At 40.8% G+C, this 72,089-nt stretch overlaps 1 protein-coding gene across 1 annotated transcript; it reads left to right on the top strand.

The window, feature by feature from the left end:
- Positions 1 to 43,890: 43,890 nt before the first annotated feature.
- LOC116896042 (40S ribosomal protein S28-like) lies at positions 43,891 to 57,363 on the top strand. Its single transcript, XM_032897043.1, has 2 exons — positions 43,891 to 44,090; positions 57,243 to 57,363. Exons 1-2 carry the CDS (start codon positions 43,891 to 43,893, stop codon positions 57,361 to 57,363), a joined length of 321 nt encoding a protein of 106 aa, XP_032752934.1.
- Positions 57,364 to 72,089: the final 14,726 nt, after the last annotated feature.

The following is a 72,089-nucleotide window of genomic DNA, read 5'->3' as shown; positions in this document are numbered from 1 at the left end:
AGGGTACCCACATTCATAAAAGAAACTTTACTAAATGTCAAAGTACAGGTATCACCTCACACAATAACAGTGGGAGATTCAACACTCCACTCTCATCAATGGACAGATCATGGAAACAGAAACTAAACATAGTCACAGTGAAACTAACAGAAGTTATGAACTAAGTAGATTTAACAGACATCTGTAGAACATTTCATCCTAAAACAAAAGAAATACTTTCTTCTGAGCACCTCATGGTACCTTCTCCAAAATAGGCCATGTAATCAGTCACAAAACAAGCTTCAATAGATACAAGAAGATAGAAATATCCCTTGCCTCCTATCAGATCACCATGGAGTAAGGCTGGGCTTCAATAATGACCGAAAATCCACATACACATAAAAGTTGAACAACACTCTACCCAATGATAATTTGGTCAAGGAAGAAATAAAGAAACAAATTAAAGACTTTTTAGAATTTAATGAAAATGAAGGCACAACATACCAAACTTTATTGGACACAATGAAAGCAGTGCTAAAAGGAAAACTCATAGCTCTGAGTGCCTCTAAAAAGAAACTGGAAAGAGCATACATTAACAGATTGACAACACACCTGAAAGATCTAGAGCAAAGAAAAGAAAATACACCCAAGAAGAATAGATGGCAGGAAATAATCTAACTCAGGGCTAAAATTAACCAAATAGAAACAAAAAGAACTATACAAAGAATCAACAAAACCGAAGCTGGTTCTTTGAGAAAATCAACAGGATAGACAAATCCTTAGTCAAACTAACCAGAGGGAACAGAGACAGTATCCACATTAACAAAATCAGAAATGAAAAGGCAGACATAACAACAGAAACTGAGGAAATTCAACATATTATTAGATCCTACTGCAAAAGGCTATACTCAACAAAACTGGAAAATCTAGAGGAAATGGACAACTTTCTGGATAGATACCAGGTATCAAAGTTAAATCAGAATCAGGTAAACTATCTAAATAGTCCCATAACCCCTAAAGAAATAGAGGCAGTTATTAAAGTCTCCCAAATGGGGGGAAAAAAAAGCCCAGGACCAGATGGATTAAGTGCAGAATTCTATCAGACCTTCAAAGAAGACATAATACCAATACTTTTCAAACTATTTCACAAAATAGAAACAAAGGGAACACGAACCAATTTGTTCTGTGAAGCCGAAATTATACTTGTACCTAAACCACACAAAGACCCAACAAAGAAAGAGAACTTCAGACCAATTTCCCTTATGAATATCAATGCAAAAATACTCAATAAAATTCTCTCAAAGGCACATCAAAATGATCATCCACCATGATCAAGTAGGCTTCATCCCAGGGATGAAGGGATGGTTCAATATACAGCAATCCATCAACATAATCCACTAAATAAACAAACTCAAAGAGAAAAAAAACCACATGATCATTTCATTAGATGCTGAGAAAGCATTTGACAAAATTCAACACCCCTTCATGATAAAAGTCTTGCAAAGACCAGGAATGCAAGGCCCATACCAAACATAGTAAACACAATATACAGCAAACCAGTAACTAAAAATAAATGGACAGAAGCTTGAAGCAATCCCACTAAAATCAGGGACTAAACAAGGCTGCTCTCTCCCTACCTACTCAATACAGTACTCAAAGTCCCAGTGAGAGCAATCAGACAACAAAAAGAGGTGAAAGGGAAACAAATTGGAAAGGAAGAAGTCAAAATATCACTATTTGAAGATAATGTGGTATTATACTTAAGTGACCCCAAAGATTCCACCAGAGAATTCCTACAGCTAATAAACAACTTCAGCAAAGTGGCTGGATATAAAATTAACTCAAACAATTCAGTAGCCTTCCTCTACTTAAAGGATAAATAGGCTGAGAAAGAAATTAGGGAAGTGACACCCTTCACAATAGTCATAAGCAACATAAAATACCTCGGTGTGACTCTAACCAAGAAAGTGAAAGATCTGTATGACAAGAACTGCAAGTCTCTGAAGAAAGAAGTTGAAGAAGATCTCAGAAGATGGAAAGATCTCCCATGCTCAATGGATTGGCAGGATTAATATAGTAAAAACAGTCATCTTGACAAAAGCAATCTACAGATTCAATGGAATCCCCATCAAAATTCTAAATCCTTCAAAGAATTAGAAACAGCAATTTAAAATTTTATTTGGAATAACAAAAAAACCCAGGATAGCAAAACTATTCTCAATAATAAAAGAAATTCCAAAGGAATCATCATCCCTGACCTCAAGCTATATTACAGAACAATAGTAATAACAACTGTATGGTATTGGTACAGAGACAGGCAGGTAGATCAATGGAATAGAATTGGAGACCTAGAAATGAACCGACACACCTATGGTCACTTGATCTTTGACAATGGAGCTAAAACCATCCAGTGGAAAAAAGATAGCATTTTCAAAAAATGGTGTTGGTTCAACTGATGGTCAGCATATAGAAGAATGCAAATTGATGCATTCTTATTGGCCTGTACAAAGCTCAAGTCCAAGTGAATCAAGGATATCCACATCAAACCAGATACACTCAAACTAATTGAAGAAAAATTGAGGAAGATTCTCGATCGCATGGGCACTGGGGAAAATTTCCTGAACAGAACACCAATGGCTTATGCCCTGCGATCAAGAATTGATAAATGGGACCTCATAAAACTGCAAAGCTTCTGTAAGGCAAAGGACACTGTCAGTAGGACAAAATGGCAACCAAGATATTGGGAAAAGATCTTTACCAATCCTACATCCAGTAGTAGACTATTATCCAATATTTACAAAGATTCTCCAGAGAATCAAATAACCCTATTAAAAAGTGGGTACAGAACTAAACAAAGAATTCTCAACTGAGGAATATTGAATGGCTAAGAAGCACCTAAAGAAATGTTCAACATCCTTAGTCATCAGGGAAATGCAAATCAAAACAACCCTGAGATCCCACCTCACACCAGTCAGACTAGCTAAGATCGAAAACTCAAGTGACAGCAGATGTTGGTGAGGATGTGGAGAAAGAGGAACACTCCTCCGTTGTTGGTGGGATTGCAAGCTGGTACAACCACTGTGGAAATCAGTTTGGTGGTTCCTCAAAGAATTGGACATTGTACTACCTGAGGACCCAGCTATACCTCTCCTGGGCATATACCCAAAAGATGCTCCAGCATATAACAAGGACACATGCTCGACTATGCTCATAGCAGCCTTATTTATAATAGCAAGAAGCTGGAAAAAACCCAGATGTCCTTCAACAGAGGAATGGATACAGAAAATGTGGTACATTTACACTATGGAGTACTACTTAGCTATTAAGAGCAATGTCTTCATGAAATGGATAGAACTAGAAAATATTATCCTGAGTGAGTAACCCAATCACAAATGAACACACATGATATATACTCACTGCTAAGTGGATATTAGCCCAAAAGCTTGAGGTACCCTAGATACAATTTACAGACCACAGGAAGTTCAAGAAGAAGAAAGACAAAGTGTGGATAGTTCTGTATTTTAGAAGGGGAAACAAAATACTCACAGGAGGAAGTATGGAGAAAAAGTGTGGGGCAGAGACTGAAGAAAAGGCCATCCAGATACATGGGGGATCCATCCCACATGCAGTCACCAAACCCAGTCACTATTGAAAATGCAAGAGGTGCGTGCTGACAGGAGATTGATATAGCTGTCTCCTGAGAGGCTCTGCCAGAGCCTTACAAATACAGAGGCAGATGCTCACAAACAACCATTGGACTGAGAACAAGGTCCCCTATGGAGGTTTTAGAAAAAGGACTGAGGTACCTGAGGGGGGTTGTAACCCCATAGGAAGAACAACATTATCAACCAACCAGACACCCCAGAGCTTGCAGGGACTAAACCACCATCCAAAAAGTACACATGGAGCAGTGACCCTCAGCTCCAGCTGCATATGTAACAGAGGATGGGCCTTGTCCGGCATCAATGGGAGGAGAGGCCCTTGGTCCTTTGAAGGCTGGCTGTCCCAGTGTAAGGGAATGCCAGGACGGGGAGGCGGGAGCGAGTGGCAGGGGTCAGGGAGAGCACCCTCTTGGAGGCAGGGGATGAGGGGATTGGAAAGGGGGTTCTGGAAGGGAAACTAGGAAAGGTTATATCATTTGAAATGTAAATAAAGAAAATATTCAATAAAAGAAAAAAAAAGCAAGCTACAAAGTGAAATGAGAATATCTTCATGCATACCACAAACTGGTTCTAAATCAATTAGATGAAGAGCTTCTACCACAGCTTTTGGAAAAGAGTAGATGGGCTGGAAAGATGGCTCAGCAGTTAAGAGCACGGACTGCCCTTCCAGAGGCCCTGAGTTCAATTCCCAGCAACCACATGGTAGCTCACAACCATCTGTAATGGGTTCGATGCCCTCTTCTGGTGTGTCTGACAACATATGCATAAAATGCACTGATATGCATAAAATAAATAATTCTGGGGGAAAAAAGAGTAGAAAACATAGTAGCATCTAAAATGAACAATACAAAAAAGAGAAAACCTGGTGGTCAAAAAATCCTACAAAAAGATATTGAGCCTCCATAGTCTTTGAAACAATGAACAATGGGACAAACTCTGTAACTAGAAAGTTTGCCAGGGCTAAGCTTTGGAAAGGAAGCACAGCTGTAGGCTTCTATGTGTGCTTATAAGAGTGTTCTCTAGAGTAGACTCAATGGTGCCCTTAGCAAGTCTTTAAAAATAGTTTTATTTTGTTTTGGGGGTGCTGGTGATTTTTCTTGTTTTGCTTTGTTTTTGTTTTGTTTTGGGGTTTCCTTGAGACAGGGTCTCACTATGTAGCTCAGAATGTCCTCGAATTCACTGCTTCGTGGACCAGGCTGGCCTCAATGTCACAGAGTTATGACTGCCTCTCTGATTCCATAGTTCTAGAATAAAAGCATGCGCCCTCATGCCTGGCTGTTTTTAAAAATATAAAGCAGACAGAACAGAATACTGATCATTCTGGAACCTAGATAGTAAACACAAAGTTTTGTTATATTACATCAACTTTTAAAGCATTCATTCTCTAGGCTTTTATTTTGAAGTTGTTTCCCTTGTACAGAAATTGCAAAACCAACAGAGACTTTCTGTGTACACTTTGTCTATATTCCATGAAATCATCATATAAGCACAATTCAAAGCCAAAATCAGGGAACTAGTGACATTCCACTCAATATCTAACTCTCGGGTCTTTTTCAAATATATCTGACTTTGCTAATTAAAATAATCTCACAGCTCTGCAGTTCATGTCATTCTTAGAGCAGGCTGCAAGTTAAACTGCTGTCAGCAGAAACAAAACTCACTCCAGTGCATGAGATAGCTATGAAGATAAATTACACAAGGGATAGAAAATATTTCTCCTTTTCCTACAGATATTCAGGGCAGACGAAGGGCAGATGATTGAATTTTTTTTAAATATTGCCCCTACAGATCTTCACAGTTACAAATACCAAACAGGAAAATTTTATCAAAGTCACTTTTAGAAAACATGTTTCATATTTTTATTATGAAAAGTCTAGGACATTAAAAAAAAAAAACCTGATTCATTTGCTCTTAGAATAACAATAACACTTCAGATCGTAATGGGAAAGATACGGCCTTTGTGGCCCCAGAAAAAGCCTGAGCATGTAAGTTTCCAACAAACCAAAGAGTGGCAACATTCCTTCAGTCTCTTTTCTGTCAACAAAGATTTAATGGTCTTTCCCTCCCTCTCCCTCACTCTCTCAGTTTCTCAGTTCCCTGTTGATACAAATATTGTCCAGGCACTTAATTAAGAGAACATAAGGAATTTGGAGAGTTACATCTTGGGTAAGGATTAAACACTTTCTGTCTCCAGTGGTTCAAGTATCTGTGGACTAGGTTAAGGATCTGTGGGTTGTTCCTTCCCTAGGTTGACTTTATTGAGTGCTTTGGCCAGATCTCCGGAAGACACAGCACAAGGGAGCTAGGCCAGTGCAGGAGTGGGAGCTGCAGAGGGAGAACTCAAGTCACTGCTTATTTGTTGCCCTGCAAGCCCAGGAGCCAAACTCAGCACTTCCCTGCCTAGACAGCAACTGTCTTCCAGGTTGTTCTCAAGGTTTCTCAATAACCCTTTCATTCCTCTCTCTCCTCCTCATACACTCATGCTCGAGCATGCACATGCACACACACGCGCTCACATATTCCACTTCACCAGCAAAAGCCCAATGTCAGAAGACCAACCTTGGAAGCAGGTCAGGACGCCAGCTGGAACAGGTTTGCTGGCGTCCGCCTTGAGCAGATGAGGGAACCTGAGCAGAAGGAACACAAGTCGAAGCCTGTGTTGTAACCTTGGCAGAATCCTGTCAGCAGCTGATAGGCCATGGTAAGAGATTCTTCTGTGTCTTTGTCTTCTGGGAATAGTGGACAGAAGGCAACGCTACCTTGCAGAACACTGGTATAGCTCAGTGAGGAGGGCCTGTGAAGGCCACAAACCCAACCTCCAGACCTCAAAATATCCACCTGACTAAAAGTCCCAGTGGAGTAGAGACCGAGGGCCGACATACTGCCTGTATTGAAGTCATACCTGCTCTGTATCCTGTCATTTCAGAACAATAGTGATGGGGAGGGATTTCTTGAGTAACAACTGAAGCCAATGACTAGCCTCTAGGGACAATGATTGATGCTGGAAAAATGCCATGAATTTGCAAAATGGCTCACATCAGAGACCTTCAAATCTCGGGGTGTGGTAATACAAAAAGATGAGGGCTTTGGTAGAAACACAGAAGGGTTGAGAGACTGTTATCAATCTGGAAATCTGGGACCCTGCCAGTCTCAGTAGCTGTCAAATCAAGTACGCACTCCAGTTAAGATACTTTATCTCATAATGACTTAGAAGGGCCTTCTCTGAGTTCAACCTATAAAAATTCATGGAGACAAGAAGCAGAAAAGGGCATTTTTGGGCTGCAGTTGGGAAAAGAAAATTTAACATGGCTAACTCTGTTTCATGCAGTACCTGTTTACAAGGGATTTCATAATGAGGGGCATTCATGAAGTATTGCTAAAACTAGAGAAAATGTAGCTAGAAATATCATAACTGCCACTGTGACACCCAGAAATTAGGCTAATGGGGTAATCACAGTATTTGCTGTCTCCTGCAGTCCTCGGAATGACCACATGAGCTAGCGACTGTCATACCCATTTTATATGCACGGAAGCTGATACTTGGATGTCAAAATACTCCCTCAAACAGATTCATTTTCAGGGTCCAATCAGCCCGGGTTTCATCAACTTTCACTGCATTACTGCTAAATGACTTAGGCTTCTGTCACCTTCCTAAAAAAGCCTTCGTCCTTTCTGTGTCATACTGTCACATTCTTTTGGTCAAACACTCCAACCCTGCTTACTGCAGCTCTTGTTTAATGGTGTGTTACACCATCCACTGCCTTCATTGTGTCCCAAGCCGCCTGGATGCCGAAATCGAATAGTATTAGCCCCTTCTCTTCTGTCTCAAACCCTCTGCAATTGGAGACAGACGATTGTTACGTTCGTGCTCAGTGGACTTCATAGCATGTATTTGTAGCTTAAAGGATGAAGAAGATACTCATGAGTGGATGGAGGTATAACTAGTTGGGAGACTGCTCACCCATTGTGCCTCAAGACCCAGCTTTGAGGCCCAACATTGAATAAACTAGATGGTAGTTTACATCTGGAATCCCAGTACTCAGTAGTTGGACACAGCAGGGAAAAAGTTATAGTCACTCTCAGCTAAGTCATGAGACTGAGGCCAGCATGAGCTACATGAGACCCTGTATCACAAGGAAAAGGGGACTATTAACGAAGGCATTTTACAACCCACTTAATTCATCTGGAGATTATAATCTAGTGGTCTTGGTGAGAAGGCTTTCAAACTTGTGTTTATGGTTCAAGAAAAAAATTTTCCAGTATTGAGTATTAAACCTAGACTCCCCCGTGTGTGCATATCAAGCACTCTACCACTGAGCTACATTCTCAACTCACACCATTAGAAGAAATGAATGAACCAGTACATAATGAGTGGCCTGCACATAATGGAATATGCATTTTATAAATCATTTCTTTGCCAACCTCGGCTTAATCAACCACAGCTCACCCACAGTTAATGGCCACATCTGCTTTCTCTAAAAGGAAGCAACGATTTGAGAAATGAAGATTGATTGAGCCGCAGTATCTCCAGAGGTACCTATTTATCATCATCAATGACCCTGGAACTATAAGCATTTCAAAATCATTTACAGGAATGAAATTCATTATTCACAAAACCAATGGCAGGTGTGTCGAGGATATGAGGTTTTGCTATTCAGCATTTCCCCCCTCCTGCCTGCCTGTTGCTCAATCTAGGCCATATCTCCAGGATCTTAGGTAAGCATTCCTCACAGTAAGTTAACAAAGAAAACTCTCCACACAGTCTTCAAGAAGACCCAAGACAACTCTTGACCAATGAGCTCTTTCAAATTTCCAATAAAAGATCAAAACTAAGGATATTTGTTTTACCTTGCTTGAAAGAATTTCTACAGAGACACTGTCCATGAGACAGGTGAATGTGCCCACAGGAGCAACTGAAGTTTGATTTAAAGAGATGCATCCAGGCATTTTTAAGGTGGCCACTTCTATGTCATGGGTGCTATAAAAACACTGTCACGGTGGGCAAGCTAAAGCAAGTTCATGTGACACATTTGGTCGCTAGTCTCAGCCCTCCCGTGGAGTCTACTTTGATTGAAATGTTTAAGTGATAACTTCATATGTACCTCAAACGTTGCTTTTTGTGTACTGTACCCAAATGCTGGATGTGGTGGCCGCATCTGTAACTCCAGAACCACAGGTGGTAGAAGGTGGGTCATGGAACAGGTGGTCCCAGGGTCTTGTTAGTTCAACGAGATACCCTGTCTCAAAAAAAATTGGAAATCAATTAAGGAAAACACACAACATCAATTTCAGGCCTCTATACTCCTGTGTATGTCCACCTACACATACAGGTATACAGTAGACACACACACACACACACACACACACACACACACACACACACGTGCACAAAAACTAGAAAGACAGAGTAGCTTTTCAATATCTTAAAGATGTAGCAGGTTTGTCCCACTAAAAAGTGGATGTGTATGACTCTCTCTTAAGAAGCATATAAAATAAAAATCTGATTTTATTCATCATTAAAATAGTCCACATGAAATATTATCTCCATGCTTCAGACAGAAACCATGCTTTTTTTAAAAAAAAAAGTTCAGTGTGGCATGAGGAATACTGTGTAAGAACAGTTAATCCTAGAGGAAAATTCTTCTGTCAGATCACCTCGGGGTCAATGCTTCCTTAATCCTTCACTGCCAACACTCAGTCTAATTGTGAATAGTAGATTAGTGTTGTGTGTTGAAGGTCTCTACATAGCTCTGTGGTTCAAGGCTGTCCTCGACTTGGCATGATCTGCACTTTAAGAGCAAAGAAAAGCAGTGGATATCTGTTTTAAAAAAAAAAAAAAAAAAAAAAAAAAAAGCTCTAATAAGTGATTCCTACACCCCATGTGTCCCAGAAAAGGGATACTGGCAAAACAGTATTAGGAGAGTTAGCTCAGTGGAGCTCTGTGCGTATAAGTTGCAACGAAAGAATTTTCCCAGCAACAGGAAGATATTCATCATGTTATATAAGTGGCATTATAAAACAGATAAAACACATAGTCCAAAAAGTAATAAGCAAGTCTTCTGGAACTAAGTTGATGCTGCAAAACTCCAGATTATAAATCTTGTTTACACAAGACTAAGCTTGAAAGAAGTTAAACTGTTCCAAGAAGGGAAACATATTAAACTGTGCATTCCATCAGAGATGAACGGGAATGGAGATCTTTGGATTATGGATTTGGCTACCCATGAATACATCAAGTGATTTGAAAATGGTACATGATCCTCCTCTGTGAAAACTCTTTTGTATACCACGTCCAGAGTTTAGTTCGATGAGTCAGAGTTACTGCTTGCGTTTCTGCCCCAGTGATAAGCTGCCCTTCACGCTATGCCCATGGATAGAAACTCTCAGCCAAGACTCCCAGGGGCCAAGTAGCTAGTACAATGGTCCTAGGACAAGCAGGAAGCAGTGATGAGGATCACAGTCTTGTCATAAGGAGCAGCTGCCAGTTGTGTTACCAAGAAGAAATTTGGGTCTGATTTTATGAGAGGAGCCAGAATACAGGATTTTTATGTAAAAAAAATTGCATATTTTTAACATACTGAACTAATTCAAACATATGAAAACACTACAAACAGAAAGAAATCAGAGCACATCTCCTAGGTAGAGCTAGAGTTTGTCCTATCAGTATGGGATTCCTTCTTTGACCTCTAAAGCATGATTGTGAAATAATGTTCCTCTTGTGATGAAGAAAGTAAGAGTATACATCCATCATCTTCCCTAAGGAGGCAACTCTGCTATTTTCAACTCTCCTAATCATGGATCATGTAATAAAGTGAATGGTGTCCCCTGCCCTGAAAAAATAGGTCTATATTCTATTCCGTAGAACCTGTAAATGGCACTTTGTTTTGAAAATCATCTGGATGTAATTAAATCAAACTTTTGTATGAGATCACCCTGGGTTTCCTAGTTAGGCCTTCCATTTAACAGTTTTATAGAGGGCGCACAGAGAATGAACTGAAGAATATGGCACCAGCTTGAGACTGGGCAGAGAATGGTTACAGGGTCTCAAGTCATAGTACACCCCCAAAGCACCAGAAGCTAGAAAAAACAAAAGGCAGAATTCCTCCAGGAGCCTTCAGCAGAAGCATAGCCCTGAGGATAATGTCACTTTGTCCTTCTGGTTCTCAAAACTGTGGCTCTATTGTTGTGAGACACCAAATTCGTGGTAATGTTTTTATGGTTACTCTAGGAGGCTAACATGGGTTGGTAGCATCATGCCTGATCATGGAGTTTCTGTAAGTAAACTGCCACCACCTGAGACACAAATGCACCTCCATGATAAAGAAATTATACCCCCAAACTACAAAACAGCTTCTCCACTTAAACTGGAGTCTTTATGTCACCAAAATTAAATAAGACATTCATGTAACCCAAGGAAACCAATAATCTACAGAGAATAATGTCATTCAACAAAGAGTTGCATTGAAAACCAACCATACCTTGGCTGCTAGGGTTCTGCACTAGGAAGACAGCTCAGAAAGGAATGGGACTGTCTCTGAAGTCAGACCATAGAATTGTTTTTTCTTCTTTCTTCTCCTCCAAATATCAAGACCATCATGAAGACTTTTCTAATGGAATCAGAGGCTGTTGAGTTAGTAGCCTGCGTATCATATGCTTATCAAATCATACAGGTTCAGAATTCACCTCTCCTTTAAGTCCTATGGGCCTCTCTAATTTCTTTTTCAAAATATGATAAATAAAATATGATAGATAATTTCATCCTTACACCCATCATATTTTGATGGCATCAATTCCTTAGCTTCTTTTAAGGCTTCTTTGTTCACCAACATATGTTATGTACTTCTGGTTTTCAGTCAGTGATCTAGACCTGTGTATAAAAAGGGATCCATTATCTCTCAAGGAGCTTGCTTTTAAATAGAAGAGGAAGGATGGAGCAAGAGTCATTGAGGCAGATGATGAATGTTAGACTAGAAACAAGCACACTGTGTTGTTTTTGTTGTCTTCATTGTTGTGTTGTTTATGGTGCTACAAATCAAACCCATGGCTCTCAGCATACTAGACAAGTACTTTAAGCCATATCCCCAACCCCACAGCTTATGAAAGAAAAGTATTGATTGTCCAGTAAATTTTGTTCTAGTGCTAACTACTCTGATTGTAGCCTTGTGGTACATCCCTATTCATCAGGGAAAAATTAGTCAAGAATCATCACTCTTCCGAACTGCCTTCTCTGACCTCCTATCTTGTTCTGCATTTCCACTGGGCTATTATTCTAATATATGTTAATGTTTTCTTACTCCTCCCATGAGCCTTGAACTCCTTAAAACAACAGTGTCCTCCAAACTGGAAAGTTCCAGCCCTGTGATCATCTTGGCTCTACACAGCAGCACCAAATACGAGCTTTTGGTCTTTGGGTCTTTGATTTCTCTAGTCTTAGATTTCTTCTTCTATTCTATGGATGTCCTGGGAAGACTTCACTGAGATGTTGTACATAATAATTAAGATTATAAATGTTGAGAATACATTTTTTAGAGTAAAGAAAGTGATGATAAGCTATAACTTTATTATAGACCTTGTAATTACCTCATGAAGCCCTCTTCGGAACATTTAATAGGTTTGTATGAGTCTTTACTTTGAATATAATTGAAACAAATTGAATAGGATCAAATAGATTGCTTTTACTTTGATATGTCACAGAGTCTACGTGAGGTCACCATGTAGGCAAAGTATGAGACAATTTGAAAGGGATGAATAAGCCATCTGAACCAGGCATGGGCAATAAAGGCAGTTCTACCAAGAGCCTAAGATGACATTTGGGTGATACTCAGTGTCGCTCACCAGTCCTAAATCTTAGTTGAGCTGACACACTAACCTGGATCCAAGCATATCTACAGTCTGAGGTAGCAAAAACAGACCAGCTATGCTCAAGAGCTATGTACTGTCAGCTTACAGACATGCTTTCCCCTGCCTCAAAGAAAGGGATGTTTCAAGCTCAGTTAGAACATGGATGTATCTAGAATTTCAAAACACTACCAGCAGGTTTCACGAAGATGGATGTTGATAGCATAATTCCTACAGATAAGTTAGTAAAAGGAAAGTTTCAGGGCAAGTTTGAATTCATTCAGTGGTTTTTCTACTGTGAACTATGATTAAAAAAAAAAACTATGATGACCCATTGCTGCTTGACAAAGTCAAGAAACTGTAATGGCCCCTTCCCTTGTTGCTCTAGTGTTGGCTAAATGGAAGAGGCCCTCAGCTCTCACACTGCAATACCACAGATTATTTCAATGCAGAGAACTGCCCCAATTTCTAAGGTGGTCCTGGAGAGCTAGGAAAGAACTTGGATATGGGCTGTCAGATTGCCCAACCAGCCAAATTGAGACGGCTGGTACTGAAGTTTCATGTTAGAGAGACTCAGAAAGCTAAGAGATGTTATATAGATTTGCCAGGAGAATATGGGTTAGATCTATATTGGAGAAGACTATAGACATTTGCCATGCTCCAGATGAAGGCCTTGTGAAACCCAATGAAGGAGACCCAAAGAAGTAATCAGCATGAGTATCATGAGCCAACGGTAAAATTCTTCATTTCAAATCCTGTGGTTAACTCTAAAATACCCCCTTAACTCTTGGAGGAGTCACTGGTCTCTTCATAAAAAGAACGGAACTTCTCACATTATATTTTGCAGACGTTCCATACATTGCAACAGGGCAATATTGACGCCTAGTTTGTTCTCTAAGGAACGATGAGACTGGGGTGGGAAGCCCTTACTCTCTAAATGCTAGTCACGTTACCTGACAGAAAAGGTGGCCTTATGTAATACATCAATGTGTCAGTCACAGCAGAGAAATTAAAAAAAAAAAAAAAAAAAAAAAAAAAAATTTGAATTGAATTTTAAGCTAGTGTAAAATCTTGGCAAGAAACCTTTTTAATAACTAATTACCTCAAGAGAATTTATAAAATGATTCCATACTTCAAAATATAAAATGTAATATGGCAGATTACATGAGTCTGAGATTGTATCTGAGGAAGAAGGGCATGACTTCAGAACTTTTGGGACCTGGGGTCATAAGGCTTACAGGGCCACATGAACCCTCAGGGGTGTGATTTATGGCTCAAAAGAAAGTGTTCAAAGTTCCTCTGTAAAGCCATGTGGTGTCCTTGGCACCTTGCACACCTGCTCACCTGTCGTGCAGTGATCATCTGGATGAGCAGAGGGAGTGTGCCTGTTCTTCAGATGCATGAGACGGAGAGCTCTTCTCATTGAGTTTTCTCTCGGTGATTCTCCAATTAATCAGGAAATTCCTGTGCATTGTATTCTTGAGCAAACGAAGTACATGTGTCTAAGTTTGGTGGTGTTGGTTGCTAGTGATTTGAGGGACTTGCCCGTGTGTCTGGGATTTTGGATGGATGACGTGTCTCGTTTCCCTTCCTTTTAAGTTCCTACTTAACACATGTCTGTTTTGTTCTCCTTGTTTCCCTGGGTCCTTCATTTTGATGCCAGGTATTAGAAGTACAGGCAAGGGGTCCCGAGGTAAGTCATTGTGGGTCAAGGGGGCCGGGGGTGGAGTGTTGGTGAGGGCAATCATCACTGGGCTTTGGGAGGTTGGGGTGTTTTATCTGCTTTATCTGCTGCTCACTTCTTTCCATTGTCAACGAAATACTTTGCCAGTGCATTCATAGCTTAGAAATAAAATGTATCTGTGTGTTACCATATTACATGACATTACCCTACATTACAGTATCGGGTCTGAATTACCATGTCTTGACACATCAACTGTATTGCTCCTCAACTCTCAATCATGTACTTTCCCCCACGGTCTAGTTGGTCCCTTTGTTTGGCAGACTTCTGCAAAATGCATGCTATCTACTTCTGGAATTGTTAAACTCCTGGCGCGTCAGTATTGATTTGTTTCTAGTGGTAGCTTGTCCTAAATTGTGAGTAGAAAGCAAGTATTTCAGTAACAGAATTGTCGTGTAGTCCATGCTGTATGTGGAATTCAGAGGAAAGACCTAATTCAGCAATAACAATACCCCCTGCTGCCAAAAGAAGCCAAATCGTCAGCAATTTTCAAATGACAGTGATATCACTTCTCCTTCATGGCCCTTTAAACTGTTGTTACCTCCAAATCTCATTTTATTAGGCATCCATTTACTCCCTGGCCTTTTCTGGCATGATTTTTTTTTCTACACTTGATAGACCAAGTAGTGATATTTTTTTTTCTAGTTTGAGCAATTCCAAAACAAAAGTCTATATGTAGCTCAAGAAGAAACACACACACACACACACACACACACACACACACACACACACACACACATCAAAATAGACTGATGCCTACTGAGAATGGTTCAAGAATGATGAGGACCTAAAGCAAGGTCTTGGGGCTGGAGCAGGACGGAGAACAGGTGAATGTGATAGAACTGGATGTACTGATTGTATATGAGAAACAGGGAACAGAGGGCATGAAAAATAGCTGGATTACTGGGTGGATAGTAATGGTCTATGACAAGGAATTTTCTGGGATTGGGAGAAATAAAAACTGCAACTTAGCCATTTTGAAGTTCAGGGGTTTGTGAGACAACTACAGGAGTTCACTGGGCTAACTACATAGATGTGGAGACAAACCTGTGCTCTGCAGGGACCTGTACTGGAGCTGAAGGAGAACCCACTTCAAAGCAAGAGCAAGAATACTGAGACCCTGGCCTCTGGCTCACTTCACAACTTCTGGTGTTGTCTCCAGTGGCAGTCAAGAGCCCCACAGAGCATGGATGCTGCCCAGCCACTACCGTGCAATCACAATCCATTTCCCACTGGATTCAGACATATTCTTCTGCTTCCCAGAACAGATCCTTCGACCTTCTAGAGTTGAATCTGTGCCTGAAACACTCAAAAGAAACATCTAAAACTCATGACCCAGATAATAGTTATGTAATAAGTACACGTAAAAATGTTTAAGAAATGGGCATTTGATATAGCATTTGGTAGTCTTATATCAAATTTCTTCTTGTGAGACATCATTTAAAATTCACTGTCTCTAATCAACTGATCAAAATTCCCCAAAATGGAAAAGACTGAGATATGCACCAAGAGTGGGATGAAACAGTCTTTGTTTTACTTATTTAAAAAAATCAGGTTATATAAACTATAACCTGGAAATAAAATCTGATAGCAGAGTTGGGAATCTATAAGCAGATTTAGTAATCTTTCATAACCTGAACCAACCTATCCCTGTACAGCAGTGATGCCATCTCCTCTGTGGTGATTCTTACCAGGGATAAAGAGATTTGAAAAGGACTATGACAACCTCAGTGTTTTCCCTTTCATTGTCTCTTTCCAGATTAACACTCTATTATTGCCTTATTACAAATGATATAGTCTCATCAGAAAACACAAAGAGCAGAATGCTAAATAAAATTTCTGACCATTCATCGTTTCTACATCCAAAGATAGGTTATGGAAACACTTTGCTGAATAGCTTTTGCATTCATTCTAGACAGAGATAAAGGTCACGGATACAGGTAATAGATTGTAGTTATCAATCCTGATATGTCTGATATGGTCTAAATGTGAAATGCTCCACCCTGACTCGTATTTGAGTACTTGGTGTATGGCTGGTGACCCTGTTTTAAGAACCTGTGGGATCTTTTGGAAATGAACCCCAACTAGAATGTACTAGGATGCAATAGAATACACTAGAATTCACTAGGCCAAATGTGGAGGATTTGAGGATTACAACTCCTCTTCTGACAAAGATCTCTTCTAGATCCAACGGAATATAAAGAGCCATGCCACAGACCCTACCACCTTGGAGGATGCTACCCTCTCCCATTCCTTCCTCCACTTAATGTTCATTAAAGTATCCCCTGAGAAGAGAGCTAATAAAGCTGTCATCCTTTGAATTGCTTCTATCAGATATTTAGTCATAAAACCAAAAGAAACAAATGTGTTTGTAGACATAAATACAGAGGCAGTTATGTTTATACGCAACTGTTGGCATAGCTACTGAACACAACTACAGAAACTGTTCAGAATGATGTTTCATTTTATTGAGTGGAAAGGCATATACTCATCCATGAGCTGCCTTTTGCAAATTAAGACCTACCTTGCTTCATAAGAAATCCTTCCCCTTTAGGGTTGAAATCCCCCTTGGGTGTTCCCCACTAGTCTGGTCTTCTCGCCTCACTGTGCCTCTCCAATTAGCCATTCCTCTGTGGGTAACCCAGTCCAGGAAGACCTCAGATTTTCCTACCACAAAGAACTGGCTGCTCCTTGTGTTTGGGCCAAAGGGAACAAGGTTTGCTAATGTCATGCCAGTACATTCAAGTAGCCACCACGATTTCCTTTTACCCTCTTGGACTCAGGCATGACCTGCAATATCATTGCCAGTGGCAAATATCCTTCCCAAAATGGAACCAGTTGGGGTCTTGGAAGAAATGACAAAAATATGACTGTGAACAGATGATACTTGAGCTTATTTATTCAGCTCAACACATGAGAACCAAGCCTTGAAGGAACTCTTTGAAGTGAATATTACGGTTCTCCTCATTTACCCATGAGGAACCCAAGGCTTAAAGAGTTATCTGAAGCTTGACTCAAGCCAAAGGTTGCCTGACTCCTTACTGAGAATCCTGCTACACTTTGTCTCTCTGTGGGAATTTCTCACATGGGGGGTAGAGAGATTAGGAAACTCCCATGGCATGAAATCTATGCCCTAAATACTTCCTTCCCAAGGTTTCAGTTCTTTCTGGTTAAGAAGAAACTATTAGCATCTCTGGAGAAGGATCTTTAGCAAGCAGATTAGAAGTTTGCCTACCACTTGCAAGCACGTGTCCATCCACAGAAGTTAGTGAGATGGGCTTCATAAGATCAAACTACATCCTTCTTCTCAAAATAGCTTAGAAGTTTGGCCTCATTGGATAACAGCTTGGGCTCTGTGTGTCTGATAGTGTGAGTGCTGAAGAGGGCTCCTCTTTAGGGTGCTGAAAATTTCATTTGTGAGGGCTGGCTTAGCTTTACCTATCTAGATGTTCCTTCCCTCTAGGGAAGACTTGGCAATTACACTGAAAGTCTCTGGGTCAGGCTCATGTGTAAATTTGATCTAACATTGCTGAAGTAGATTGGTTCACAGCAAAGGGCTTCCTATTCTTGAGGAAAATTCTTTTTTGTGGGCTATCTTTTGAGGTTCAGTTTTCATTAACATTTCTGTTTTCTTTCCTCCTCTCCTATCAGAGAATTATTGACAGACTGAGATTGGACTCCATTGTTCCATGTTTGGGTAAGTGTTTTCTTAAATCCTGGTTTGATAAGGACTAACAGGAAAATTTTAAAAATATTAAATAAAGAGTGAAAATCTTGGATGACTTTGCAATGCAGTATCTGAAGTGAAGACTTGAAGCATATAGCACACACAGGTCACAAATATTCTTATCCCTTGCCCAAAATGTATGTAAAAATGATTCCATGAAGAAGATTTATGTGATGAAATTATGAGGTAGATGTTAAGACATAGTTATCTAAGCAATGGCACTAGAGAGGAGGGTGCAAAAGAACAGGCAACAGGTGACATTTTCTCAAATTATATAACCCTGTGGGAGTGGCTTTGGCAAACAGAAAGATAAACACTGGTCAGAAGAGGGAATAGCTCTTTCATTGTAGCTGATAAGGAGGTGGGGTGGTAAGGACATACATATGTCATAAAATGGAGTCCTTATGCTTCAGATATATCACAGGAGGTGGTCCTCAATGTTCCTGTAAATCAGGAGACAGCAATAACTGTAAGGGCAGCTTAAGAGAGTAGAGAAAGTTCATCTAGACAGGGGATAAAAATAGGCATGGGCAGATTTTTAAGTGATCCATATTACCAAAAAGACAGGGTGGGATTGAAGGTTCCTGATTGCTTAGGGGCAATGGTGGATAGTTGAGCAACAGATTAAAAATAGAAAATAACCAGGCTGGTCCTAGGCTGGAAAGTGGGGAGACAGGTACAGCAGAAAGACTGTGGTGGAGGATTCATGCCCAGTTTGGTTAAGAACTAAAACCACAGCTAAGGATTATCAATCAGGAAAGAGTGCAGGATTGAGAACCTTGTATGCTAAAATGAGAAACTTGAGTTGTAAACACCGTACAAATATGGACAGAAGAGAGCAAAAAGGATAGGAAGGAGCTGATAAACAGTTGATAAATCATAGCTTAACGTGTTGAAGGAGATAAAGCGTTCATTATTAAAACCTGAAGTGAACCAACCAATGGAAGTGGCCAACCAATGGAAAAGAGCACAAGGAGATAAAGATCCCGAGATCTGGAAACGAGTTTATTAAAAGAGTGTATTATTGGCACTGAAAATACCTATAATAATGTTAATGGCTTTTTTCTGGTGATAACCTGTCCATAATTTAATGCTTTGGATCAGTTCCAATACTTGCAGAACAAGAAAGAAAACAAATATATAGATAGAAACCCGAACATCATCATTGAATGTAGAACATGCCCAGATCTCTGTGGCCAGGCTCTCTTCTTCATGTTATGGCCATGGGGACTTGACCTACCTTGCATCATAAGAAGTTCTTCCCCACTTAGGGTTGAAATTCTCTCAGCGATTTGATCCATTTCTGGAAGGGAAGTCTGTGGCTTACTTCATGGGTACCCTATCACAAATGCTCCCACTGTATCATAGGTCACAAACTGTGTTAAAGTTTCCCCACACCCTCAAGTGACATACTCTGTATAAATGCTTATATTGACACTCAGATGTCCATCTAATAATTATGTGTGTGCTGTTTCAATCCCCTTCAAAGCTAGGTCTTGATTGCCTTAGGGACAGGGTGTCAATGATATTGGAGACAGGAACAGGCCTCCTATAGGCTCTAAACCTCCTTCAGTGAGGCCCCAGAACACAACAGATGGCAGCAAATCTGGTAGAGAGCTGACTTCCTACCTTACAAATAGTCGGTTCTGACCACTAAACAGTGAGAGAGAACAAGGGCCAGCGTGACGTTAGACCTCAAACTTGTCTGCACACTTTCAGCCCTCCTATATGATATGACCCAGGGATCATATCAGACCCTTCACTTTAAGGTTAATTTGCTACACATCTTTGTTCCTGTGAGGGCAAGCACTTGAATTAATTCATACCTAATTTGCTTCCTAGTTGGGAGATACTCGCTGGATTGTAGGATAATTTCTTCTGAATGCTGGAGATTTCTAATCCAGAAATGAGAAGTGATGTGGTTTTGATAGCATTCCACTGACTGTTCCTACCCAATCTCAGAAATTGTAGAGTTGGGAACAATTCCACTCAGCGAAGGGACATCGTGACAAAAAGGCAAAATTCTTGTAAACACTGGAAAGGCAGGCCTAGGCTAGACCAGGCCAGGCCATCTTCCCCTTGGTAAGCTCTCTGTTTGGAACAGAGCAAGGAGTAACAGGGTAGAACCAGTTCTGGAGCATACATCAAGATTGAGGGTTTGACAATACATATTTTTGGTGACCATCTGGGGATTAAATTAACATATTTAAAGTTCAAAAGGGAATAGAAATTCATTACCAGAATGGGAGAGGTCATTTTTTTCCTGGATCACTCCCAACCAGAAAATTGAGAACAGGATTTGTTGCAGTAAAAAACCCAACGGGATTGTTTTTCCTTCAAAGAAGCCAACAGATGTTTTCATTCTTTGTAGAGCCAACTCTCGGTTAACCAGCACTTGGACACTTAGAGTCTTGGTTAGTTTGCTTTTTCTTTTTATTTCACAAGGCCTGAAAGAGTATGTCTCTAGTCCATGCTTGAGGAATTTTTCTCTGTGTTAGAATATCTGCCATCACATGATGAGAGCAAATGATATGTACTTCCTGTTTATGAATTTTTCCTGAGTTTCTTCTCACCTTCTTTTCCTCTTCCCATGATATGCTCGTTGTTTTTTGTGCCAGCACGTAAGTGAATCCTTAGAGCTTCACACACTCCTATCCACTCTCCAGATTATTTCCAAGCGAACCCACAAGCACCCCATTCCTGTGGCATAACACGGGACAGTGGAAAGCTATGTAGAGAAATTTTAAAGACTAGCTGATACAGTTCTGTATATAATGGAAGTCCTTAATCACTGAAATGCTTTATTTCCTAACTAAAAGAATATATATTTATATTTATATAAATATAGTAATTAACAAAACATATTTATACAACATTAATATATGTTTATAACCTATAAATATAATACATTAAAATATCATATATTAATTAACATTGCTATCATGTTATTCTATTCATTTATATTTTGTTTATCATTATATTATATAATTAATATATTGTTAACATAACAATTTATGGTAATACATTAATATATATTATACAGAAATATAGATTTATAGATATATATCCTTTTAGTTAATTAGTATATAGTATATATATTTTCTATATACACACTTTTAGTTAGAAAATTATATAGCTGTAAACATATATATTATATATTAACGTATTAACATATAAATTATTATGTTAACAATATATTATTTATATTATTAATTTAATATTATTAATTTATTAAAATAATAATAAATAAAATATAAATGAATAGAATAATATGATAACAATATTAATATATGATATATTTTCTATATTATATTTATAGGTTATAAATATATGTTAATGTTATATAAATATAATATTTTGTTAATTAATATATTGATATGACTATAAATATAGAACCTTTATATATAGATAGATATAGATATACTTTTCGTTAGAACAAACATCCCCAAAGACAGCTATAGGTACAGTACTAAAAAAAAACCTCAAGTCATGTGATCATGTAATTTATACCTCCCTATGAGAAGGAGGAAACAACACCTAATGTATCAGTCTTTTTCACATTTAATTTTCTTCATAACAGGAGAATGCTAGCCTCATTCTACAAACAATACATTACCATGTCAATGGATTGCTAGCTCTAGTCCAGGCAGTTGGTGTTCTGACCAACGATGCAAGTCAGAGCTGCCTAGCACCGAAGGTATTCCATGTTTACTTCCTCATTCAAGCATAGGAGTATGACAGCTCCAAATAGTGTTCCACCAACTGTATTTCCAAGTTGACTTTTATGCTACCTTTGAGTGACTGTGGATCTCAGGTATCATCTAGTTTAGAAGCTTTTGGAATGATGGCGACAGTGATTACCAAGTCAACAAGAAACTTGGAAAAACTAAAGAATAATGAAAGGTCCAGGCCATGTCTACATTTGACCATGAGCTAGATTTGACAGAGCATCCAGAAGTGCAGGAGTGTGGACCTTCTATGACCTGGAGCATGTGTAATTATGAGCACCGTATAGAACTGAACCCAAGATTACGGAGGGTAACAATGAAGAGTTGGAAAGGGAGGTCAAGTTCAGTGGGAGACTGCTGCTGAAGTTACAGATGTCACCCATGGCCCATCCCCCCACAACTTGACAGTTGGGTTGAATGAGGAAGCTGAAACAAGGGCAGTGAAATAAACTTGCTTAAAAGAAACCCAGCCACAGCCAGCCAGCAATAAGTCCTGTCACCAGCATTGTTTACTTAACTTCTCCAGGTATCCGTTTGCTTTTTGTGTTGTTGTTGTTGTTGTTGTTGTTGTTGTTGTGTGTTTTATTCTTTGTTTGGTTTTCCAAAACAGGGTGTCTCTGTATAGCTCTGGCTGTCCTGGAACCCATTCTGTAAACCAGGCTGGCCTCAAAGACAGAGATTTGTCTCTGGAGTGCCGAGATTAAAGACACATGCCGCCATGCCTGGCACTGTTTGATAATTTACCTGTCACTGATACCAACCGTCAGCTGTTAGCGATTTGTTCAGCTTATCGGGCACTGTGTTTTTCTTTAGTTACCTGATTTAGTCATCACAGCACTTCATAAGGACATCATTATAGTCATACTGCACAGGAGGAGATCGGTTCTTAAAAGGATCAGGCCATTTATCCAAGGTTAAACAAATGAGAGAGACAAAAGATCACTTGTGTGCAATGGCTCTCTATCCAGGGCTCTAAGCACTTGCCACGTTTCAGAAACAGGTACAAAGTGTGCTATCCTCAGATAAATTTCCCTGAGAAATGAAGGTCTTTCACCAGATCCTGTAAATACTTAGTGGAAAAACAGAAACTACCTTCTGAGCTTCACAACCCCACCACCACCATGACACCACTGCACATTCCATTTTCTTCCCCTACCTTCCCCCTAGAAATCGATACAATTCACTGTAAGATCAGAAAGTCCAATCCAGGCAAGGTAGCTTTGCACTGACAGCTTCTGCTCTCTTGAACACGTTGTTTTCATATTCGTTCACTTGCTATGACCCTCCAAGGGCCCAGCTTTATAACCTGGCAGTGAAACTAGATCTGAAGTGAGAGAAATCCGGAAACCAACCCCACAATACAGAACTCTTAACCTTGTTGTCTTAAACCAGGTTGGTTCTTCCCCGGGGGATTCTTTATCTATTCATGGAGTTTCTCACATGTTTCTAAAAAAAAAAAAAAAAACTCCTCTACTAGCACATGAGACTGGCCCCTTTTCCCTCCTTCCTACCTGGTGAAGCTAGACCCCAGGGTTGGCTGATCATGAGTAAGCCCCTCCCGCGAGCCTCCTGCACCAAGCCCCTAACCTTCTGGAACATTTACCCTACAGTCTTTTTGACCTTTCTCCATCCCCTGCCCTTCACCCTTTTCACAAGAGCAGGGTGAGGACTCAAAGATAGGATCCTGGACAGAGAATCCACCACCCTCTCAAGCTCACTGTACCTTACACCTCAGTTCTCTTGTCTCTAGGCACATCAAGTTTTTAAGAGAACTAACTTTATGTAACTACTTTTTTTTGTAATTATCAAAAGTAGATTAGACTTAAATGTTTAAAACTAAAGAAGAAGAAAAAACAGCAACTATATCTCACATCTTAGAAACTGGGAATGAAACAGAGGAGAAATCCAATCAGACGTCACGAATGACGAGGCCCATGCCTTGCTCGTAGTAGAATCCAGAAGAACCGGTACGGGGCTGTCAGAAAATTAATATGACATGGTCACAAGAAAAATGTTAGACACAACCACTTCAACAGCTTCTTGGAGTACTAAAGGCTCTGTGAATCAGGCAGCACTTAGAAGGACAGGTTCAGAGAGATCCAGTTAGCCGTGTGAACAGCAGACTTTTAAAAGCAATGCAGAAGGAATCTACACTAGAGGAGTGCCTGCGGCTCACCATTGGCCTTCTTTGCCGTCATCCATTGAAAGTCCCAAGACAGAAGGTAGTTGGTGCTTTCTCATTGGCTACTGGTTACGTCCTAAAGGTTTGTTTGCGTTCACGGGAACCCAAAACGTTAGTGAGCTCTCAGCCCAATGTCCACCCAGTTAATTAATTCAATAAAATAAGAAAGAACTACTTCAGAGGCTTAAGAAATGGGCTACATAATTAACTATAGAGCAAAAGTACAATAAAACCAAGAAATAAATCTGAGAGCAGGAAACTCAATGGGAGAGGGAAACCACTAGCTAATCTTGTAGAGACTGAACTAAAGTAAGAAGTCAATTCAGAGTGGGGAGGGAAAGGGAAACAATCAGAACCACGAAGGGAATGCAGACTATTGTAAAGTAAAACTGAAAAACAAACCATGGGTGAAATGTGGGGTCCTTCAAAACTGACCCCAGAAGAAAGGTAAAATCCAATAGATTTATTTCCCACACAGAAATGCAGATACCTGCTAAAGCATTATTTCCTAAAACATCTCCGTTTACGTTCCTGAGACTTATTTTTTTTCTGGTTACATGTAGATGAATCTCTTTCTGTTAATGAACTATTAAAACAAGCTTTCCACAATAATTTAGTATACAGTTCAGTCATGAAGCCTGAGATTGACCTCAGATTGGTTTTTACTTAGGAAGTCATGATTTAAATGATCTTAACTAAAGTCCCATAGAGGAAAGTGAGGGTAATTAAATAATGATGTTTGGGGAAGTTCAACCAATGCCTTATCAATGCTATATTAAAATATTTATAAGAGGGATCAAATATCTTTCCATAAAAGGCTTATAAAATATTAAAAAGATATAATGTTTATATAACATCAAAGCATGAAGTATTTCCTTACATATGAAATAAATCTAGAAATGATACTTAAAACTGAATTAATCAGGTAAAATAAGTAAACACAAGGCTAGCTTGCATAATACTAAGTTTTTGAAAATCTATTTTCTAAAATTAGACTATGCCTTTGAAACACATCAAAGACTGTTCCCTTTTGTAAAAACTGCGGTAAGCTCCTAAACACTTAGGAGATGCTCAATCTTACGTATTGCAGACATACAACTTCTACTATGGATATGCGTACTGCCTTGCTAACAGACATGTTATAAGTGTATGGAGACTTAACCACTCTGGCATGGGTTTCAGTAGTATATAAATTACTGTAACCTCTTGGGACAGCAATGTACTAATAATAGCAAAAAACGAAATGAACATTTCTTAACATAGCAACTCTTGTTGGCTTTTTGTTTTTGTCATGACAGGGGTTCATCCCTGGCTCTCCTGAAACTCACTTTGTAGACCAGGCTGGCCTCAAACTCACAGAGATCTTCCTGGCTCTCCATCCAAAGTGCACGGTTTAAACGCATGTGCCACCAGGCCTAGTTTTTAACATAGCAATTGTACATATGACTTATAGAAAGGTTAAAGTCAAAGATAAAAATGAATATTAATAGTTGATGGTATTGGGATATTACTGGAAATAATCTAGGTATTTACCATTAGGGAACTATTTAAATACAACGTGAAATCTTCATATATGGAACACCATGTAAGCACTGAAAGATAGCAAGGCAGCTTGTCATTAAGTTAAACCCAAAGAGGTAAAACTGACCTACTACAGAAACATTTTGTGGTGGTGAAATAACAGTGATTTTTATTAAAAACATTCATGAGGAAAGTGTCCTACCCCTGGAGAAAAATTTAGAAACTTTCTGATGACTCAATAAATACAATTTTGTATCACTTTAGATCACCAATGAAATCCCAATTTATGAATATTACATTTTAAACGAACAGTTCTATGTCATAGTTAATGGTGACAACTTAAAGAGTCGTTGCTGGCTCTCTGTGCCCAGGGAAGGCTTTTCCTGGGGAAATGTGAATATTTTTTTCTCCAAAGGCAAGGAACCAACAACAGATCAAATAGATTATTCCATCAGACTCCAGCTTGGTGCACTGGAGTTTGTTGGGTTAACTTACCGAAGTATGGGGAATGGGTATGTGATGGTTTGTCTGTTTGGTCCAGGGAGTGGCACTATTAGGAGGGGTGGCCTTGTTGGAGAAGGTATGTCACTGTGGGGTGAGCTTTGGGAGACCTTCCTCCTAGCTGCCTGGATGTCAGTCTTCTTCTAGCTGCTTACACACTGTAGAACTCTCCACTCCTCCCTCACTATGCCTGCCTTGACACTGCCATGCTCCTGCCTTGATGGTAATGAACTGAACCTCCGAACCTGTAAGTCAGCCCCAATTCAGTGTTTTCCTTATAAGAGTTGCCTTGGTCATGGTGTCTGTTCACACCAGTGTAAACCCTAACTAAGACAGGGTACTTTGGGGAACTTGAAGACTGGCTCAGAGGTAACTTCACGGATGAGAATTCCTACCTCGTCATAGGTGACAATACACAAAAGTTGTACCACTCTGGTCCTCTGCAGAGTATAATCCATGATTATGTCTCACAAAATTAGTAAGGAGGTTTTCGCGAAATTTCCAAATTTCACCGATAATATTCACTAAATTAAAATAATCACTACACCTGATTTTACGTAGGAATAAACAGATGAGCCAATAGAGCACAAGGAAAACGAACCTTAGATTTACGACCTGACTCTGTGAAAAAGGTGAACCTAGACTCAATAGGCAATAAGGTATTATTTAGAAAACGATGTCTAAGTAACATTCATTTATTTATTCATAAATCAAATTTAAACTAAAATTTTAAATGAAAGAAATAAAGACACAATAGAGTTAAACTGTTCTTGTTACTGGCAAGTCGGCGATGAACATATTTTAAGTTACATTAAAAATCACTGATACCAAGGGGGACTCTCTACGAAAAGAGAATTATCCAGTGAAACGTGAACGCTAAATTCATTTTCCGAGGCAAAGGAAGTGTTTTGTTGGGTTTTTTTGTTGTTGTTGTTGTTTTGTTTTTGCTTTTTGCTTTATCATTTTGTTTTTCCTTTTTTTCTATCAGGTAATTGCTTCTGTGGTCCTGTCCCTAAAAATGATCCTTCTTCCTCATGCAGAGAACTGAAATTTGAAACCTGTCATGTGCTTTAGTTTTGGCTGTGGCTAATAGAACATTGTTTCCAATGGTATTCCAGACAGGTGTGTTGAAAAACTTTACATTGTAAACCTTGACACAGCAACTGCCAGCAAAATTCTGTTGTGATGGCTGTACATGGTCTAACTGACTTCTTCTTTTCAGGCCTGGCATTAAATTTTTCTAATTCCAACTTTAGAGTATTTTTAGCCAGAAAGTTTAGAAAAGACGAAATGATGACTGTTCTACTTTAACAAGAGAAATCTAGCTGAAACTGAGCTGGAAGCCTCTACCCTATGGGATAAGCCTCCCTGTTCCAGAAGGTACTAGGCAATGGGATCACCGTCAGAGTTGCTCTTTAGTTGTGAACCCGGGTACAACAATATCCACCAAGCAGGGAAGATGAGTCCACTGGTGTAATAGGAACCAGTCTGTTAATGAAAGTAACCAACTGCTTTCTGACTGACTTGAGACCCCATTCTAAGGTAGGGAATCCACCTCTGGAATTGTAAACCCAATTAAAAGCCTGTGAAGGTCCTAGGGAAGCTACCACTGTTATTTTGATAAATAGAAATGATATGCTCGTCTTCTTCTAAATAACTGTGTTTGTACCCATAGATTTGTGCTGCTGCCAACTTTGCTGCATTTTGAAGTGTTCAGACTTAAACACAGAGACCCATAACTGGTCAAAGAATGAGAGTGAAAGATGGTTAAATGCCCAATCATATCTCTCTCTCTCTCTCTGTCTCTCTCTCTCTCTCTCTCTCTCTCTCTCTCACACACACACACACACACACACACACACACACACACACACACACACCACACACAGAAGGCTCAGGGAATATTACAGAGGAAGGAGCAGAAAGAATAAAGCCAAAGGAAAATGAGGTTGATGGAACATGGATTTCTGGATGAGGCTACTGGCCTTTACCTGTTGACCTGTTCCTCTAACCACACATTTGAACTTGGATTAATGTATTGCCTGTCATGCATTCAGAAATCTTTCATTGTTCCTCTATCTGTGGCCCCTTACCTTTACTTAAGTGACCCACTGTTGAGTTACAACCCAGTTTTTAAAACTGGTATTATGCAACATTTTGATAAAGAGTATGGATCTTAAGAGATTGATGGCATTGATTTCAAGTACTAACCTCAATTTATTATTTCTGAGACTCAGAAAGAGTGCAACCATTCCCTCGGGCTTCCTTGCAGAGCTGTGATGTGGCCCAGTGAGATGCCCTAGCTCCAGCAAGAAGGGAAGCTTAGTTAGCTCCATGGCTTCTGGTATCTTCAACACCTCCATTCTCATTAGCCGCCTTCTGCTCTGCTATCGTCTTCCTTCTGCTTTTAATGTGATTCCCAGGATAGCTGCACCCCTTGCCGTTCACTTTTACCTTGGACAATGGTACATCACTGTGTTTTTAAAACATAAAACGGTAACTCACTAGGTCATTGAGTTTTCTATTTGAAGCACCTTGTACATCTGAGCCAACAAAGAACGGCAAGACAAGATGATAATGAAAGCCCATCCCGCTGCCCCACTGATCCTCCTGTGGCCCAAGTTCTTGGAAAATACCTAGGTGGAGTACCCTCCCATCTCACAGCCAAAATCTGCAACATAAACCTTTGTTTCCGGTTGGATTCATTGTACGGATGCTTTTAAAGGTTTGCTGTTGAACAGTCAATCCACTCCTGAATTTAAAAAAAAAAAAATGAAACAAAACAGAAAACCTTTTGGCAATACTCAAAGTGTCAACTAATTAGTTCCAAATTACGGCTGAACGTTTTGAAGTGTGAGCACCACCCACGTGGATAACTGAGAGATTATTAGAAATGGAATTTCCACGGCTGTGTAAGGACATGAATGGCACAGGAACAAACGAAGCTGCACACCTTTGTAAAATACTTGCGAGATCTCCCCTCCCGAGGGACAAGGTAAAATGACACACAAGATGGCTTTCCTTTCAGAAAAGGCCCTCTGGGTAGGAGGTAGAAGCCACTAGCGTGATGCCTTCTGCACCTATCTCGGCTACCAACTTTGTGATATATTCACGGTCGCTTTGCCTGTTTTGTGTAAATTAGGCCCTGTAGGACTCATCCTTCCTAAGGAATACTTTTTAAACTGAGTTCGGAGACATGTGAGATGGCTCAGTGGGTAAAGTACCTTCCACCAAACCTGATGACTTGAATTTGATATTTAGAATCCACAGAGAAGAAGGGGACAAACAATTCCTACAGGTTGTCCTCTAACTTCCACATCTACATCGTGGTACACACACACACACACACACACACACACACACACACACACGCACACACACCATACACCACACAAGCTCATACACCATACACACAATGACACACAAAAAAACCAAATAAATTAAATGGAAATTTTTTATTAAAAAAAAAATGAGCTGAGTGTGAACCGCTAGAGATGAAGTCACATGTAAGCAGTCACTGTAGTCGCAGGTCCCCATGGGCTCCTCGGGCAACTTGACACATTTATGCTACTTAAGCTGCTCCGATGTTGGTGAGTACACAGCGAATTTCCTTCTACTTTGGTATGAGATAATGAATAAGAAGACAGATTAACTCACTATTCTGTGTGATCCCTAGGCTTAGTCTGAAAAAGTGTGTCTTAGTTGGGGGTTTCCATTGCCATGAAGAGATACCATGACCAAGGCAACTCTTATAAAGGACAACATTTAAATGGGGCTCACTTACAAGTTCTGACGTCCAGTCCATCATCAAGGCAGAAGCACAGCAGCATCCGGGCAGATATGTGCCAGTGGAGCTGAGAGTTCTAAGTCTCCATCAAAAGGAAGCCAAGAGCCAACTGTCTCTTCTACACTGGGTGGAGACCCAAAGCCCATCCTCACAGGCCCACACTTCTCCAACAAGGCCATTCTCCTAACAGTATCGAGCCTATGGGCCAAGCGTGTTCAAACCACCATAGAGTGGTATTTAAATGTGGTGAGCTGACCTGTCTCATTTTTGACAGGCAGATTTTGTCTGTCTCCTATCATTTCAGAGTTGCTTCTCCTTTACATTTCTTTGGTATATTGTGTTGACGGACCTAGGGCTTTACCTTGCATGCAGAGGGTCTTGGCAGCATCTCTTGTCTCTACTCATTGAATTTCAAAAGCCCTTTCCCATACTTTTAAGACCATTGCAACAACCAATAATGTCTACAGATAATCGCCTGCATTTCCTAGAAGGCAGTGTGGGCAATATCCTCCTCTATTTGAGGACCACGCATTATACAAATAAATGTATTTCAAAGAAGTGAGGGCAAGAGAGATGGTTCAACAGTTAAGAGCACATTCTACTCCTGCAGAGGACCTGAGTTCAGTTCTCCGAGCTCACGTCAGGTGGTTCAAGACTGCCCAGCTGTAGGGAATGTGACAGGCTCCTCTGGATTCCTTGGGCAGCCACACTCACATGTGTACATTCAGTCAAAGACAGGCACATCCATACACATAATTTAAATAAATATTTCTACAAAATAGCGAGGACACCGACATTGCCTTTTATCTTTAACAGCAAAGACCTAAAACATCTATATTCGTCTCACAGCTACTTCTGTCTTTCTATCCATATGTACTGTTTGGTTAACATATATGAAAAAATATACAGCAACAAAGAGCAGGAAACTGGAGCAGAGTACTGGCCTTTTAAAACAGTTGTGGACACTTTTATAAATACTATTCCCAAACTCACCCAGCGGTAGCTATTTAAACATTGCTTTGTCGATGGCAAATCATTTTGTCTACTTTGTTGCTGTTTTGTTTTGTTTTCCCTTTACTCTTTAGTTCCTTCCCTTCAAGGCTTTGGTCATCGGAAAACATTGGCTTATCAAACTTTGCTGTTCCTTCAAAGGTGACACATTTTACCAATTGTACAATTGGTACAATTACGACTTATAAACACATTTGTTAGCCTCATCACCAATCTCATGAGCAAAGCCTCTACCAATAGGATGTGGTCGAGCTTGTGGCAGTGGATCTGTGTCTTCTATAACTCTAAATATCCAGTTAAATAGATTGTTAGCAAAAGTGACAGACTTGCCTCTTTCATTTTTTTTAATTTTATTTTTCTTGGCTATTTTATGTGTTTGCATTTCAAATGTTATCCCCTTTCCCCTATCTCCCTGCTTCTATGAGGATGCTCCCACTTCCACCTACCCACTTCCACCTCAATGCCCTGGCATTCCCTACACTGGGGAAATGAGCCTTCACAGAACTAAGGGATTCTCCTCCTATTGATGCTAGACAATGCCATCCTCTGCTACATATGTGGCTGGAGTCATGGTCCCTTCATGTGTTCTCTTTGGTTGGTGGTTTAGTCCCTGGGAGCTCTGGTGGGGTCTGGTTGGTTGATATTGTTGTTTTTCCTATGGGGTTGCAAACCCCATCACCTGCTTCAGTCCTTTCTCTAACTCCTCCACTGGAGTCTCCATGCTCAGTCCAATGGTTAGCTGAAAGCAACCTCATCTGTATCAGTAAGGCTTTGGCAAAGCCTCTTACTCCATATCTGGCTCCTATCAGCAAGGACTTCTTGGCATCAGCAATAGTGATGGGTTTGGTGCCTTAATATGGGTTGGATCCACAGGTGGGGCAGTCTCTGGATGACCTTTTCTTCAGTCCCTGTTCCAATCTTTGCCCCTGTATTTCCTACTGTGAGCATTTTGTTCTCCTTCTAAGAAGGACTGAAGCATCCATATTTTGGTCTTCCTCCTTTTTGAGCTTCATATGATCAGTTGTGAATTTTTTCTTAGGTATTCCAAGCTTTGGGCTAATATCCACTTGTCAGTGAGTGCATACCATGTGTATTCTTTTGTGATTGGGTTACCTCACTCAGGATGATATTTTCTAGTTCCATCCATTTGCCTATGAATTTCATATTCATTTTTCAATAGCAGAGTAGTACTCCATTGTGTAGATGTACCACATTTTCTGTATCCACTCTGTTGAAGGTCATCTGGGTTCTTTCCAGCTTCTGGCTATTATCAATAAGACTGCTATGAACATAGTGGAGCACGTGTCTTTGTTATATGTTGGGGCATCTTTTGGGTATATACACAAGAGAGGTATAGCTGAGTCCTCAGGTAGTTCAATGTCCAATTTTCTGAGGAACCACCAGACTGATTTCCACAGTGGTTGTACCAGTCTGCAATCCCACCAACAATGGATTCTCCATCCTCACCAGTATCTGCTGTTGCTGGAGTTTTGATCTTAGCCATTCTGACTGCTGTGAGGTGGAATCTCAGGGTCTTTTGATTAACATTTCTCAGATGATTAAGGATGTTGAACATTTTTAGGTGCTTCTCGGCTATTCGATATTCCTCAGTTGAGAATTCTTTGTTTAGCACTGTACACCATTTATGATAGGATTATTTGATTCTCTAGAGACTAACTTTTTGAGTTCTTTGTATATATTAGATATTAGCCCTCTATCTGATGTAGGCTTGGTAAAGATCTTTTCCCAATATGTTGGTTGCCATTTTGTCCTATTGACAGTGTCCTTTGCCTTATAGTAGCTTTGCAATTTTATGAGTCCCCATTTGTTGATTCTTCATCTTAGAGTATAAGACATTGGTGTTCTGTTCAGGAAATTTCTCCCTGTGCCCATGTGTTGGAGTCTCTTCCCCACTTTCTCTTCTATTAGTTTCAGTGCATCTGGTTTTATGTGGAGGTCTTTGGTCCACTTGGACTTCAGCTTCGTACGAAGAGATAAAAATGGGTCAATTTGCATTGTTCTTTATGCTGACATCGAGTTAAATCAGCACCATTTGTTGAAAATGCTGTCTGTTTTCCATTGGATGGTTTTAGTTCCTTTGTCAAAGATCAAGTGACCATAGGTGTGTGGGTTTATTTCTGGGTCTTCAATTCTATTCCTGTCTCTGTATCAATACCATACAGTTTTTTTTATCATGATTGCTCTGTAATACAGTTTAAGGTCAGGGATGGTGATTCCCCAGTTCTTTTATTTTTGAGAATAGTTTTTGCTCTCCTGGGGTTTTTTGTTTGTTTGTTTGAGTTTTCTGTTGTTGTGGTGGTTGTGGGGTTTGTTTTTGCTTTGTGTTTTTTGGGGGTTTTTTGGTTTGTTTTTTGTTTGTTTGGTTGGTTGGTTGGTTTTGTTGTTGTTGTTGATGTTGTTGTTATTCCAAATGAATTTGCAAACTGCTCTTCCTAACACTGTGAAAAATTGACTTGGGAGATTGCATTGAATCTGTAGATTGCTTTTGGCAAGATGGCCATTTTTACTATATTAATTCTTTCAGTCCATGAGCATGGGAGATCTTTCCATCCTCTGACATTTTCTTCAATTTCTTTCTTCAGAGACTAGAAGTTCTTGTCATATAAATCTTTCACTTCCTTGGTTAGAGTCACACTGAGATATTTTATATTATGTGACTAGTGTGAAGTGTGTCATTTCCATAATTTCTTTCTCAACCTGTTTATTCTTTAAGTAGAGAAAGGTTACTGGTTTGTTTGAGTTAATTTTATATTCAGCCACTTTCCTGAAGTGTTTATCATGTTAGGAGTTCTCTGGTGGAATTTTTGGGGTCACTTAAATATACTATCATATCATCTGCAAACAGTGATATTTTGACTGCTTCCTTTCCAATTTGTATCCCTTTGACCTCTTTTTTGCTGTCTAGTTGCTCTGGTTAGGACGGCAAGTACTATATTGGATAAGTAGGGAGGAAGTGGGCAGCGTTGTCTAGTCCCTGATTTTAGTGAGATTGCTTCAAGTTTCTGTCCATTTAGTAAGATGTTGGTACTGGTTTACTGTTTATTGCCTTTACTGTGTTTAGGTAAGGGCCTTGCATTCCTGATCTCTGCAAGACTTTTATCATGAAGGGGTGTTGAATTTTGTCCAATGCTTACTCAGCATCTAATGAGATGATCATGTGGGTTTTTTGACTTTTTTTACATAGTGGATTACATTGATGGATTTCTGTATGTTGAACCATCCCTGCATCCCTGGGATGAAGCCTACTTGATCATGTTGGATGATCATTTTGATGTTTCCTTGGATTCGGTTTTATTGAATATTTTTGCATTGATATTCATAAGGGAAATTGGTCTGAAGTTCTCTTTCCTTGTTGGGTCTTTGTTTGGTTTAGGTACAAGCATAATTTTGACTTCATAGAACAAATTGGTTAGTGTTCCCTTTGTTTCTATTTTGTGGAATAGTTTGAAGAGTATTGGTATTGTGTCTTCTTTGAAGGTCTGATAGAATTCGGCACTTAACCCATATAGTCCTGGGCTTTTATTTTTGTTTGGGAGACTTTTAATGATTGCTTCTATTTCTTTAGGGGTTATGGGACTGTTTAGATGGTTTATCTGATCCTGATTTAACTTTGATACCTGGTATCTGTCCAGGAAGTTGTCCATTTCTTCCAAATTTTTCAGTTCTGTTGAGTATAGGCTTTTGTAGTGGGATCTGATAATTTGTTGGATTTCCTCAGTTTCTGTTGTTATGTCTGCTTTTTCATTTCTGATTTTGTTAATGTGGATACTGTCCCTGTTCCCTCTAATTAGTCTGGCTAAGGGTTTATCTATCCTGTTGATTTTCTCAAAGAACCAGCTTCTGGTTTTGTTGATTCTTTGTATAGTTCTTTTTGTTTCTACTTGGCTAATTTCAGCCCTGAGTTCGATTATTTCCTGCCATCTACTTTTCTTGGGTATATTTTCTTTTTTTTGTTTTTTTGTTTGTTTGTTTGTTTGTTCTAGAGCTTTCAAGCTGTCAATGTATGCTCTTTCCAGTTTCTGTTTAGAGGCACTCAGAGCTATGAATTTTCCTCTTTCATGTGTCTAATAAATTTTGTATGTTGTACCTTCATTTCCTTTAAATTCTAAAAAGTCTTTGTTTCTTTATTTCTTCATTGACAAAGTTATCATTGGGTAGAGTATTGGTCAACTTCCATGTGCATGTGGGCTTTCTCTCATTTTTGTTGTTATTGAAGGTCAGCCTTAGTCCATGATGATCTCATAGGAGCCATGGGATTATGTCTATCTTCTTGTATCTGTTGAGGCCTGTTTTCTTACTGATTATATGGTCAATTTTGGAGAAGGTACCATGAGGTGCTGAGGTATATTCTGTTGTTTTAGGATGAAATGTTCTATAGATATCTGTTAAATCCATTTGGTTCATAACTTCTGTCAGTTTCACTGTGTCTCTGTTTAGTTTGTGCTTTCATAATTTGTCCATTGATCAGAGTGATGTATTCAAGTCTCCCACTTGTGTGAGGTGCAATGTGGGCTTTGAGCTTTAGTAAAGTTTCTTTTGGTAATGTGGTTTCCCTTGCATTCAGAGTATATGTGTTCATACTTGAGAGTTCATCTTGGTAGATTTTTCCTTTGATGGATATAAAGGGTCCTTTCTTTTTTCTTTCTTTCTTTCTTTTTTTTTTTTTATAACTTTTGGTTGAAAGTCGATTTTATTCCATATTAGAATGACTGCTCCAGCTTGTTTCTTCAGACCATTGACTTTGAAATGGTTTTTACCAGCCTTTTACTCTGAGGTAGTGTCTGTCTTTGTCTCTGAGATGTGTTTCCTGTATGCAGCAAAATGCTGGGTCCTCTTTCTGTGTCCAGTCTTTTAGTTTATTTCTTTTTATTGGGGAATTGTGTTCATTCATGTTAAGAGATATTAAAGAATAGTGATTGTTGCTTCCTGTTCTTTTTGTTGTTAGAGTGAAATTATGTTTGTGTGGCTATCTTCTTTTGGCTTTGTTGAAAGAAGATTACTTTCTTACTTTTTCTAGGGTGTAGTTTCCCTCCTTGTGCTGAAGTTTTCCATCTATTATCCTTTGTAGGACTTGATTTGTGGAAATAAATTGTGTAAATTTGGTTTTATCATGGAATATCTTGGTTTCTTCATCTATAGTTATTGAGAATTTTGCTGGATATAGTAGCCTGAGCTAGCATTTTTGTTCTCTTGGGGTCTGTATGTCATCTGTCCATGAACTTCTAGCTTTCATAGTCTCTGGTGAGAAGTCTGGTGTAATTCCCATAGGTCTGCCTTTATATGTTACTTGACCTTTTCCCCTACTGCTATTAATATTTTTTGTGTGTGCATTTGGTGTTTTGATTATTACGAGATGAACGGAGTTTCTTTTCTGGGCCAGTCTATTTGGAGTTCTGTAGGCTTGTTGTAGGTTCATAGGCATCTCTTTCTTAGGTTAGGGAAGTTTTCTTCTATAATTTTGTTGAAAATATTTACTGGCCCTTTAAGTTGGGAATCTTCACTCTCTTCTATACCTATTATCCTTAGGTTTGATCTTCTCATTGTGTCCTGGATTTTCTGGATGGTTTGGTTCAATTCCTTCACCTATTTGTTCATGTTTTCCTATAACTCTTTAAGGGATTTTTGTGTTTCCTCTTTAATGGCTTCAAGTTGTACCTGTATTGTACCTGTGTTGTACCTGTATTTCTTTAAGGGAGTTATTTATGTCCTTCTTAAATTCCTCTACCATCATCATGAAATGTGATCTTAATTCCACATCTTGCTTTTCTGGTATGTTTGGATATCCAGTATTTCCTGTGGTGGGAGAACTAGGTTCTGATGATGCCAAATAGTCCTGGTTTCTGTTGCTTAGGGTCTTGTACTTGCCTCTCACCATCTGGTTATCTCTGATATTAGTTGGTCTTGCCTTCTGTGACAGGAGCTTGCCCTCTTTCATTTTTTAAGAAAATGTCTAGTAAGCAGTTAAGGATGAATAGCCATAATTTGTCTGTCAGCCATTCTAGTAAAAAAAAAAATGTATCATGAAATGATTTATTTGCCTTGTACCTTCTACAATTAAAGACACACTTTGTTCCAGTCAACAACCATCCTTCTGAGTAGTATTTTGCCACACAGAATGGTGGGTGCCTTGTGCACTTAAAATAGACTTGAATCTTAGGACATACTTACTAAGGACATTGTCACATGAAGCTTGCGTTTTTCTCAGTGCAATATACTATACACTTGCAGTGTAGGCTGCCATCTTGGTTTGTCTAAGCCACTAACTCCCTTGGTACAATTGTCAGCATGATAGAAAGAGACAGAGTAATGGCTTGGCTTTATCACAAAATATAATTTCAGCCTCAGGGACCCTCAATGACATACTGTGAGTCTATGAAGATCTACACACTGCACACTTCTGAAATGATATAAAATTCACCTTCTAGTAAATTTGCATATTGCAGGCCTAGTTCATCAAGCTAGACTTTAGGACACCCCAAAAAATGCCCATACCTTTCCAGGAACAACTCCCTGCTACTACCAAGACCGTTAAAAGTGGTTATTCCTTCCACAAGAGCCTCAGAAGTAAATAACCCCCCCCCCAATGTCTTTGCTTCCATTAGGAAGCTGGCTTTATGAACTTTCCCTTTATCTTTTTTTTACAACCAATTCCATAGTTTTATCCTGGAGGTTCCTGGAGTAATATGTTTCAAAATCTGCCTATCAACACAACTATCTGAGATGTATCAGATGGGCCCCCCACCATCTCAAAATGTGGGTTCCAATTCCAAGGGATTTAGTAGGAGAAAAAAAAAAAGGTGTGCACACAACTGCCAGTGTGGACCTTTGTGCACATTAGGCACTCAATAAATACCCATTGACTATTAACTTGAACTGATTTAATCCCTTTTATAATCTTGATAGATCTTATAATATAGCTTTCTCTTCGTACATCTACACTGACGATGGCTACTTTTTAGATCCTAGGTATTAGGAGGTTAAAAAAAAAAGACTTTTTGGAGCAGGCAGAAAAGTTTAAGATGTTGCTCCATTCTAAATAATCGGTTTCATCATGCAGGGTTGTCCCAGGAGGCTGGCACCCCTGACTGTCCATCCATAAGTCTGAAGAGCCTCTCCAAGACAGATGATGCACTGATAGGCAGTATAAAGGTTGGCACCTCTATAATTCCCTGGGAAAATAGCCAGATGTCATATCCAGAAAGGCCTACTATTTGACAATACTCAGCTGAGACACACAGAAGGAAATGGAAGATGGTATTCAACAGTGAAAAGCAGACAAGAAGAGTCATGAAACTTCCCAGGACAAGATTGGAGACTTCAGCAAACCATTCTGGAACTGGAAGATATCTATATCAAGAGGAAAACAGAATATAGAGATTTCTAGGTGGACTTTGATAGTATTGAATGGCATTCTAGAAAACCAAATTTATTTGGGGACAACGAACAGTTGAGTGTAAAAAAAAGACGGTTAGCTTGGTACAGTATGATCCTTGTATCAATATTAAAGCCATTAACTTTTAGTTTTCATTGATGTGATTTGAGATAAAACACATGGATTTTAAGCTTATAATTTGATATGTTTTATAATGAAAAATAACTAATCTCCTCTTATTAGTTAATCAGGAAATAAAAGCCCTGTGTTTCAGGGCTTAGCAAAAAGCAATGTTTACATGACCCTGTGTCTGGCATCACTATACTTTGAGGTCACCAAGAGCTGGGGATTTTCATGTTAGGAGGTTAGGAGTTAGGGAACCTGCAAATATGGCAGCATTTAGAACTGATGATCATAAGAGCTAAGTCTTCATCTAGTAGAGAAAGTAACTTTAAGTTAAGAAGCTAAAGTATAGTTATGTACTTCAGAAAATAGGAGTTAGAGTCAGAAGAACCTAACGTGTTCAAAGTGGTTCCTTCAAGCAGAAGTTAGAATGGGCACATTATAAGACAGTGACTCTGGATTTCCATTGTAGAGTTCATGGAAATATACACTTGGTGTTTCATGCATATTTTCACAACAAATTATATCAATAAAAATAAGAGTTAATGACTTTTGATTTCACCCAAGGACCACACCCTGTCCTAAATCCTATCTCTTTAAAAGCCCTGTCAAAGATATCTCAGTTTCCATGGAGAAGAATATGACTGCAAAACAATACTTTCAACCTAACTGTTGCTGGTAAACCACACTATTTGAAATTTCTCTGCAGACTTGGGAAGCAGCTACATCCCTGGCTTTCTGAGGCTTTGCTCTGATTAGAATATACCTGCCTTGTATCATTTCTCCTGAAAAGTCTGCCCTTGTGTGCTTGCTGTATTAACTTGCACACAAATTTTCTTCTGTGTCTCTTGCCAGGTTGGTCTATTCCCCATGACTTGATTATAAGATGTGGCCAAAGTTAAATTATCTTCCTCCCTTGATCACTAACCTTTAGCTATCAAATTTCTACGAAGGGCTCAAATTCCATTTCTGTGTGGAAACTATTGTTGACCCTTTGGGTGGAAGTGTTAGTCCTATTAATACCATATGTTTTAATAGTCTTTTAACTTCTTGAGAAATATATCGTGGGCACCATGTTACTTCCATTTTATCATTGCTGTGTAAAATAATAGAAACCTGATTGTGGTGGTTTGAATGGGTTTGGCTCCCCCATAGACTCATGTGTTTGAATGCTTGGTCCATAGGGAGTAGCATCCTTAAGATGTGTGGCCTTGATGGATTCAGTGCAGCCTTGTCAGAGGAAGTGTGTCACTGTGGAGGTGGAGCTTTGAGGTCTTCAATGTTCAAGGTCCACCCAGTGTAAAACACATACAATCTCCTCCTGACTGGTTGTGGATCGAGATGTAGAACTCTTAGCTCCTCCAGCACCATGCCTGTCTGCACACTGCCATGCTTCCCTCCATGATGATAATGGACTAGACCTCTGAAACTGTAAGCCAGCCCCAGTTAAACGTTTGCCTTTATAAGAGTTGTCTGGGTCACGGAGTCTTTTCACAACAATAAAACCCTAACCAAGAGACTGACAGAAACAATCCAAGGGAAAAAAAGTTTATTTGGGCTCATAGTTTCAAAGGGAACAGTTTTTGTGGTGGGACAGTCATCATAAAGTTCACTACAGTAGGAGTATGTGAAGAGGCTTCTCAAATCTTGGTGAACCAATACAGAGACCTTGTCTAGAAGTAAGGTCTACCCATACCTCTCAAGCTATGGTCCCGTGACTTGCTTATACCCACAACCTAGGCCTTACACCCCAAAGGTTCTAAGGCTTCCCAAAACTGTACCGCTGTACTAGGGACCAAGTGTTCGAACACATGATCCTGTTGGGGGACATTTCATATTTCAATTGTAACAGATACAAAATGTAGCATCATTTGTAGGTAGATCATAAAATAAAACAAGCATCCAAAAGTCCACCACCTCCTTCCACCAAAAGCAGGGCAGCATCGCTTTCCAAAACTGCATCCTTTCATTCCCACTTCTCAGGAGATTACTATCTATGATTTGGTTTTCTTTCTTTTATGACTTTTAAAATCATCTCTAGACGGGTCACTAAACTATATCCTAATGTGTCCTGCCTTGAATTTTATATGAATGTATCCCACCGTGTCTCTTTGATTTTTCCTTCTGTCACTGTTCTTGAGAACTGGCTATGTCAATGCACATGACTGTCAGTAATTCTTTGTCATATACAGTGCCCAACTGTATAAACATACTATGAGTTATTTACAGTTTTCTACCTGTGCCATAAGAGGTGTTGTTAATATTTTATGATGGTTTATAGTATACATCTCAGGGTGTGTGTGTGTGTGTGTGTGTGTGTGTGTGTGTGTGTGTGTGTGTGTGATATGTTTCTTGAACTGGTAATATGAACATCTAATAAGATAGTTCTCCACCCTGACTTCAGACCGACTGACTCAGGACCTCTCAGAGTGAGGCCCAGCAGTTTCTGTTTCAACCATCTTTCCCCCATGATTCTAGTGCATGCTTGGATTGGAGAATTCCCAATCTGGTGCGTAGAAGACCTTGTCAGCTGTGCCATGATGTTCTCTTCATATTTACTTCATATATTCTGAACCTATATCATTGCATCGTTTAAACTAGAGTTTTGACATCTTTCTGGTGAGTTTAAGTTCTTCGCAGAGGTATAGTGGCTTAATTATTTCTAGTAATGTTGTGATAAAGCAGCCCAGGGTCAGTTTCCTGTGCGATTCACTATCATCTAATTTTCTGTACTGGCTTTCAATCTTGCTCTACCCCTAAGGCTTTGCCAAATGAGGTTCATGTAAAACAGCATATTGCTTACGGCATATTGCCTTCATTTTAAATTCAGTTTTACAGTCTTGTCCTTGATGGGTTAATCCTCCTACATTCTTTACTGATCTATTCAAAATCACCTTTGCATTTCGTAGTCTATTGAATTAGATTTTCTTTTTAATCTTTATCTTTTCTTATTTCTTTGTTAGAGATTTGGGTTTTATTTTGTTTTGTTTGTTTTCCTCTCTCCATTTTTCCTTTGCTTGTTTTGTAGTGTTTGCTTAGCCTAGAAACTTTAACATGTGTTTTTTATCTTTTGAAGTCTAAATTTAAATGTCATTTGTAGGCTGAAAAATGAGAAAGGCTATGTTTAGATGGTAAATGGTACCACGGACAAGCTCTTTTAATCAATAATCTTCATGTTTAGTTGTTTTCATCTGTTTTGACAGGGATATTTATTTTTTTTACCCATTGTTCATGTTTAGATATCAGACACTTTTCATTCCTTGTTAGGATATTTCTTTGACAATCAGATTTTCTGAGGTCCATTTCCTTCTTCAGAAAATTTGTCACATGGGAGTTTCTTTAGCAAAGACTTGGAGGTGGGAAATTGTCTAGTTCTCCTTATTTTAAAAAATGACATTTTTCTGCATCAACAAGTCTATGATGAGAAGTTGAGGTTTTTTATTTTGTTTTGTTTTGTTTTCTTCTGTTTTTCATCTCTGTAATTTTTAAAATAGTATTCCTATTCCTGCTCACTGAGGGTATAGCTCGGTAGCTGAGTGCTTGCCTAACATGCACAAGCCATGAGTCCAGGCTCCACTACTACAGAAAAAGAAAAAAAGTAGGGTTCTACTACTGTCTCACTTTCATGCTGCTGGTGAAAGCTCAGTTGTCAAATTGTTCCCCCTTCTCAGTGTCTCTTCGCAGTGCTCCTTTGCTGTGCCCCTTCCCTGTGCTTCTTTCCTTCTGTGTACCTAATCTGTTTGGTTTATTGCTCTCTAAGTTTTAGGTTTCAATTTTTGTTTAACAAGACCAAAAATTTGTTGGGATACCTGAATCTAAGGATCTGTCTTTTAATAAAGATAAAAATTCAATTTGACAAATGTCATATAATTTTGAGTAGTTTTAAAACACAATCATTTTCTTTTCAATTGCTCTTTCTCCTTTATTCTTTCGATTATCTTTTCTAGCAATCTGGTGACACCAGGTTATCTTAGTTTATCTCAATATCTCATTTCTTTTTACATTTTCATTCCTTTTTTTTTTTTTTTTTTTTTTTTTTTTTTTTGAGTTGGGGACTGAACCCAGGGCCTTGTGCTTCCTAGGCAAGCGCTCTACCACTGAGCTAAATCCCCAACCCCTTCATTCCTTTTCAAGTCTTTATATTTTTTAAAGACTATTTGTCTCTAGTCATATTTTGATAATTCTTGAATCCCTTTATCTATAGTTTTCATTTTTTTGCTTTTAATTATTATTCTTCGGTGGTGTGTCTATTCCATATTATAGAGTGAATGCATTTACATTTTGTATGTATGGTAAGGAATGGAAGAAGGAAGAGAGGAAGAGAGAGAGAGAATATATATATATATATATATATTCTCATGGTTCCAGATGTTCCATGAAACTTTACACATATAAATTTATATGCAGCCAGGACTTAAAGAGGGTTTCTGCTTGCTTCTGTTGGGCATCTGAAGGCAATACCAATTTAGGACCCCTTAGAACAGAGCTTCTCAACCTGGTTACAATCCCCTTGGGATCACATATGAAATATCCTGCATATCAGATATTTATATTACAGTTTATAATGGTAGCAAAATTACAGTTGTAAAGTAGCAACACAAAAATAATTTTATCATGGTGGGGGGGGTCACCTCAATATGAGAAACTGTATTAAAGGATCACAGTATTGGTAGGGTTGAGAACCACCACTTTGAAATATTATACAGGTAATGGTGATAATGGCCCCCCAAACTGTGTAGGTAGAAGTTCTCATGGGAAATACCTTCAACTCCATCCCACTGTTATTGTTCATCTGTGTTTTACCACATCAGTTCTTAGTGTGTCTTCACAAAAGCAATCTCTGTCTTCTGTCATCACTGTGAATGGTAACTACTCACGGATATAAATAAACTGAAGAAAATCTAAAGACCGGTTGATTATGACATTGGATTATTAGTGATACTTGGCTAGCACCAGAGGGAACACAGTCCAAGGTATTTGTTTTCAAGGGAGCTTTGACAACAAGAGCTGAATGAATTGATTTCAGAATGCCTAGGCTCCAAGTATGAGCAAGGAAAGCACAAAAGTTCCAACTCCACATTAAGTACTTACACGGCAGGTAAAATTCAAAGATGGAGAGCTCAGAACCCTGTGTGTAGTCCTTGCCCATGTGTGCGGACAAAATGGAATGATGCGATTCATTGCAAAAGAGATGATAAAGCTTCAAAATACACTGAGCAAAAAAATACCCAGTGCCTTCCACTTGAAAATAGGAGGGACAGGGCTGGAGAGATTGCTCAATGGTTAAGAGCACTGATTGCACTTCCAGAGGTCCTGAGTTCAATTCCCAGCACCCACATGGTGGCTCACAACCATCTGCAATGGGATCTGATGCCCTCTTCTGGCGTGTCTGAAGACAGCGACAGTGTACTCATATACACAAAGTAAATAAATATTTTTAAAAAAAAATAAAAGAAACTAGGAGGGGCAGACTTGGTGCTCACCCAGATACGCAAAAGAAATACAGCAGAAGGGAGCTCAGGAAGCTGCAAGCATTAATCACCAATGGAAACAGGAACTGAATAGTGGACAGCAGATATGGGTATTTTTTCCTTGTGTATCTTTTTTGAATCTCTTGAGTTTTTAAACCATGAAAACGTAGCATCGATTCACATGAATGGAACATAGCAGATAGCTCGCTGTCGGAGAGCCGCCATCATGGACAGGAGTCATGTGCAACCCATCAAGCTTGCTAGGGCAACCAAAGTACTGGGCAGGACCAGTTCACCAGGACAGTGCACATGGGTGTGTGTGAAATTTATGGATGGTACCAGCCACTCTATCACCCAAAGCATCAAAGGCCCCATTCTAGAGGGTGATGTACTTACCCTGTTGGAGTCACAAAGAGGAGCTCGGAGGTTGTGCTGGCCTTGCTGCTGGGTCCTGGATAGGTACCACTTAGCCCATGGAGTGACCTGCAACTGTATCAATAACAACAACAACAACAACATAAATAAATAAATAAATAAATAAATAAATAAATAAATAAATAAATATAAAGGTGGAAGAAACATTAGAGTAAGCGAGTGGGTAAAAGCCCACAACTGGCTGCTGCACAGCCCCCTGTGCCTCAATTTCCTTGTCTGTAAAATGGGGAGAACAATATTTCTTTTGGGAATAGAGATCATAATTGCAATGAAGTTGACCACTTAGTAAAAATATTGTTTTTATCAGAAGCTTTCTGATGTTGGAAGATTGTTCGCCTTTATTTGTAACTGGATTTTTGTCAGGATTCTCCTGCTTACCTCCTGGGGTAGGTTGAGGGTGGAGGCATATTCTGCAGAATTTTAAGCCTCTTGGGCTGAATTTGTGAAATGTATGTTTCTGAAGTTATGAACTAGGAAGCTTCACCTTCCTAGTCCATAAATGTATGCTACAATATTTAAGAATAAAAGTGTATTAGACTTGCTTCAAAATAATGAAGGGAGAAATGTGTAAGGGAGTGCATGAAACGGGAACGACCTTGAGTTGACAATTGTCATAACTGAGCAATGGGTACAAGGGGCTCACGGTGTGATTCTCTCGTCTCTGTGTATGCTTGTACTTTTTTTTTTTTTCCTAACAGAATTTTGGATTTCTTTTTCCAAGAGACTATGGACTAAAGCATCGTCCCTTGGCATTATGCAGCGACTACACAATCCCTGACTGAAGGTCCCAGCTGGAGAGCCAGTGCTGTCGTCCTGGCTGGAGTCCCATTATTTTCATTGGCCTTAGATGAATGACCAGGAACGAACGCTAGTAAGCAAGGAAGTAGATTTAACTAATGCATAGAAGGAAAATGATTGTTTTTCCTTTAAAGAGTTTTCCTAATTAAAATCTCAAGTTTTTGATGTCTGGAAAGACACTAGCCCCCACAGGTTAGAGAATCTGCAAAGTCCTGGCACCTGACATTCATGGCTTTCAGCCAGAAGCCGTGAATGATTGCAGGAGCGTCTTTCTGCTGTTTAATGTCAGCAGCCATTTTGCCTTTATTCTTCGCTTCAGCTTTGAACACCAATTAAATGGTGTTGAGTATGGCAGGTGCTTTCTTCCATCTTTGCAAATGTCTTTTTTTTTTTTTAGACCAATTACCCCTTCAGCATTTAACCTGGAAGAACGAACCGAGAGTCTCCACTATTGGTGTGTGGTCAGTACTGTCAAAGGAGCAGAGACTTAGAAGTGCTGCCTAAAAGTTTCCTTCTTCTTTTTTTTTTCCCCTTCCCACCTCTGTCTCCATGGAGATGAGGTCAGAGGCCACGGGGAGCTCGCAGAGAGCCAGCAGCTGAGAATGAGAAGGCTCACTTAGAGAGCTCAGCTGAAAGCTATAAACTCCTTTACAAAGACCAGCTGAGTCTGTTGGCTTCAGCATCTGAGGTGCTTTTTTTTTTTTCACTGATAAATAGGGGGCTTTTTGTTTTTGTCTCTTGGGGTGTAACAGGGGGAGAAGAGGTGCAACTGAGTAAAAATCAGGTTTGTCTTTACAATTAGGCTTAGTCTGTCAATCAGTGGAGAAATAATGTGCAAACGTAGAAAAATCCCCTAAAAGGTGGACTTCCATTTAGTTAATACCTTTAAATAATACTGTGCGTGAAAAACTAAACCATGTTTGACCTTTGTTCTGTCAAGCTGGCCATTCTCATCTTCATTGCATACTGTCGATTGTAAATGGTTTTGTCTGATGGAACGCCACATTAATGCAATTCAAAATGACCGGTAAAAAACAAATCTGAAGGTACAGGCGGTTGGTCTCGTCCCATAAACACTTGCATGAGTTAAGGAACAGTTTACTGTCACCCTTGTCTTTCTCCAACTGTGGTCACCGTATGTCTGAGCTCTGTCCCTACCGTTACAGGAGAGGATGAGGGAGGCAGAAGAGAGAGAGAGGAAGGGAAGGCAATAACTAATTTACTTTCTATGGCTTGAGATGAGTCACCACTTAAATATGTCAAAAGACTTTATCCCTTTTATTTATTGTATCGTTTTACACATTAACGGCTAGACATTTATTGAAACAATGTAAAATGTAAATTTAGGTTTGAGAAAACCCAACTGAGTCCTTATTAAAAGAAGATCTAAAAAAAAAAAAAAAGGTTTCTCTTTTGAATATACTTTCCATTTTTGGCACATATCTTTAAAGCTCACAGCTTATAAAGTCAGCGTTATTTTCAAGTACGTTTGCAAAACTCTCGTTTCTCTTACATTAAAGGAGTCCGTTGTTAGCTTTAGGCTCCAGTCACACAAGCACTCCAAAGTTTCTAGAAAGTAGTTTCAGCAAACATCAGGACTACAGTCTCTCTGGGTGCTGTGAGTTCTCTCTTTCCCCTTGTCTTCTGTTGGGGCTCCACACCTCCCCACCTCCCAGCCCCCGCCCCACCCGCCAGGCTCGCCACTTGTCACACAGCCTTTTCTCCTGTCTGTGCTGAGCCTTCTCTGTCTTCAGGGAAGCCCTCACTGTCTTGAGCTGAGCCCTCGCTGTCCCAGGCTGAGCTTTTATCCCACTTCCCTCTGCTCTCAGAAGTGAAACAGAACATCGTGTTCCCAAGCTACCCAGCACACAGGCCTCAGGATGCTGCCAAGTTCACAGCTGACCAATTGGCCTACTTTGGAGGACTTGCATTTATAAAATTTACAACCTTTCTTTCCACTACCCATCCTCACCCTCGTCCCCGTGAGCGCAATAAAGACTGTGTCAAATGCACTGATAAATCAAGAGCCCTTTGGTTTTGTTGCAACAAAACGGGCAGGCAGTTCTTTTCCTCTTCCGTGGCTTCCAGCCCTGCCAGTCACTCCAGAGTAAACGGAAAACATTGGCTGATGTGGTACGCAGAGACATTTGGAAGCAGCTGCCTCTGAATTCGTTAATTCATTTCTAAAGAAATATGCTGATGAGATGATATGCCCTTCAATCAGGGCAGGGGGCTGTCCATCTTTTAATTTCTTTCCAAAAACAGTTTCAGGCAAACTGGCCCTCTTCCCATTTAGAAGACAGGCTTGTGTCTGCCTTTTCCACTGAGGTCGGGATAGGCAGCTTTGGGAGACCTAAGTGCTTTGAGCATCCTTGTTTGGCTTTTCAGTAGATTCAAGACCAAGTAGGAGTGAGAATTTAATAGCGTTGCTTTGCTTTGGTTTGGTTTGGGTTTTTGCCGTTTTTAAGAAGATAAAGGAATTGTTTCCTCTTGGAGCCAGTGGTTTCTTATTAATTATTCATCCGGTCCTCCTCATTAAAATCTATTTTTCTCTTAAGGGCAGACCCAGGTTTTCATGAAGCTGGTAAAACATGGCACCTTTGTTATGAGCAAGGATGTAGATGTCTATTTCAAAATGAATAGGAAAGTCACAACTTCTTACAAATAGTAAGAGGCACCCAGAAGATGGCACAAACAATATCTTTGCATTGAGTAACAGGTGTTGCTTTTATTACAGTTTAACTGCTTGACTCACTTTTAATTTTTTTTTTTTTTTTTTTTTGTAATTCATACTCTTCTGTTCCTTCATGGCAAGAACTGTATAGTATCTGCCTTTCGTCTGGCAAGCTAGATGAATTTATTTATTTATTTATTTTTATTTATTAATTATTTGGTTATTGGTGGATTAGAAAAGGTCCTTTGCCTTCAGAACTCACTAGTCACAGCACAGCTGAGAGAGTCTCCTACTCCAGGGTGCTTCACTAGAAAGGTCCCTTTGATCTCTCTGGGCAGAGCTCCAGACACCCTTTGGCCATAACTTCAGTGACTGGCCTGGTCCTGTTGGGTGACCTCGGTGGGAGAACAGGGCACAAAACATTTGTGGCAGAACCTGGGTCTGGAGGGCCTTGGCAGAGGGATACCCATCTCACTCCAAGCCTTCTTTGTTGGTGCCAAAGTTGGATTCCAGACTCTTGGGCAGGCAGAACATGGTACAGGGAAGCAAACTGCACGGAGTTCTGGGAGAGCACGTCTGCCCTGCTCATGCTGTCCCTAAGTGGGAATAGGCTCTTAATATCCATTCTCCTCTCCCAGTCACTGACACGGGCACACAGAACCCAGGATGGAGGTAGAGTGAGAGGCTTAGAGCCATTAAATACCACAAAATTCTCCCCCTTCAGTGCTGGCCATAGAGTAGATGTTTCTGAAACTGAACATGGAGTGGAATTCTCTAGATGAAATGCCTCCTATTTAACCGGAAAAGTTTAAGTTTCATAGAAGAAGACAATGATTTTTATCTTCCTGTTTTGCTATTAAATTCTCACCATTTGAACAAGTCACAAGTCTTCCTCTGAGTGTGTCTCTGTGTGAGGAGGGGACCAAAATTAGTTAACAATGTGTTTGTTTTCCAGGGTTAAAACAGGGGGCAGGGGGAACTAACAGGAAGCCACTAACTGTTGTTCACTTCGTGTCTTCATCCATTCTAGAGATGCTTGCTTTTTACATCATCCAAGCCCCTCTCCATTCGGGTAGGACAACAAAGCAGAGTTTAAGCATTCGATCACTTGGCATCCATACTCCATTACTGCACAGATAGTCAAATGTCAAGGCCTTTAGCCTGGGATTCTTCTAGTTGGGCTGTAGCGGCTGAACTTTTTCAGAGTCAAAAAGGTTTTGACCCCCTTTTAAAGCCAAAGTTGATGGTTATTAAGAGAAGAATCTTGAAAATACAAACACATTTTCTTGCTTCCAGAGGAGGCTGAGATGATCCTTTTTTGACCCATGAGGAAAAAAAGTAACAGCATGGTCAGTATGGGGGTTGTTAACTGTCTGCATGACGTGGTATGGCCGTCTACATTCAGATCTCATGAAATTCATAGATAATACCATGTACTAATGAGTACATGAGCGTGTACACGTTTGTGGACACACACACACGAACACACACACACACACACACACACACACACACACACACACACTCAAATAAAATGTACCAAAATGAAGTTCTCCCTCAAAATAAGTATCTTAGTCTATTTTGACTGATATATTTTAAACTATCTTAGATGGGGTGACATATTAATAACAGAATATGTGTCTCACAGTTCTGGAAGCCTTAGGTGGACAGTCTGAGACAAAGATAATGACAGATTTAGGTTCCGGTTAAAACCTTTTTCCTGGTCCACAGAGGGAATATCACCGTGCCCTCACAGGGCAAAGAAGACAGAGGCTCATTTTTGAGTCTTTCTTGAGAGCTCCACGATCATGAGGTAACCTCCAGAAGATTCTGCCTCCTACTATTCCCTCAGGCGGGCAAAGTTTTTTAACCTATGCATTTCAGGGGGAGGTAAACATGCAAACCATGGCAATACGTTTTGGGATTTTTTTCCCCATCTGCTGCTCCATCATCTCCTATGTCTAGCAGTGCGATACTTGAGAGTTCTGTCTTTATAACATCTAGAACCGCTGTGTGTGGTGCGAAGGCAAAGTTGGAGAGTCCGACAGTCAAAACCATCTTCTAGGAGGAACTTGATACTGGTCTTGTGCTGAGCACCAAGTGGGAGCTTGAAGAATACTTAAACTGAAGCAGCTCAAAGGCTTTGGCTCTCTTAATCTCTGACGGCCTACACAGGACTGCTAAAGGCAGCTCATCCACTCCCTTGTTCTCTTATTCAGTTATCACACATGAGAGAGACCACTGTTCCACATAAAGCCCCTTTCTCAGAGGTGCTTGTTGATAAATGAAACACGGCCCACAAAAAAACACAAAACAAAAAAAGAGAAGGGGGAGGAGGAGACGAGAAAAGAAAGAAAGCAAACAAAAGACAATTGGAGGAGCTGATGAAGTTCAGTAGAGAAGGCCAGTGAACACAGAAGACACAGAAGGACCCAGCATTAATTTTTTATCTCAGGGTTCTACAGGTCAGAAATATCACACGAGTGGCTGGTCTGCTTAGGATCTCACGGTGCTAAAGCCAAGGTGTCAGGCAAGCTGTGCACTCATCTGGAACTGGCATCACATCCCGAGCTCATGTGGTTGGGATAGATAGATTCAGCTCCTTGAGATTGTAGGTGTATGTTCCTTGCTCACTGCTAAGTATTCTAAGAACCAATAAGCTGCCTGCTTGTCCTACGGACCTCCCAACGCCCAATCAAGTAGAGGGTCTCTCCCTTGTATCCAATCCCTCTCCCCCTTCAAACTCCTTTTGAAATCTCCTTTCAAAAACATTGACCTTTACAGGCCTGTCTCACCAAGAGTAATTCCACAGCCATGCCCTTTGATTTGGGCATCTGAGTTACACTGTGCAAAATTCCTTTGCCACATGACAATCTCTGGAGCAATGGTTCACCATGTCACTGGCAGAACTCACACTCGGCAGATGAGAATTGTACAAGAGCATCACTGAAGTCAACTTGAAGTTCTGCTCGCTGCACATAGCATGAGCGTTATCCACCGAAGGAGATGATATATTAAGAGCTATGAGAACTCAGAAGGACAGAAGCAACTATGTCTAGTGGGATAGAGTTTGTATGAAACAGTGTTTCTCAACCTTCCTAATGCTGTGACCCTTTAATATAGTTCCTCATGTTGTGGGGATCCCCAACCACAAGTTATTTCATTGGTACTTCATAACTGTAATTTTGTTAATGTCATGAATTATAACGTAAACATCTGATGTGCAGGCTATCTGTGACCCCTGTGGAACGGTCATTAGACCTCCCAAGAGGGTAGAAACCCACAGAGTGAGAACCTGTGGTTTAAATGAGAGGCAAAATTTGAGTGAATCATAGGAATGAGAGGTTTGGGTACTTTACCACAAAGGTATAGTTTATCAGTGTATCCAAAGTCTGAATACACAAAGCATTCTACCTCTGGGGAATCCTACCTTAATCATTAATGAGTCAAGTGTGGTAAAAGATCTGTAGGTAATTATTAAGAAATAACTGGATCCTATAACAGTGACTCACTCCGGTAATGCCCACAGTCAGCTTAGGCAGGAGGATTATCCTGAGTCTGAGGCCAGAGAGAGGGACCTTCTCTCGAAACAAAAGAAAGCCAGGTGTACAGGTCTATTGGTGCCTGGCTTTAATCTAAGTACTCCAAAGGCAGAGGCAGGTGAATCTCTTTGAGTCCGAGGGCAGCCTGATCTACAGAGTGAGTTCCCAGACAACAAGAACGATGAAATGAGCCCTGTTTTGAAAAATGAAAAACACAAAACAAAAAAAGAGAAGGGGAAGGAGAAGATGAGAAAAGAAAGAAAGCAAACAAAAGACAAACAGAGAGACTGGCTATGGCGGTACATCCCTGTAACCTCAGTGCTGGGAACAGAAGGATTGTGAGTGTGAAGCCCATACCCTGGACTCCAAGGTAAGGCTCTACCCCAAAACAACAACAAAAATTGTGCTGATTCAATGTTTATCAGATTCAAGATAGTCATATAATATTATACCTCTTGATTATTATATTCATATTCTACACTGATGAGTGATCTTTTTAAAATACTAAAACCTGAATTTTGTAAAACAGTTTATATATATGCATACAAGCCCTGGAAGAAGCTATATACACCCAATTGTTGGTTAATAGACTGACTTCTGATATCCTTACCTGTTGTTTTCTGTGGCTCATTCTACTCAACTTAGCTCATTTTACCCCACTTCTGTCATTCTTCTTCATATGTATCAGCATTTGGAAAAATAGATATACATAGGTAGATGATAGATAGAGGATTGGTAGATGAACGATATATAGATAGATGAAATTAGATAGGCAGAGGGATGATAGGTAGATCTATAGATAGATAGATAGATAGATAGATAGATAGATAGATAGATAGATAATACTTATTTCAGGGAATTGATTAATGCAGTTGTGGGGGCTAACAAACCCAAAGTCTAAGGCAGCCTAGAAGCTCAAATCAACTAATAGCTTCTGTGATTCACATTTACAGAGTACTTGCATAGCACCAACTAGATTAATATTTGACTAAAAACCTCAGCAATGTAGTATCCTCATTGAAATATGAAATTAAGACAGCCTCGGACACTCAGAACTAACGAAGCCCTTAGGAGTTTTCCTTCAGCTAACATCACACAACACAAGATGATCCAGCTACACCTAACCACCCTCGAATCATGTGAGTTAATAAAATGGTTGCTGTTTTAAGCCTTTGAAGTAGGCATAATTTGTTGGGGATAATACAAGCATCAACAGATTGAAAGGAATTGGACTCCTGAACCTTGAGGAGATGAGGTTGAGCTTCCAAGGAAACAGAAGCAAGATTTAAGTGCAGACCTCTGTGAGGAATCCACCCACATGACTTAGCTCCGATGACTTCCCAGCCTGTTCAATTTCCTTCAGGCAGCCACCAGAAATTTATTTAATCAACCTTCCTCCTCTCAAAGACAGCTACATTCTATCTGGGGATCCAAGAAATAGATCTCCTACACATCCTGAAAGTACATGACTTTGCCTAAAAGACCAGCACCTCCCCAGACAGAGTAAATGATTCAAGAGAGGACATGTGCTCTCTGGAGGTTAAGGGTGACGAAGAAGTTCTTTCTGCCTCGCTGAGAAAGTGCTTGTCTCCTTCCAGGATCCAGTGGCAGCCAGTGGGTGACCTTGATAGGATTCAAGCATTAATCCAGTAGACTGGGACCTAGAACAGAGATGGATGGACCACTTTCTGTGCTACCTCGCTGATGGCTGCCTCAGAGTCATTCTCCAGTGGAACTAACATTCTGTTGACTTTTAGTTCTGTGAACTGGTAAATTTCCTTGAAAATCTATTCAGGTTGGGCTTTCAAGGCGTTGCATCTGAGCGCCTCTATATATCCATACCAAAAGGAGAGATCATTGCTAAGAAGTGTCTACATTCGGGAAAAATGAGGCCTTCAGCCCTACCAATGACTGCTTCAGAGTGGAGAAAAGAGGAGGACATGATATGTGCCAGTCACGTGACATCTGTCCTCACAACACACCTCTGAATTCCACATGGCCTGTTAGGAATGGAGGGTGACGGAAAACAGCCCCGTGACTGAGGCAGGCTGACCAGCCACTTTATATAAAAGGCTGACCATCCTTGATGCCTTACATATATTGTTCAGTGAGTCCCTACTTGTGAGTGTGGAAGCTGAAGCTGAGAGAGAAGACCACTCAGTTAGCCAAAGCTCCATTCCCAGTTCCCTCTGACCTCAGCAGCCCTTCCCAAACCTTTGCATCTCAAAAGCAGGCTCCTTTATCAGTGCCATTATCACCACACCAGAGACTAACAAAGGTGCAGATAAGGAAATGGCAGTCTGAGAGCAAATCAGGCTGAAGCCAGGAAGACCCAGGAAGGCTGGAGGGACAAAAGCCAAACTTAGCATTACTCTACTAGCTGCATGCAGAGCAAACATTGTGGTCATATGCTCTACTTAAAAAATCTCTGGAGTGCTAGGGCAGGCTCTCTTCTGACGGCCCAAAGAGGTTAGATGACCATTTCTAAAGCCACAGTGCTGGGTGCAAAGTGTGCACTGGAACCGGAGACTGTCTTGGCTCCGTCTCGTTCGTTTGGTCCACAGCGATTCAGTGTTGAGATCTTGGAAAAATGAAGAGGAGGCTCCCTGTTGGTCCGCTACTCGTCATTAAAGTGCTATTTTTTTTTTTTTTTTTTTTTTACCTGTTAAATCTGAGGCAACAATAGCACCTGCCGTATATAGACATCAAGTAAATCGGCAGTGGGAGCTTGGTGAGCGACGATTTTAAAGTACTGCTGAGCTATTCACACCTTGTGCTCTGTAATAATGGCTCCCTACCTGTCGAGCCCTATCTTGAGTGCCCACCGGAAGTCTTTTCCACTATGGCGGACTCCGCTGAATCTCAATTTCAGTTTGTCCGTAATCTGCTCTAGAAGAGACTCTCAATTCGTTGCCCTTGAAGGAACAGGGGAGAGAAGAAAAAAAAAAAAAAAAAAAAAAAAAAACCAAGTTCCCAATTTCCAAGTAGATTTGTGTAACTGTGGTTCTTCTTTAGGCTTTCCTCTTCTGGTAGAAAAGGGGGATGGGAGGAGGTTTCCGTGTCTTTCTCCACCCTCCCCTCCCACTGTTGTAATTTGCTACCAGAAAGAATCCAGAGGCGCTCAGTCAGTGGTGACTTAGGAATAGGGCTTAACCGATGGCATCTGCCTTTCAGAGAACTTGTTATTACACCAACGTCACAGCTCTCTGATGTTAGGATCTGCTGTCAGTCTAGAGTGGGATGTGTCTGTGTTTGCCTTGGTTCTGCTGCTGTGGGATCAAGAGGAGGGAAGGGAGGAAGCCTGGATTGTCTTCCATGTCCAGGTTCTGCTCTCCAGGATGGAGGTAAACTTACCAGGTGGTAAAGAGGGAAAAGAGGGTGCTAAATTCTTCTTAGGACTTTCTGAGACAGCCTGGCTGGGGTAGAAACTGCTTTCATTTGAACCCAGAGGTAGGGGTGGAAGACACATCCCCTTAGAACCAAACTCTTTAATAAGGGCAAAAAAACATGGTGGGTGGGTGGGGTCAAAAAAAACAACACACACACCACACACACACACACACACACACACACACACACACACACACAGTGTCCTGTGGACAACCTCAGGACGGAGGCAGAGCCCAGAATACACACACCTGATTTTGTGCTTAGCTGCTACCCTGCTGTGCCATGGATGGGGACAGATTCAGAGCGTCTAGATGGCCAACATACTCACTGTTACTGCTGACTCTTGCTACTCTCAGGACTGGCTTGGTACACCTTCCCAAAAAGTTGAACAATAGGGCTGGTGGAGGTGACGGCCAATTTCACCCAGAGTTCCTTGAACTTTAGAACAACAAGATGAAGGAAGGAGAAAGGGATCCTTAGTAACTGGATGTCTGGGTAGAGTGTTCCCAGTGCCAGGAGTCCTAGATTAGCAACAAGGGGTTGAGCATAGGGGCGGGGCGTGCTAGGGGCAATGGGACAACAGGGCAACAGTAGGCACCTTCTTAGGGTCTCAGGCATCACTGCAAAGTTTCTTATAGAGAAAGGACTCCACACAGTCTTCACAGACACCTAGCTTCACACAGGCTAGCCTCTGGCTTTTCCAATGTGTATGGAAGCACTGGTGTGAATTTGTGATATATATGTTATATTATGAATAATTAATATATATGTATATCATATCTACACACACACACACACACACACACACACACACACACATGTATATAGATTTCAATCTGGCTTTGACAACCCATCTGCAAAAAGGACCATGCTCTCTCTGAGCTTTCAAAGGTGACATGCTGTTGACTGTAACTTGAAGACCAGAAGTAGAGATGGAGAGATTGATAAACATAAATGGTATTAAATAAATCACTCTGAGAAAAGTAAGTAACTGGGGGAAGTAAGACTGTCATGAAAGTGACGTGTATCCCTACTAGAAAGGCCACAGTGTGAGGATAGAATGATGCCCTACGGAAACCTAACCAACTTGCCTCACCCAGGAGGTCATGGTCAGCATCTAGAGTCATAAATCATGTTCGACTGTCAACAGACTCATAGTGAAAAGCTGTCACTGTACCTATGTGGTCCTCCTCCCCCAAATCCATTACAACTGCTCTCATAGTGAAAGAGAAAAAAATCAGACAAATCCCAGAAGGGGCATCCTCTTACCACTAGCAAAGTCAGTTACCAGGACTCCTTAAAACGGTCAAGGTCACGGAAACTGGAAAGCCTTCTGAATGGCTGAGAACAGACAACAAACATAGCATGAGAGTCTACAGGGAATCACAGGTGGAGGGAACACGGTGGCTCACAACCGCATTCCCACCATTTAGGAGACAGATTCAGGAGGATCTCCAAGAGTTCGAAGCCAACCTGGGCAACGAAGTAAGTTCCAGGCTAGCCTAATCGACAGAATGACACCCTATCTCAAACCAACCAACCAGCTCACCCACCACCAAGTAAAAACAAACACAGAAACAACAAAACCCTAAGGAAATCTGAATAAACTATTGTCTAACTTCAGTTTATCTATGGACATTTTTAAATCATAACGTATGTGACTAATGTACGTACCTTAAGGACCATGTTAGGAATAAGGGACCAAGAAGACAGTTTGGAATAGCTCTTTGTACTATTTTCTTTATGTTTCTTTAAATATCAATGTGTTCTTAAAAAGAAAATCTTTTCCTAAACGTTGTAAGATCATGTGGCCTATTAGCAGTGAAGAGACAGGCTCACAAGCCCAGGCTGAGAAATATTTACTGGAAAAAGAGTTTTGGTTTTTTTTCACATGCATAATTTTCCAGAACTGTAATATTCTCTGTAATAAAAAGAGTGGACAGTGCCTTGTATCTGAATCATACATTTCTTCTTTGTTCCCATGGATAGGTCACCTACCAGGGCCACAGCCATCTAGTAGCTTCAATGTAGACTCTGTATGGCATAAACTAAGAACTTTCTCGTACAAAGTGACTGTTATTTTTAGACTCCTACTGAGACCGGGTTTCTTTCTGTAACATAAGCTGTGTAAAAAGGTCGGACGATTATCCTCTCTGAAACGCTATTTTCTCTTTTATTTAAAAAAGAAACGAAAAGAAAAAAGAAAAAGAAACAAAGAAAAAGGAAATAAAGGCAACGACCGAATTTTGAAGGGTTGTGTCTACCGAGGAAACGAATCTAAATTCAGTGCCTGGCACCTAAAAGTTCTCGGCAAACGAAGTCTGTTAATAAACACAGTTATCTTTCCCAATCAGGAGAAGATAATCCCCTTTGGTCCACTGGAAATATGGCTCACAGCTCTTTCCTCGGCATGCTTCCTAATTTAACTACACGAAGCATCTAGAAGGCACTCTGCCAGCAGCAGCCTCTGGTTTGTATCTAAGCAAGTCTTGGTCATTAAGCGAAGTCAGGGCATCACCGGCCAAGCAGAGAAAGGCCACGCCACAGGGTACATCTGTGCCCACCAATGCTCTCTGTTCTTGAAACAAAACAAACACACACACAAAAAGCAATAATTAATTAGTTAATAATGATACAATAACAACAATAACCCAGGACAGTTAGACAGTTAGTGTCAGATCTGGGGGCCCCAGACTGGGGGCACGGGTGGGAGGGCTCCTTTCTCTTCTTGTTCCTCAGCACCTGTCACGGAGACGGGATGCAGGCTCAGCGGCCGCTTCCTCCTGCCCCCGCCGCCCAGCGGACCCTCGGCTCCCGGCAACGCGCCCGCGGCCCACGCCGACTAGAAAGCGCCCATTGAGCGCCTGCAGCTGCCGGTGCCGCTTGCCCAAAAAACTAAATAAAGCCCCGACTGCAGTTCCAGCGAAGAAGACACTACTGTGTTCTTCCCAGCCCAGTCACGGTTATAAAGCATTAAATGCAAACTGCTGATTGTTAACGCTGCATTTGTTTACACCCCGAATCTTGAATCACAATGGGGTGGCTCTCAGGCTGCCAGGGCCGGCTAGGGCCGGCTTTATCCTCAATGCTGCAGCCTGTTCCCTGACTGGCCACGCAGAAGGGTAAATAGCACTGCCTTTGGCTTGCCTTTTTTTTTTTTGGCTAGATGTCTGCTCATGGAGACCTCAGTGGGATTTTGTTCCTGGTGGGACTGAAGGAAATGTATTGGAGAAGCCTTACTCTATTCCTGGATGTGTAAAACGTTCGGGGATTTGTAAGGTCTCCCAAAGGAGAAATTCCACACTGTATAAAATAAAGTAGACGCGAATGAATGAAAGGATGCTGGGATCCTCTTAAAGGGCTGCGGGCAAGCGAGAAGGTGGGAAGTGTGGCCCACTGGCTAAGCTTCCTGATGGACAGCTGCAACATTTATCCATCCCTACCACCAATCATGGCCATATGCCTTTAAAATCCAGCAGCCACTCTCTCTACCCGTGAATTTAAATGATTTTTCACTTGGAAATTTTACAATGAAAAAAGGGGGCCTTAACACTCTTCCTTTCCAGGCGACAATCTGTGACATAACTTTTCTTTTTATTGTTAAAGGTTTTTAGGTTTGTCATCGTGTTCTGCTATTGCTATTCTTTTCTGGTCAAAAAAAAAAACAAAAAACAAAAAACAAAAAAAAAACCCAAAAAAACAAAAAACATGTTAGTGTAGTAAAAGGGGAAATGTAAACAGAAGCACGATGAAGTTCATGCCATCAAATTAGGATGTGCTCATATCATTATGAGACTATTTTCAATCTTTATACATACACAGAAAATGTTAAAATGTTAACTTTCCTAAACAAAACTCCTTTGACTCAGGCTCTTCTGTTTTCTGGTGACCCATTCTTTTTTTTTTTTTTTTTTTTTTGAAAAAAAAAATACAAGAGCACAAATCTACTTTTATTTATTTACTCTCCATTAGTTTAAATCCGGGATTGGTACAGCATCACACGGATTCTGTGTCCAATGGCCTTTGCAGGAAGGTTGCTTTGGAATTTGGCAGGAACCATGCCACTGTTTCCATGGGCCCCAGTTACTTTTCCCCAGATCACTCTGGTTTTGTTTGGTTTGCCTCCAGGAGTCACTGTATTGTTTTTTGCTTACTACACACAAGCACACCTCTTGCCTAAGTAGAACTCAGTTTCATCTCGGGCATAAACGCCTTCAATTTTTAAGAAGAGCCGTGTGCTTTCTTTGGTTCCGAAGGCCTCACTTGTAGCCAGCAAAAATGTCCTTGCACCACAGCCTTCCAGACATACTTGTTTTTTTGTTTTTTTTTTTAGAAGCCCTGTTCCCAGCAGGCCTCCCAAGGCGCCAAGATGGCAGAAAGAGCCTCTATGCCATTCTTAAAACAGTGATTCATAACGAATAGATTCATAACGAGTAGAGTTATGCGTCACATTAGAAAAAAAAACAAAACCTTCCGAACAGAGTTTGCTTGCACCAGATTGGACTTAAAACCTAGAATGAGCTACTCATCGCTAGCAACTTCAGGAAATCTATCTGCACTGGAAACACACCACTGTCTTCAGAATAACTGCAGAATCATAAGCTGGTTTCAGCACAGCATTCGGAAAGCACAGACGCCTCGGCGAAATGGCACCTTCTCACCTGCGGATGTAATCCCTAGGGAAACGAAACGGAGCACAGAGCACTGTGCGGATGTGCGACAAAAGCTGGGAACCAGAGAGCTGGAGATGACTCAGTTCACACAGGCACATGCTGACTGCTGGCACCTTGCATCGGCCGACATCGTCTTCATTCCGTGGTGAAGAGCTTTCGAGTCAAAATGCAGAAGGATGCAGTGAAAATCACAACGGGGCAGATCTGGGAAGGGACATTGACAAAGAGTCGGCAGGAGGACCACGAGGCAAGCGCCTTTGGTGGTGATTGAGCATCTGGTCCACCTAGAGCCGGTACCAGCTGTGACGGAAGAGAAAAGAGAATCTGCAGTTTTGGGGGAGCCCCTGGAGGGGGGGGAGCTCACTGTGTGATGGGAAGATGGGATGTACACAAGTCATATGAGCGCCGTGCTGGGTCTGCATGAATGAGGGCATTGAAAGGCTAATGAATGGGAGACCAGTAGACAAGACACACAATTCACAGGAAGAAGATCGGAAGGTCTCCCACCAGAGAGAACGCTGGAGCAAAGGGAGAAGACAGGCTTTGCCAACAGGGAGAGTTTCCACAGCTGGCTTAAAAACACAACTGTAGCTTAAAGGGTCCTTTCTTCATAGCCAAAGTTGGGACCCAGCACTAACACTATTAGATGCGGACATTGCCTTCCTTTTCTGTCATAGGGAAATTTCCAAAAGGTCTGCCAAGGACGAACTCAGACATTTCCAACGTGTTCCAAATAAGAGTGGATCCACCATGTAAAAGAACCATTACATGAATTTGTTATTTAAATGACATCTCTCTCTTTCTCAAGTGGATCTTACATCCACCTGAACTTCAGGCAATCATGAAATAAGTGTTCCCCTATTACTCCCAGGAATTGGTTTCAAAGTTTGTGCACACACACACCCCCATACACACACACATGTCCCTAGACATTCGCTCCCTCATGGCGTGAGTATTCCATTCAGAAGGCAAAATGCAGACAAGTGACAGAGGCAAATGGGACCAGGGTGGACACAAATTATTAAATTAATTTTTTTGAAAAGCAAATTTAATTGTCATTAAATTTGAAAGCTTACACATTTTCAAAGTTGGTTTGGCATTTAACTCTCAGACTCTTCATCCTAAAACCATTTGCTTCCCTTTCGAACCTACCCAGTGACTCCTAAGGTCAGGCAGAAACGTAATTGCAGCTCTCCAAATAAAGAAGTCGAAATGGGGGTTGGGGATTTAGCTCAGTGGTAGAGCGCTTGCCTAGCAAGTGCAAGGCCCTGGGTTCGGTCCCCAGCTCCGAAAAAAAAAAAAAAAGAAGTCGAAATGAAGAGGCAAGCCTAACTATGTTCCCAAGGTAGGAACTTAAATTGTCTGAAGTAACGGGAACCTAGATCAGCAGACGACAGTCTGTCCAGTCAGGCAGCTGTCATTCTTTGTTTGTTTTGTTGTTTTTGTTTAGAGACGGGGTTTCTGTGTAGCCCTGGCTGTCCTGGAATTCACTCCATAGACCAGGCTGGCATCGAACTCAAAGATCTGTCTATTTCTGCACACCTCCCCCGCCCCCCCGCCACACACCCCCGCCTGGCTAAAGCTGTCATTCTTAGAAGGGGCTGGGTTACGGTTCTTCTCCATTTGAGTTAGAGCCCTTGAATCTTGATGATGTCAGTGTTAAGATTTAAAAAATAAAAGACCAAGTGTATTTATGAATGTAGAATGGAAGGATCACATGACTCACTGTGGAGCACCAGGGTAGGAGGCGGAGTCTGCTCTTATCTTTAAGTAGTTTTCCTCTGATCACCAGACCAGAATGTGTCTCAGTGTGGTTAGAGTAAAAAGAGACTCACTCAGCGTGACTTTTTTTTTTTTTCAAGCAGAAACAAATACCCAGTCATCCAAAAGCACACCAATAATGTGAAATAGAAAAGTAACTAATTTAAGGGCTTGCTTTTCATTAATAAATTGAATTATTTTTTCCTAATATTCATATCTAGCATGTGCATTTCTCGTTTGAAGAAATTTAAACCATGTTTCAAAGTTACATTTTTAAAAGCACAGAAAGTTTTAGAACATAGCGTAGTTCTCTGTTTAGGACAGTTGAATGCCTTTCTATCTATATATCTGTAATCTATATGTATCATTTCTGGAGTGGGCTATACTCATTAAAAATCTGGTGATAATGTGTTACAATTGTGTCTTTAATTCTCGGTTCTTTTAGAAGAATATCGGTGAAGACATTGCTATAGTCACTGCTAATACATAATTAATTACCTCTAGACTGGCAGCTTAGGCCTGTGATTTCATTTTGTTCCCAGCTTTACGGTTGAGAACCCAAGGAGGGTTTGGTAGGCAGGGTCTCTCCCAGGACCTTTCCTACAGGTGCAGTCAATGGTACCTGGGGCTGATGAGGGATGTACTGAGAGCTCAGAGTCCCTACTGACTGCCTATTCGTTGTTGACTCCTACACCAGCAGAGTGTTGAAGAGCAGCCAGACTTCCTGTATGGTGAATGAACTTACCTGGAATATGCAGAAGAAGAAGGCAGGACTTTGACTCTCAGTTGCCCCTGACATTGCGCCTCCCAGTGGGAGGGGTGAGGGGGTCTTTGAAGGCATGCTTTGACGCTGTGCTGGGTTTCCTCTGGTTGTGGCCTTTAAGAAGAGCAATTTGGCGCTTAGCTTCTTAAACTAAACTACGGATCTTCTTCAGGACCCCATACATTGGGGAGTTTGTTTTATGCTTCTAGAACTCAGCACAGGGCTGCTGCGTGTGTACCAAGTGCTCCAAAACAGAATCAATGGCCTACAGCCAAAAAAATCCGAGCCATCAAAGCCACCAGTCAGGTTTATCGTGCTGATTAAACCGCCCTAGAGAGATAACCAATACACCTTAGGGTCTTTGAGTCTAAGAGATCTGCTAATCCAGCTCCTTTTCTCTCCCGTGGCGTAGCTGAGGTGAAGCTGTACAGCCAAGTAGCAAAGACAGGATCCTTGGTGCCTAAGGTCTAGTCATTGCTTCTGGTCCAACCCAAAGCATCATTTTACCAGTTACTGTTTGAGGGTTTGGCTTTATCAAAACTCAGAGGGACTCCAGCAGCTCAGATCATTCTTATACACCAGGATGGGGCAAGACTTTTACTAGTCTGCTGAGTGCAGCAGGAGCCTTTCCCTCCTTGAGCTCTCTGACTATTCTAGGAAGATAAAGAAAAGTCCCAGAGGTCTCACCAGGAGGCCTCGGGACTCTGATCTCTTCAGTCTTGAAAAAAACTAACTTCCTGGCCTTTTCTTCATGTTTCTCGGTAAAAACTTGTAGTTTACATGTCTGGGACCAAGCAGAGTCTGAAAGGCTTCCTGTGACTTCCACTCAGTCTGTGAGGAAGTAGAGATGTCACAGAACCTTCCTGGAATTTGATCATAGTGTTATACTGTGTTTCGGGCAGTGCCTATGACTTGGAAGTGTGATGTAAGGCATCATCCTGGCCTTTTGGTATGAGAAAAAACAGAGCACCCAGTCATCACGGAGATGCAGGTTTGCAAAACATGGAATTGTTAAAGAGCCTTCCTAGTAGCTAACAGGAGGGTAGGAGTATTGCTTTTTGGCTTAAAGTTTGTCCAGTTTTCATGTACTGTGGCTGTAATTAAGTGATTCACATTCACAATGCTCGGTATTTATCTAAAACACTGTAAGTCCTCATTAGAAGGGGAAAAATTCATTAACATTTGACTTCCTGAACTCACTAATATGGTGCAACCCTCTCTAAGCCCTTTTTACCAGTAGGGTTCTCCAGAGAAACAGAACTAATTGTGTGTGTGTGTGTGTGTGTGTGTGTGTGTGTGTGTGTGTGTGCAAAGACACAAAGAGATTTGTTGCAAGGAATTGGCTAGTATCATTATGAGAAGTTAACAAGGTTCAAAGGAATGTCTGAACAGCACACAAGTGCCTCAGGAAAGCCTGGGTCACCACACCAGTCCAAATGGGTTGACTTAGCCCGAAGCCAGCTGGAGTAGCTCTAGGCAAAAGCCAGTAAGACCAGAGATCCAGAGTAACTGGCGCTGAGGTCAGAGCCTGAAGATGAGACACAAGGCAAGGCAATGCTTCAGCTCTTAGCAACCTGAGGGAAGGAACCATCTTTGGTGTAGTAGCCAGCCTCATTGTTCTAGGCTTCTGCAATCTGGTTGAGTCTCATGTTAGAGAGAATGATGTATTACCAAGTCTACTGATTCAAGCATTAATTTCAAGCACAAACACCCTCATACTCAAAATAATGTTTGATTAGATATCTGGGAAATTTCTTGCACAGCTATTTTTGATACAATTAGCTATCACACTTACTGCGAGGGGTTCATACACTATGGAGGACTAATCATATAGAAATCCCAGATAAATCCCCATGATCGTAACAGGAATATCTCTCTGCTTACTCTGATCTAGTATACATGTACAATATATGCAATGTTCTTCTTGTTTGCTATATGCCCATAACATTTCAATTTAGGATCTGTAACTAAGTGGGACAGCCCATGGATGTTTGATCTTTATTGTCATCTTGAATGTATTTAGATTCATTAGGAGACACATTTGTGTTATGTCTGTGAGGACATTCTAAGATATTTAACTGAGGGAAGACCCACTCTAATTGTGGACTATGCCATCCCAGGGGCTAGGGTCCTAGACAACACAGCACCCACTTTTCTGACTCTGATGCTGGGGCTGGCATTGTCCCATCATGATGACTACTTTGTCAAGCTCAATTCTTGTGTGATAGGAAATTTGGCTAAAGAAACAGGACAGTTGACTTCCTGGTCCACAGAATCTCTGGAAAGTAAGAAAGCCAGAATCATCCACCCCAAAAAGAACAGAAGAGAGAGGCCCTTCCCTGTCAAGGAGTCCTTCCCTGTCCCAACTCAATCCCCAATGTTCTAAGATTCTCTGCTCACAATTTTTATCCCAGACTCCTAGAAGAAGAGTGGTCTAGGAAGCCCAACGTTGTTGAATAGCATTAATATGTTTTACAGCACCACCACCCCCTTAAAAAGGAAAGCAGATAAAACCCTTCATCTGCCTACTTCATGACTACGTATGAATACCTTTCTCTCATCTCTCCATGACTGCGGATGGATGCCTTTCTCCCATTCCTGCCATCATTGATTTCCTGATCCCAATAGATTAGTGCACCCTTTACCTGTGAGCCAGGATAAATCCATCCTTCTGTAGGTTGCCTTTGCCAGACATTTTGTCACAATGCTAAGAAAGAAACTAATACACCTCCTTGATCCCTGTCCCTAGAAATATGTTCAGTGATAATGGGGGTCTGGGGGAGAAGATATTCTATGTATTGTGAGTATTTTGTGGCCATCTCAGGAAGAACATTTACACAAGCTCTTATCTGTACAACAGAAGATGCCAGGCTTGCATGGAGTGGGAGGTGGCGGGGTGTATGTCAAGGAGTAGAGGTTAAAACGAGCTTCACAAACAGTCTCAGACTGAGGCATTTTGTTGTCTGTAGTTGGGAAACAAATTGTTAGTCCACTTTTGATCTTTCTAAACTTCAGAAATCAGAAACAGTCTTCACCTTGATCTGAGTCATAAATCAGGAGCCCTTTCTCACCTGATGGTAAGAAGTTTGTCTTGCTCTATTATAATACAATTGTATATTGTTATATATAATCTGTTTTATATGTTGTTTTATGTGTAATCTAATATTTACATGGTAAAGTGGGTAGTGTTATTGTAATCCATATAATCTAAATGCATATACTGTGAGGTGGGGACTGTTACAATCTATATAATCATATGTGTACATGACGAGGTGGCTATGTTACTGTAATTTATATAATCTAGTGCACACACTGTGAGATAGGAGGTGTTATATATAATCTGATGTGTATTCAGTGAGCTAGAGACTGTTATCAACTGCATGATTCCATCTGGAAGTTGGAGTATAAGGAAAACCAATAATTCATCCTGAGGTCATCAAGCAGCACTACCTACAGGAATGTGGAACTAGGGAATCTGGATCCCAGTCTAAGCCCCAAATTAGCTATACTACCCTTAGTCAGGTGAGTGTTCCTTCTGTCAACAAAACAATTCTTTGCATGTTCTGCTGCACCCTTGGGGATACTGCTTGTGCCGTGAAGTTCAATAGGATTGCTAGACAAATGGTCCCTTTCTGCTCTCGTGCCATATGCCTTTAGTCACAGGCCAAAACCCCAGAGGGCAAAGCAGATTACCAGTAGGGGTCTCTTCCAGGCCACCCATCATTCCATGACAGAGCCCACCAGTAGCCCGCCCTCCTTGTATCTTTATCCTGATATTTGACTGGAACTCTACGTTCCTGTGGACATCGTTGTTACATTGATACCAAACCACCTCCTCCATTTGGGCTTTACCCTGTCCTTCTGCAGAATACCTGGCTTTCTCATAGCCACGCTTGTTAAACTGGTGACAAGACTCGTGTTGTAGAAGCTGTATTCCATAACCAGTGAGACAATCCTTCCCTCTTATGGTCACTTAACACCCAGTGAAGTCTTCTGCCCTTCTGGCTGGGAGTTACAGTCGTGAGGGATACAGAGTCTCTACTCTCAGACAGTGTAGTCTGACGGGAAAGACAAAGAGTATTCAAAGAATGACATGGAAATGGAAATGGAAATGGAAATGGAAATGCAGAACTCCGTAGAGACAGCTGCCATCAAGGAAGGGTGTGGCTTGGGAAGAGCCCACACTGGGAGTGGACCTAATCAGAGAAGGCAGGAAGGCAAGCTTGTCTTGGGGACCACAAGGACTGCTCCCAGCACAGGAAGCATCTCCATAGGTGGAAACAGACTGGGTGTGGTGGAAGGACGGGGATGAGCATGGTGGAAACAGGGACAACCATGCTCGGTACTTGGGCCTATTTTCCTAGAGCTGTTCATGCCTCACTCAAGCAGAGTAGATTAGCCTATCAGCAACAGAGGCCCACTCTGCCGCTACTCAATGCAACGTTCCCGAGGTGAGAGGAAGGGTATGATTTGCTGTTGTTTTGAATTTTTCAGATAAAATTACAGTAAAGCAACAGGTGAGGCTCACTGGCTTCCTGAAAAGCACCCCACAGAGCTGCCTAAAGATACGGGGGACATGTTTTGAAAGAAAGATGGCACTACCAGATTTACACATGTAAAAAAAAAAAGTCCTCAGGCTAGAAAGGAGAATCAGAAAAGACACCAAATTGGTGACTAGAAAGCCATGAGAGTTTGGGCTTGGGCAGCTGTAGTTCTGACGTAGGAAAGAGTACATTTCAGAAGCTTCTAGAGCAAACTCCTGAGAGCGATACTGTATTAGTCGCTTTCCTCAGTTGCGTGGTTGCGGTGCAAGCCTTTAATCCCAGCACTCCAGAGGCAGAGGCAGTCAGATCTCTGAGTTTGAAGCCAGTCTGGTTGCTTACAGAACGAATTCCAAGATGGCCAGGGTCACACAGAGAAATGCTGTCCCTGCAGGGGTCGGGGGTGGGGGTGGGGACATGACCAAAGGCAGCTCAAGAAAGAGTTAGAGTTCCAGAAGGCTAGAGTCCATTATGGCAGGGGTGGCACGGTATGGTAGCAGGGGTGGCACAGTACGGTGGCAGGGGCCGCGAGCCGATCCCATTCCATCCGACAGGTAGCAGAGAATGAGCAAGGCTATAAACCTGTTAAGCCCGCCCCTAACGCTGTGCATTCTCCAGCAAGTCTCCAACTTCTAAAGGGGCCGTAACCTCCTCTTAGTGCACCAACATCTGGAGACCAAGTGTTGTAATAGATGAACCTGTGGGGAACACTTCTCACACAGACCATCATGGTCTGTGATGGGATGACTAGAATAATGGACTCTGAGGGAAATGGATGGGCAAGACGCCCAGCTTCTGCTGAAGTCATTGCACTGAGGTAGGCGCAAAGATCAGAACCAGAGACAGCTAATTCGGTTGGACTTGGATTTTAACCACGTTCCGGCGTACTTCTTTCCTTTTCTCGTTAGGCGATCAGTACGTCATTTACGAATTGTTGCCACTTATTCACCGAAGCACAGTAACATCAGGAGAGACAATGATGACTGAGCTCAAAAAGCCTTATCCTCGTGTCAGCCCCTCAGTTGGAACATGAAGGAGAAATCGACAAATACAGTTCCCACACACGACACATTTATTTTCCTAGCATAATTATTTATCTCCATCTTGTCTTTTAAAAATGGTTTATGACATCTTGTGCAATATATTAGACGTCCCACCTGGATGAGCTAAGAACAAGACATCGTTCCACCTTGAGGGTATAAAAATATTTTGTACATCGTAAGAATTAATTTATAGGTGGGGCTGATGGCGTTGTAGTTCTTTCTCTCCTCACAAATCAGCTTCCATCACACTTCTTGTAAATATAAAAAACAAAACAAAACAAAATTTAAAAAAAAAATGGGCTGGAGATGGCTCAGCGGTTAGGAGTGCTGACTGCTCTTCCAGAGGTCTTGAGTTCAAATCCCAGCAACCACATGGTGGCTCACAACCATCTGTAACGGGATCTGATGCCCTCTTCTGATGTGTCTGAAGACAGCTACAGTGAACTTGTAGATAATAAATAAATCTTTAAAAAAAAAAAAATCACAAGTGACAGCAGCCTAGGGGTCAGTCTAGACTTTAGACATTTCATCTTTTGGGGAACACAAGTCACACCCTACCTTCTCTGAACCAATCAGCTGCACCAGGAACTGGGACCCAGGAAAAGGTTATGATAGTCCCACTTGATTCATATACCTTGATACACTGTGGCTGAAATCAACATTCTCATAGCTTAAGAGACCTGTATTAGAGCTGGGAGAGTACGACATGAAAAGAGGAACCGGTGAGAACTGGCCAAGGCATCCTGCTCTAGTAGGGTTCTTCAGCGTTTTCTAAAAATTCACAGGGCATGTGACAGAGGCCTATGAGAGTCAAGGCCTCGTGGGACATCTTTAGGTCACTGGGAACGGAGCCCTCACAGAGGGCCAGGCCCTTGAAGAAGGATCAAGCCTCATACTTCCCAGCCAAGGGGTGAATGGTATTGCTGTGTTACGTGCTCCAGCTGTGATGGATCACCACAGTCCCGTGATACACCGGCCGATCACGAGATAAAACTGCTCAAATATGTACAATTGATTGATTATCTACAGAAAGATCACCAATAGAATTCCACCTGACCAAATTAATATGCATGTGCAACATGACTTAAATGAAGATACCTCTAGGAATGTTTGTACTTTTACAAAATATTTCAGTTTTTAGAAATTATTATTACAGCATCTAATGCTTCCAAAATGTCATATGAATGCTAATAGACTGGTGTTTACGTGATTTGGACTACGGGGTAGAGCTGAGACTTTCAACAAAGCAAAATACTCATTCTGAAATTATGCTAATTTAAAGCATCATTTGCATTTCTATAGACAGAAAATTATATAACAAACCCCAGCTATTTTGGTTCTCATTTGACGGACATGAAGACTCCTTAAAGTCCCGAGAGAAACAGCAGACCCTCGATTCCATTGCGTTTGGGGAAAGACAGATGTGAGAGACAAGTCTAGGGATGCTGGTGTGGGATGCTGGTGTGGGTCGTGCATTCTTTGTCGGTCTGAGATAAAATGAGGGCTGGATGTATTATGTGTGATGAAAATAGTCGCAAAGAAAAATCTCCTGTGGGTTGTTTTATGGACAGCATGAAAACAAACACTAGGAAATAGTAGCATTTCATTCCAGCTTCCAGGATGTAACTCTAGGAAGGACAAGGAGACACACTTCCTACTCCAAGTGCTATTGATCTATTGACCTTTCCCCCAGGGAATCCACAGCCTTTAGCAAGGAAAGACCTTGGGTTCCAAGCTTAGGACAATAGGCCTATTTAACATATCAAAGCAGACTTGGCCTCCAGGTCTCTTTGGTTCTCCCAGAATCCCACAGTCCTTACCTGTTACAAAGTAAGGCTGGCAAATCCTGCCCTCTACCCTAAACTTTCCAGCCCAGGGGCTGGGCTTCCCCTCCCTCATAAGCTCTTTCCTTATATGGTCCAGATGTTTGGTCTCTCTGTGTCTTTGTCTCTGTCTCTCATCTGTCTGTGTCTGTGTCTGTGTCTGTGTCTGTGTCTCTGCCTCTCTCTCTCTCTCTCTCTCTCTCTCTCTCTCTCTCTCTCTCTCTCTCTCTCTCTCTCTGTCCCGCCCCCCACTCTGAATTTCACCCTGCATGGGGATGCTTCCCCTTCCTTTCCCCATCTTCCTATCTGCTTGGTGATTTCTCTGGCCCTACTTCTTGGGAGAGGTGAACCTACCCAAGAGCTGCCCCTAAATAAACCTGACCCTTTTAACTTTCAATTTGGCATGAATTGTCTTATTTTGTTGGCAGAGAAAAATCCATTGTCTTGGTGCCAAACACTCAGGAGAAGTCGATCACTCAGCCTGGTGGGCTAAGCCAAGCTGGCCATTCGGAGCCACTCCTCTACCCCTGTATTTCTCTGCCTGATGCAATTGACTTTTGGCTTGATAAGCCCCTCCCCGCTACTTTTCCAGCCATTGCCTAAAAAGTGCCAATCTTTCTTCCAGGTCCAGGACCCCAGGATCCCCTGCCAAGACGCAAGTTCTTGAACGAAGGCAGTCTCTGTTCTGGAGAGCCTTTGGATTTGAAGACGTCCTTTCTGAGGCTACCTCATCTCCATTGTTCTACCCCCAGCTATCTAGTAGGATGCCACTCAGTACCTCTCTAGTCTCTCTGCTCTGTAGCTGATATTCTACCGCTCAGAGTCCTACTAGCAGGGACTTGGGTTCCAAACTTTTTATCTGGTGCACTCTGTACACACTCCTGCTCCTGTCCAAGCTGCTGATCGGGCGCTCCTACGCTATTGCTGAGGTATGTACGAATCATCTGTCTGTAAATTTGAATCGAAATTCTAGAGTCTAACTCATAAGCCCACTTTGTGCCCTCTACGTGGTGCTGGCGCTTGCAGCCTGTCCACGTGGACCACTCCATTGGCTTTCTGCAGCCAGCCTGTGCTAAGTTCAGCACGCTCTCTCTTCCTTCATGGACTCAGAACATCTTACAACAGCTTGGCTTCTTTCAATGGCCAGAAATTGGCACACCCGATTTCCAAATTCCCACTGTCACTCAGCGACAAACGATTCACAAATATCTTATATCTAAACTTGCTCTGCTCTATGCTCCCTAAGCCTCCCCAACTCTTAAAATTTTTTAATTTCTGATTTCTTTTCACTCTGCTCTTTAAAAGAAAAAGAAAACAACAACAACAACAACAACAACAACAACAAAATACTTTAGGATTGTGCTGTAAACTCTTAACTAAGGATTTGTAAGTTGCTCATTGGGTATGACTTAAAATCTGTATAATCTGCAACAAAATTTGGCTTTAAACCTTTAACAAAAGGCTTATAATTAAAAATCTATACATGGTTAACTGTATATGAGAGTGAACTCTTGTTTAGTGTATGTGTACATGTAAGTTGGATCCAACTCTTCATTTAAAAATATAGATATATATATAAATGTTTTTAAATAGCAACTATGTTGGCCAACATGGCTTTCTACCTGCCATGTAATGAACTCTGTTTATCATTGTACCTCCTTTCAGATTAAGAAAGCAGCAAATCCCAAATACTTTACATTGGTATGGATTTTTCTGTGGTGGTGATAGAAATTTAAGGTTATACTTGCCACAACATACTGTATATGAGGTTCAATTCTAATTTCAAATATTCTGTATGTGATGATGTAATTATAAGATAATTAAGGCCTAATGAGATTAACAAAAGCTAGTTTAAGATATCTGTCTAGCTACCTACATGTTTGCAAATTGTTCAACACAAGCTACTAAAAAATTTAGATACACAGCAACATATGTTTAATGAATAAGGTATATTTGATAATCAAGACCTATAAAGTCTTAGGGTCTGGTGAAGTTCACAGTGGTGTTTGTCTAGCTTCTTTGCCTTTTAAGCCTTAGCTGTTTGGGTAAATTAAACCACACCAAAACACACCTGCAATCTTCATATTCTATAATGGTGTGTCTAGTCCCCCAAGAAAAGTCCTTTTCCCAAGGTCAGGCATTGAGACAAAAGCCCCCATTCCCTCATGGGTTTGAAGAAACTTCCTGCCACCTAAAATTGGAGTCTTTCTCCTTATTTCTAGTAGGGGGCAATTGTGATCCTTGCATTAGCATATAACTGTGGTACATATTAACCAGTCAAGGTCAATGCTGGCCACAAGGTTCCCAAAGTCCCTGTTCACAAGCCTTACCCCAGCTCACAAGTCCCCTTTCTCCTAGACAGCCTTGGCAATTAGGAATAATTTTTGTTTCCTTTTACACCCACAGAAAAAGCTATTTTGTTTTCTTTACTGTGTCCATTTTCAGGATCAGTAAAGTTGTTATTCTCCCTATGAACTTTATGTATGATTAAAAGTTAAATTGTTGGCCAGGTGTGGTGGCACATGCCTTTAGCCCCAGCAATCCAGAGGCAGAGGCAGACTGATCTCTGAGTTCAGACCAAGCTTGTCCCACTTACAGAGCAAGTTTCAGGACAGCCAGGACTGTTACCACAGAGAAACCCTGTCTTGAAAAAAATAAAACAAAAAAGTTTGATTTTGATACTAAAAGATCTTCAATTCAAAATCATGATATTTAAGGCTCAAACCTAACAGGCCTAAACCTAAATTCCTAGCCTTATGATAGCTACTAAATTATTATAAACTGTTAGTGATAATTAAGAAATACAAGCTAATAGTCACCTTATAAATTATCAAATCCTTTATTATGTCTAAAACTATATTTGTAGTCATGCTAAGTACTGATATAATTATAGGAATAAACCTTATTTACCCTCCTGTATATGTTTTCAAGATTAAGCCTAGGATGAAAACTAGAATCAAGCAAAATGTGTCCATTCAAATA

This window comes from Rattus rattus, chromosome 3 (genome assembly GCF_011064425.1).
Source record: "Rattus rattus isolate New Zealand chromosome 3, Rrattus_CSIRO_v1, whole genome shotgun sequence".
NCBI lineage: Eukaryota > Metazoa > Chordata > Mammalia > Rodentia > Muridae > Rattus > Rattus rattus.
The sequence above is the reverse complement of the archived record's forward strand: the minus strand, read 5'-3'. Positions and strand labels throughout refer to the sequence as shown.

Bases quoted from the DNA above. Each gene is read 5' to 3' on its own strand.
- LOC116896042 (XM_032897043.1), top strand. From the start codon at position 43,891: ATGGACAGGAGTCATGTGCAACCCATCAAGCTTGCTAGGGCAACCAAA. The intron at 44,091-57,242 runs GTTGTGCTGGCC...CTTGTTCCTCAG, and splicing joins TCACAAAGAGGAGCTCGGAG to CACCTGTCACGGAGACGGGA.